The sequence below is a fragment of the Rutidosis leptorrhynchoides genome, chromosome 3 (assembly GCF_046630445.1).
Source record: "Rutidosis leptorrhynchoides isolate AG116_Rl617_1_P2 chromosome 3, CSIRO_AGI_Rlap_v1, whole genome shotgun sequence".
Taxonomy (NCBI): Eukaryota; Viridiplantae; Streptophyta; class Magnoliopsida; order Asterales; family Asteraceae; genus Rutidosis; species Rutidosis leptorrhynchoides.
The window spans coordinates 657,057,405-657,129,493 of NC_092335.1; the positions used below are offsets into that span (position 1 = coordinate 657,057,405).

Genomic DNA, 72,089 nt, shown 5'->3' on the forward strand with positions numbered 1-72,089 from the left:
CATGAAGTTGTCGTCCAGACCAGCTGTAGGTTGACGAAAAATCTAGAAAAGTCATCTCTAAAATCAGCAGGAAATCCACGGACCTCAGCATTAAACAGGGTCGCCAAGTGGTCAGATTTATCCTAACCATGAGAAGGATTTATCTCGTACAATGGGGGGGCACCGTGCAAATTAGCTTGATAAGACTAATGAATCAGATCCCCAGAAAGGATAATCTCCTTAAAGATTAAAAATCAGCTTTTAAGACTGATATTACTCAATCCTAGAGATTGACCTTAAAGATTGAGAATTACAAACTCATGGAATTCAATGATATCTAAACTCGAGCTTAAACGAGAAAATATTTTGATCAAAATTACAAACCGATTTGTTTTCTGAAAACCCTATTTTCAATGCGTTCATTACCATTGAACGTAAAATCCTAGGAATTCACCTGGAATTCATTAGGTCACCTGAACTAAATCGGGTGTCAACAGTAAGAACGGTGGTTGCATAGCATGGTCAAAGACAGGACCTTGTGCCAGACCGACAAATTATAAGGGTGAGCTTTACTATTGCTCCTACCAAGGATAGTAATTGCGTCCGACACGTTATAGACCATAATCAAAAGCATGTCACGGGACATTGCCTTAACAGTTGCTTGTTCAACGCTTTCCTTTACAACCGGACGGTAGTTTGCCGAAAGGTAATATACGGGACAAGTAAACTGGACGTGTTGCTTTCCAAATACAAGGTTAGCAAGTGGGTGACACAAAACCGCAAGTTTTGAGCTAAAATTTTCAAATCTGAAACCCACCAAACCCACAAATATTTTGCAAACACCGGTAAAGGGTTATTCCGGAAAACTTATCTAGGGTAAAAACTAGATTTAATTTTCAAAAGATCAAATGTTTTCATAAAGATCCAATTTCCTTAAATGGATCTAAATTTTTTTAGTCATGAGGGACTGTAAACCATATCGTTACTACCATTGTTTATACCGCCGTATAGAAATCACTGATGTACAAAGTGTGAAGAATAAATAAGTGATTCTAGTATTTCAAGACGATATTGCTTGAGGACAAGCAACGCTCAAGTGTGGGAATATTTGATAATGCTAAAAACGAACATATATTTCATAGCATTATTCCTCAAGAAAGACAAGCTTTTAGTTGCAATTGTTCTATTTACAAGAGATATTCGTTTAAATAATAAAAGGTGAAGACAAAAGACAGATTCGACGAATTGAAGACGCAAACGACCAAAAAGCTCAAAAGTACAAAAGACAATCAAAAAGGTTCCAATTATTGATAAGAAACGTCTCGAAATCACAAGAGTACAAGATTCAAAACGCAAAGTACAAGATATTAAATTGTACGCGAGGACGTTCGAAAATCCGGAACCGGGACTAGAGTCAACTCTTAACGCTCGACGCAACGGACTAAAAATTACAAGTTAACTATGTATATAAATATAATATAATATATAATTAATTATATTAATTATATATATATTATATATATATAATAAAAACCGTCGGCAGCAAGAAACTCCAAGGGTGTGAGCTGTAAATACCTCTCCGCGACTCGCGGAGTTTTAAGGGCATTTTGCCGCGAGTCGCGGAGCCCAAAAAATCAAGTCTGGCTATAAAGCCAACCGAATTCTGATCAAATTTACACATCTTTTTTCTTCCTCTTCATACGTAAATATATTTATATTTATAATTTATATTTTAATTTTAATTATAATTCTAATAATAAGGGTATGTTAGCGAATGTTGTAAGGGTGTAAGTCGAAATTCTGTCCGTGTAACGCTACGCTATTTTTAATCATTGTAAGTTATGTTCAACCTTTTTATATTAATGTCTCGTAGCTAAGTTATTATTATGCTTATTTAAAACGAAGTAATCATGATGTTGGGCTAATTACTAAAATTGGGTAATTGGGCTTTGTACCATAATTAGGGTTTGGACAAAAGAACGACACTTGTGGAAATTAGACTATGGGCTATTAATGGGCTTTATATTTGTTTAACTAAATGAAAGTTTGTTAATGTTAATATAAAGATTTACAATTGGGCGTCCCTATAAATTACCATATACACTCGATCGGACACGATGGGCGGGGTATTTATATGTACGAATAATCGTTCATTTAACCGGACACGGGAATGGATTAATAGCCACTAGAATAATCAAAACAGGGGTGAAATTACATTCAAGGGTAATTGGTGTAATTGTTAACAAAGTAGTAAAACCTTGGTTTACACGCAGTCGATAACCTGGTGTATTCATTAAACAAAGTATTAAAACCTTGTTACAATTCGAATCCCCAATTAGTTGGAATATTTATCTTCGGGTATAATAATAATTTGACAAGGACACTTGCAATTTATATTTATGACTGATGGACTGTTATGGACAAAAACCAGACGGACATATTGAATAATCCAGGACAAAGGACAATTAACCCATGGGCATAAAACTAAAATCAACACGTCAAACATCATGATTACGGAAGTTTAAATAAGCATAATTCTTTTATTTCATATTTAATTTCCTTTATTTTATATTTAATTGCACTTCTAATTATCGCACTTTTATTTATTTTATTTTATCGCACTTTTAATTATCGTACTTTTTAATTATCGCAAGTTTATTTTATCGCACTTTTATTATTCGCAATTTCATTATCGTTATTTACTTTACGCTTTAATTTAAGTCTTGTATTTATTTTATATTTTACATTAGGTTTTAACTGCGACTAAAGTCTTAAAATCGACAAACCGGTCATTAAACGGTAAAAACCCCCCTTTATAATAATAATATTACTTATATATATATTTGTATTTTTATAAAAGTAAACTAATATAGCGTTGAGCTTTGTTTAAAGATTTCCCTGTGGAACGAACCGGACTTACTAAAAACTACACTACTGTACGATTAGGTACACTGCCTATAAGTGTTGTAGCAAGGTTTAAGTATATCCATTCTATAAATAAATTAATATCTTGTGTAAAATTGTATCGTATTTAATAGTATTTCCTAGTAAAATATAAGCTATTTTATATACACCCCGCTGCACATCAGCTGCGGTGACTCATTCAGTGATCATTTCCTCAATTTGGGCTGCTGTGGGTGTTGATCTTCCGTTGGCCATTGATGTTCTAAACAAAAATTTTGACTCAAGTCAAAATCCAGTATTCAATAAATAATAATATAGTATATGGCAACCAGCATGGAATCAACACATCACATGTTAATTAAGTAACGCAAATAGATACAGATACCACGGAATCATCATACAGAGATGTAAATAGAACACTGTGCAAGAATTAAACAACACAAAGTTCCATTCATTAATAATAAGTTGCATACATCCGCATAGGTTCGTACAATACATAAGTAAAATATGAAACTACAAACGGGATTACATAATGAAATCTACTAGAATGTCCTACGGTGACGGTGGGTGAAGGATGTCCATTATGTGGGACATCTGGTCCTCGAGCTCAGTTACCCGAGTACGGAGGATCTCCACTTCCCTTGTCAGTTCTTCGACAGAGGGAGATGGAGGGGCAGGCGGTGCAGTCGGTACGGGTGGTGCCAGTGGTGTAGATGGTCCAGTTCCAGAAGTAGATGGTGCATAGCGGTAAGGCTTACGGATGAAGGGATCAGCAGGATACGGCACAAGTCGCTTACGGGCGGTGACCCTAGTCCTCAGTCCATGTATGTTAACGAATGGTCTACCTCCATTAATCCCTGGAATAACGGTACCATCGAAATGATACCGCTTCTTCGGCGGGGTGGAGGGTGGCTGCACGGGTACCTCATCAGGGTCCTCATCGGAATCCTCGTCGCTGGAGTCGTCAGAGGATGAGTCATCGGATGATGAGTCGTCGGAATCATCTGGGGGTGGCTGCACGGGTGGCTCCGCTCGGCCGGCTATCATTAGTCGGTATCTGAAAGGCGGGATCGGCACGAGACATCCATCAGGAAGGCGTCGGCACCAATGGTTATGCTCATTACGGAACGGACCTTCCCCAAGTTCCGCGGGAATCACAGCACCACCGGAATGGTGTTGTGGCTCCGAGGGTCCTGGGACAAGTGGAGCTGGAATCTCCTGTAGGTCCTCAGCTCCGTCAGAGGTGATCACTAGGTCGGGTGCATGGCTACTGGCTCCAAAGGATGAAGCGCCAGAGTCACTGGAGGGTGTCGACGACGGGATCTGAGAATCGGTAACAATGGTAGGCGAGGTGGCGGAGGAGTCTGAGTCGCTCTCCAAAATGATAACAGGTGGAATATCCGACTTCTGAACAAGGAAAAATAACTTTTTCCATGTCAGTAAGTCATAAAGCAAGCACGTATTAGGCAAAGTAACTACGACAGTCTAGATCATCTATAGCAGTAAGTAGCATGGCAATAACGAAAAGTATCATGCAATCGAAAGCAGGTAATAGCATGCAGTAGTGAAATCATGTAGTGGCATACGACATATAGCAGTAAAAGTAAGCAGCAGCATGCAGCAAGTTTCACAGAAACAGGTAAACTAGCAAGTTGTAGATTAGTCCTATTAGTGAATCCTACTCGGTCCGGTCTAGACTCACTAATGCAACCTAATTCCCTACAACCAATGCTCTGATACCAAATGTGATGCCCCGTACAAAACCATCGTGTACGATTCATCAACAACATGATCATTACAAGGTCAAACACTATATGCGGTTTCAAAATAAGTTTGCATTCATGATAAAAGGTGACGTTTTAACCAACGTCAAATGTTTAATATCTGAAAGTATGCTTCTACGAATAACAAGCAATAATAGTACGTGACTCATAGGTCGTTACAACTTACAAATACATCGTTTCAAAAGTAATATAGTTTGAATGCAAAATAAATGTTTCATGTGGTGACATCTCTAATAAGCGTAGCGGGTGTCTACAAAGCATGACTAGTTCAGCGGAAGCAAGCAAACCTTAAGCACCTGAGAAAAACATGCTTAAAAACGTCAACATAAAGGTTGGTGAGCTATAGTTTAAATATAACAGTAATGTAAGGTAGGCCACGAGATTTCAGTGCTTCAAACAATGTTTCAAAACAGTATGAAAAGTATATGTATAACCGTGGGCACTTGGTAACTAATTTAACGTAAATAACGCCCCCTAAAATTACACTTGGCGAGTGAGTACATTTACGAAGTATTAAACACCCGTTAAATGCTAGCGCTACTAGCCCGAGTGGGGATGTCAAACCCTATGGATCCATATCTAAGATTCGCGTTCACCGGTTCAAAGACCAATGACTAAACGTTACTGAGCTAAGGGGAAAGTTTATGCCGTTGTATAACCCACACATATATAAAGTTTAAGTACTCATGCCTAGTATGTAAAACATAAAATGCGCATGTATTCTCAGTTCCTAAAATAGTTAAAGTAAAAAGGGATGCTATAACTCACAGTGGAAAGTAGTAAAAGTCGATACGTGGGAATAGTAAGCAAATGGTTGGTCCGGAAGGTCCTCAACCTAAGTCAAAAGTTAATAAGTCAGTAAATCATTCCCAAAGGTTTAAAAGTATGTAAATTAGGTCTTAAGTATCATCATCATTCATCATTAGACAAAAGTGTAAAGTAAGTTTTAAGTCAAGACTAGGGTTTGAAATAAAGGCTGACTTCGTTCAGTCACCACGACCTAAATAAAAACTGAAATGAGGTGAGACCAGTGGCCATAGATCCGTATATGAGTCCCCTAGAGGCTGACCAATTTCCAGAACCAAACTCCTCTTTGTTTGACCGTAGTGACGGTTTAAGTGCGAGTAGGTCAGAAATTTCAGCACAACGTTAATAGGGTGTAGTGACTTTCGGGAGGCCATAGATCCTAAACCGTAACTCGGATTAAGATGAGGTCTAAACAAAAAATCATCTACTCGAACCGAAATAACTGAAAATCAAATTTCCAGTAGCCCAGGTAGTATGATCAGTTCCATAAATATTAAGTAAATGTGTTCCGGTGGGTTCTTGGTGTTTGATGCTCATCACGGTTCTCATCCTTGATGCGTATAGCTTCAAGTGTACAACTCGTTGATGACTTTGCATCATCTTAACCAAGGTTTGACCATCATAACACTAGTGTAAGTCTAAGATATGTAGCACAACTCACTTAAGAGTTGTATGTAGTTTGATGAACCAAAGTTACATCAAGATCTTTGATCCGACACATACATGAGTTCTACTAGTAATATTAAGCTACAAACTTGAAAGTAAACTAAATAATCAAGATCATAAGTTGTAGAACTTAAATCTTAGCTAGATCTTAAAGATCCTAGACTATAAAGTCTAGATCTAGTGTTCTTAAGTTAGATCCTAAGTTACAAAACTTGGATCTACACTTTAATGAAACCATAAGTTATGAAACTTAGATTTTCAACTTGTAACATGTATGTAAGCTTATAAGCTTTTATTTACAACAAAATTTAGAAGACCATAAGCTATAGAAACTTAGATCCAATATAAGTGTATGAAGTTATAACTAAGAAGTTATACTTCCATGTTCTTGAACTTACAAAGTTAGCTTTAGTTTCAAGAAGTATGAGATCAAGATTAACTAGTAATACTTGACCAATAAACAACAATCACGAAATTTAAAGTGCAAGAAATGAAGAAATAAACTAATCTACAAGTAATAAGTTCATGGTTGTTCATACTTAGAAAGATTCAAGCCAAGGCTTTGATCCTTAAGAAAGTAAACCTTAAGTTTACAAACATGAACACAAGTATGATAATGAAACTTATGAACTTTAAATCTTTAAAACATTTAAGTGTAGAACCATAAACTAGAAAGTTTAGATTCTTGTTCTTGGTTCTTTACAAACAAAAAATGAAAGTAACCAAGATTACATGAAGATACAAGTTAGAAAACTTGATCATTAACAACAACAAGTAACAACAAACTACAACTAGCAAATGATGATGATGGATGGTGGTTTCAAGGAAGAAAAAGAATAGAAAGTAAAGCTTGTTACTTACAATATTTTGAGAGAAAAAGAGAGTAAAAGAGAAGTGTGTAGGTATGTGTGTGTATAGAATGAAGTATACTAGTGAATAAGTAATAAAAAAAATTGAATCCCTCCTAGTACCATGGTGGCCGATGGTTTGCAACAAAAAGGGGGAATCAAATGGTGCTTTCAAGTGTTGGAGAATGGAGTGAGCTTAAAATGGTATTAAAGTTAAATGCATGGGAGCTCGGTGCAAGCATGCTTGTGACAAGTCTCTTCATACTTAATCTTAATTAATCCATGTTTATCACTAATAAAACACTAGCTTAAAAGTGTGCTTACTAGTCTATTTAGTGTGTAGGGTGGGCTTCCAAGTCCAAGTATATAAGCCCAAGTACAAGTCCATGTAAGTATGCAACAAATTAAATAAATAAGCCCAAGTAACTAACTACTAACATTAGCTAATTAAAATGATTAATAATAATTAATCATGAACGTAAATAATATTCGAAATATTATTCGTGTAAAGTACGTGTGTCATAAAGACAAGTCGGGACATGTAAAGTCAAATACGATAACAAGTAAATGTATAAAAATACATTTAATAAAGCGCAAGTATTAATAATAAATATTAATAATTAAACGCTAGAAAAATCCAGGGTCATTACAATACGAACCTACTCTGCTAAGCATTACGAAATATGGTTTTGTACACGAGATAGGTGTACTGTATTTAACTCTTGTGGTCTATTAAAATGATGAATTTTATTGTTTACGATAAACTTATGAACTCACCAACCTTTTGGTTGACACTTTAAAGCATGTTTATTCACAGGTATTAAAGAAATCTTCCGTTGTGCATTAGCTCATTTTAGAGATCTTACTTGGAGTCATTCATGGCATATTTTGAAAGGCGTTGCATTCGAGTCATTGAGTTCATCAAGATTATTATTAAGTCAATTATAGTTGGATGGTGGATATTATGAAATGGTATGCATGCCTATCAATTTTCGATGAAAAGAAAGTTTGTCTTTTAAAAACGAATGCAATGTTTGTAAAATGTATCATATAGAGGTCAAATACCTCGCGATGTAATCAACTATTGTGAATCACTTGTAATCGATATGGACTTCGTCCAGATGGATTAGGACGGGTCATGAAATTTGGTATCAGAGCGGCGGTTTTAGCGAACCAGGTCTTGCATTAGTGTGTCTAACTGATAGTTGTTTAGATGCATTAGTGGGTCTGGACTTCGACCGTGTCTGCATGTCAAAAGTTTTACTTATCATTTAGTGTCGAAAATTATTTGCTTATCATCCTTAAAGTCTAGACACGTCTTACTGCCTCTATTGCATGAACAGTGTATAGATAATTTCATATCTTAGCGTATCTGTTATTGTTACCTTTGCCTGACAGCTTCCGTAGATTCCTCCGTAACTTATGGGATTTTAGTATTATATATGCATATGTAAATTATTTATTGCAGGGTACTAATCTACATCCTATAATCTATTTCTTATCGAAAATCCTTCATCTGATCGTACGAGATGAATCCCTCAACCAGTTCGAATTCCTCGGATTCCGACAGCTATTCCGATATGGAGTTTCACCTAAGCTCTGAAAGCAATGTCACCAAAATGAATCAACCAATTCATCTGATGGGTTCATAGCCTACTTAATCATTGGAGACAAAAGAAGGTGACCCTTTTCATCAACCAAATTCATCTCTTCGCGAAGAACCTGAAGCACTTACCGGTGAACCAGTCCGAAATACCATTTTCACCCTCATTTCCCGAATATCTCGCCATGATTATATACTATCTCAAATTCAAAACCTTATTCACTCGCCCGTTCTTACCTACAATCATCCCGGAGTAATCAAAGAAGTCAACGAGCTTCGCGCCTGAGTAATGATTTTTGGAGAATATGGTGCAAAATTTACTAGCTTCAGCAACATCATCGACACCAACAGTACCATCAATAAACAGCACCAGTACCATTAACAATCCATGCCTCAACATCTTATTCTGTACCTCGAGTATAATCATCGTTCTACGTATAGTTCTACATTAATTGTCTTCATTCTTCATGGCGAATATGTAATCTCTAAAGTTTTAGAGATTATTCGTTCTAATTCCAACCAAAAATCAAATGAGTTTAATATCATATAAACTCATTAAATCCATGATTATATCTGAAGAAAATATATATGTATATATATTTCCATAAAGATTGTAATTAAAAGTTCTTTTGTACAAACTGTTAATGGTGAAAATATTTTAACGGGTAGGTAATACCCGATAAATATTTAGATTTCACATTAATAAGTTACACTGTACATTCTTCGTATCTGATTCAACAATCATTTACTATCCTACTTACATTTACCGATATACGAATCTGTTCACCACAGAATAACCATTTTCATTCAATTTCATATTTGGATTTTGACCTATCAGAATCCAACAAGTGGCATAATGAAGATAACATTGGACAAAATAAAATTTGTTAGAAACAAACAAATTAACTATGAGAAATTTTATTAAGAATCCACGCTAACAAAATCTTAGCTAACTGTTCCTAGCTAACTGTTAATTCCTTATTACATTTTATTTATCGCAATTTATTTATCGCAATTTATTTATCGCAATTTAATTATCGTAATTTTAATTCTCACAATTTTAATTATCGTCATTTAATTTCTGTTATTTATTTTACGCACTTTATTTATCGTCATTTAAATACTGTTATTTACACATTTTAAATATCGGGACACGTATACAAGGTTTTGACATATCATATCCACGCATCTATATATATTATTTGGAATAACCATAGACACTCTATATGCAGTATTGCTTGAGTTGGCTATACATGGTTGAGGTTGATTCTACAATAATATATATACTTTGAGTTGTGATCGAGTCTGAGACATGTATACAATGGGTCACGATACGTATTAATTAATTCGAATATTATATATATGAATTATTGAACTGCTAACTGTGGACTATCGACTGTGGACTGCCAACATTGGACAATTAAAATGAATTAAAATATTGATTATAACATATGAAACTAAACAATTCTTCAAGTTTGCCACTTGATTTCATCTTAAACCTCAAATGTATCTTGACAATTACAATCTGCGTTCAAACCTTTCATGATTCTTAAAAACACCTCAATCGAGAGGATGAACCAACCGCACTTCATCTACGGAAGAAAAGATTGATGCATTTAACTATGCACCTAAAAACACTCGGAACCTGAGTAAACGTTTAACACGTATCTGCACTATCTCCTTTGACATTGTTATTACCAAAAATAACTTTACAATTCCTCTCCAAATTAGACAATTTTGTCACAGCTCCAGCAAATCAACTTCAATTTTTCATTCGAATAAACCTTATTGTAAAGATTACCCCTTCATCATCGTTACCGGAGAATCGTTTATATTCCACCATATTAGCAGTAAACTTATCAACAATTGTGTTGATCTTTGATTTTCAGAAAAATCATTATATTCGTTACAATCCTATCATATACTCATTCGCACCTTGTAACGAGAATTGCCATACCAATTACCCGGAATTAGCAATCAGTATTTTAAAATCTCGCAGCATGTCTACGTCAACAGTTATAAGTATACATATAATCCTTATCTCTTAGAATTATGATCTTCCATTCTGAAACTCGGAAAAGCACCCAGCCTACAAATCAATACTCGAAATGTTGAAAAAGCTAAATGAAGCAGCGAAAACTGTTGATGACTTTAACAGTCAAAAGTATGATGATAAAGAATGGAGTGTTGGAAACGCTCAATAGAAAGTTTTGTACCGAAAAGTGAATTATGCGAAACCACGAAGGAGACTCTGAACAAATCACAAACTTGTACATAAAGAATCCTTATGATTCTGTTTCTGATGAAATCTTTAGCGAATACCTTGCTCCTTAATCGCTCTAAATCATCGTGAATGAATTTCTTCATTACAATTTGATTATAAAATTCTAAGATACCATCACATCTTTCATTATAAATATCCTCAATATTTCTGAAGATATCTTCATAAATATTCTTGTCCGATATTAATTATCTCTCCGCTCTATCTGTGTTATATCATAAAAGAAACTGTTTTAGTTTCTAAAATTCTGAAAAATGCGAATTGGAATTATGAATGATTTTGAAGTATGTTGAAAATTGATGCATGAGTTAGTATAATATAATAACACTTGATCAACGTGATTATACTATAGTAAGTCATGTTGAGTTTCTAATGGAACGTGATGATTCACAGACCATAACATCATCATGTGTCATGTTACACGACTCTTACATTCTATCTAATCTCTAAACATATCAAGAACATATATTCTTGATAGTTCTATCTTTCGTGATTCTGGTAATTTAATCAATCAAGATCATGCTATTACAAATCTCTCTCTCTCTCTCTTAGAACATTAGTCATGTTCATTCGAAATTCCATACCTACAAATTCTGGACCATTACTTGTTTAATTTAAAATCGGGAAGAGAAAACAAAAGCATGGAGCTCCGAAATATAAGGGAGGATATAAAGCCCGATAACAACACATAAATTACAAACCGTGTATGTCAATGTTTATCGCAACATAAAGACACGGGAGAATTAAAAATACTATGACCCCAAGGGCGAAGTAGAAGAAAACAGATTCCTCCGGTGGAAGTTGGAAAAGGAGAATGATTGTGGCGATAGTAAGGATAAGGACAAGGATCAGAACGGGATTTAGCATTTTCACAATCTTTTGAATTTTGGAATTGAGTATAGGAGTGGTAAAAGTAATGGAACGGAAGAAGTTAATTTATAGTGAAATATCTGATAAAGAAATCAAGGCAGATTTCTGCATTTAATTAGAGAGATCTTAATTTCCTGAATTTCCAAAGAATCAAATCTTATATAGATTTCGAAGATTATCTTTAAATCCCTGGAATTTTGGAAATCGGCCTTGACTACGTCAGCTGGTTAAGACAAATCTTTATTACTCATTTCACTCTTTTACGATAGCTTCACTCGTACTCTTCACATAATCAAGTTGTTTTATCCATGTTACTGCTGATGATAAAACTTTAATTTTCAGCTCGTATGCGTCAAGAAAACATACTTATTGTCAGTCATGACCATCCTAATCAAATTTCGGGACGAAATTTCTTAAACGGGTAGGTACTGTGACAACCCGGAAATTTCTGACCAAATTTAAACTTGATCTTTATATGAATTCGACACGATAAGCAAAGTCTATTTAATTGAATCTTAAAATTTTGAACTGTTGTATACATTCAATTAACCTTTGACTATTCCCGACGATTCACGAACAATTGTGTGTAAATAAACATGTAAATAAATATATATATGTAAATATATATATGTGTATACATTAATTTGTATTAATATAATATCATTTAATCATTTGATTTAAACATGTAAAGTAATTTACAAAATAAATAAGATATTAGTAAAAATAAATATATACAAATATATATATGATTTATATTGATAATTAGTTGTAATATATATAAAATATATAAATATTAAATAAATGCTATCATATTATATAATTGTAATGTTAATATGTTAAATGTAATTACAAATTTAATTATAGTTGTTATATTATTATTACATTCATTATTATTATTAAAATTAATATTTGTATTATTAGTATCATTAAAAATTATAATATGAAATTTGTTACATGTAATTTATTAGATTATTATTAATATTATTATGATTATTATTATCATTATCAATAATGTTATTATGTTATTATTATCCTTATCAATATTATGATTATTACTCTTATATATATTATTAATGAAAAATAATACAATATATTATTATTAACATTAATAACATTAATAACATTATTATTATTTTTATTATTATTAGTATCATTATTATTTATTATTATTAATTAATATAATAATTATTATTAATAATATATTTATATTTATATAAATTTTATAAATCATAAAAATAAGGAAAAAGGGACGAAATCAGTTTCTATCACAATCACACTATTGTAAATTTTGTTCTTGATCTCTAAATCGAATCCAAATCATATGCGACCAAATTCTGTTGAATTAACTATCTGCTTTATTTTTTCTTTTCTTCATCTGCCACATGCTGTAAGTACTTTTTGTCTGCTATATGGTTACACGTCTCAATCCAGCCCAATGTAAACAAATTAGGATTGAATATAAGTATTCTAATTCATACATCACTCAAACAGATTCAATTAACTCAATATTTCAAGAATTAAACAACAAAATAAAGAACTATCCCCTGTTCTTAAACTTTTTAGCCAATCCACAATTTTGTATTTAATTTCAAAATGTATTAACGCAGTTGTATTTGTAATCTCTACTTCAAACTATCTTCAAAGTCTTAAATTTCAATTTTCCATATCGAACTCTAATTTTAAGGTCAAAGTTTTCGAAATAAGAGTCAACCGATTGTTCTTCAATCAAATTCAGATTTTCTGTGAAGTTTTAAGTTTAATTGACGACCCGGAAAGTTTATGGGATTGATTTAAAAACTATTTTGTGAAGAAATCATAGTCTAAAAGTTGCTGGAATATCGAATCAAGATTTAAGTGTTGATGTTCTTCGCGAGCTGCTTTTATTTATTTAGAAAAAAAAAATTTCTCTCTTTTCTTTCTCTGATAATTCCAATCACCTGCACAAGTTGTTTCTATTTCATATTACAAATCCTAATTCGAACCCATGTTACTGACTGTTATGGTATTTGGTCGATTACATTATGAAGAAGATGAATGAAGCTGCAAATAGTATAGAACAAATAAAAATCGTGTTATATCAGAAAAACTGAACCGGATCAATGGTTAGGGGGTTTATCGGGTTAACGAGTGGTCTCAGGTTCGACTCCAGGCTGGGACATGTTCTTTTTTTTAATCTCCTTTCTAAGGTAGTCTAATATTTTATTTATTATTATTATTATTATTATTATTATTATTATTATTATTATTATTATTATTATCATTATTATTATTATTATTATTATTATGTTCATGATTGTTATTGTTATTGTTATTATTATCATATTTATTAGAATTAGTACCATTATTATTATTGTTACAAATATTAATAATACGATTATTATTATCGTTAATATAATTATAACTATCATCATTATTATTATTTGTATTATCATTAAATAATCATTAGTATTACCATTATTATTATTATTATTATTATTATTATTATTATTATTATATAAAAACTTGATATGATGATAAAAATTAAATCTGATATGTTAAATCGCAAAAGTATAGTCAATATAAGATTAAGTTTATGATTATAATAAAAAATTGATATATTAAAATGATTATGAAAAATTTAGGTTATTATATGCGATCACTAAAAATTATAAAATAATAAAGTAATGAAAATGATGATATTATGTTTATAAAAAATAAATTTTGATAAATGATAATCTTATGTACTATTAATTTGAATTTTATTAAAATCATTATTTTTATTAAAAATATTATTATTAGTAAAAATATCATTTTTATTATCATTATTTTATTATTACTATTACTAGAGTTATAAATATAAGATTTTGGATATAAATTTTATTATGAAAACGATTAAGTTAAAATTTAAACGAATTATTAACTTTACTATTACTACCACTGTTATTATTTTTTTTTTTTTGAAAAGCAAGAAGGACTTATATTAAACAATCACGAATAGTACATGGTTGACTGGGCAACCTTAACAACACAATACATCACGAAAGAAATAGAGAAAACAAATTACACCGCCCTAAGCTAATTGCAAAGATTGCAACTAACAAAAGAGAGAAACTAAGGTTGTGAGAACCATTGAAGCCAATCCATAATATGACCCTTGCAACGTCGTGAAATCCAATCGTATGAAAGAACTTGAACCTCGCTAAATAAAGATGGGACCGTCTCGAGCTTATTCTTGAACACCTTTGCATTTCGATTCTTCCATATAATGTAACAAACCACCCAACAAACCGCTTGCCATTGGTTCCTTTTGTGATCGTGTGCTACGTAGCCGAAGGTACCATTAAAAATATCCTCATACCCGAATAAAGCCGAATTATACCCCCACCATTTAAGGACTTTCGCCCATATGTCTTTGGCCATTTGACAAGAAAAAAGTATATGTTCCACCGTCTCAATGTCACCATCACAAACCGGACATCTCACGCTGTTCAAATCGATGCCCCGTTTATCTAACTCGAACCTTACCGGTATACGACCTAATCTCGCCCGCCAAATAAACACCTCTACTTTTTTTGGAACCAAACCATTTCGCAACGACTCAATTGAATTAACCGCACGTGGTAGGATGACTTTGTCCACTAGAACCGAACAGTCCTTGACCATATATGTACCCTTCGAATTGAGATTCCAGCTCCAACAGTCTTTTTTATCTTCGATCAGCTGCAAGTTCCGAACAGTATCTCGCAATTCAGTTAGTTTACTATTCGTTCGTCCCATAGGTGGATAGGCCCAATTGCCGAGCCCATCTCCCTTAAATTCTTCAGTTTTGTTACTGATGTTGATATCTTTGTCAATCTCGAGCCTGTATAATCTTTTGAATTTGTCTTTGAGGCTTGCGTTCCCCACCCAAATGTCATTCCAAAAAGAGGTGCTTTTCCCGTCCCCGAGCAAGCTTATGAAAGACTTAGAGAAAGAAATCCCTAACCCGTCCACATGTTTTCCTGCAACACAAATAGAATTCCAAAGGCTAGCGTTTGGTTTTCGGACAAGCCCGTTTCCAAGCACAAGACCTCCATTAGAACCATAAATGCTACGTATTACGGCGACCCACAAAGTGTTAGTTTCGGTTTTAAACCTCCACCACCACTTACAAAGAAGAGCTAAATTTTTACTTTTTAAGGACATGATATTTAAACCTCCTTCTTCGTGAGGAAGAAGGATTTTTTCCCACTTAACCCATGACATTTTAGAGTTAGAACCCGTCCCGCCCCAAAAAAATTTTCGTCTCACACTCTCGAGAGAATTTAGCACACAAGTAGGGGCACGAAAGAGCGAGAAGTAATAGAGAGGTAGGCTAGAGAGAACCGACTTAACTAAAGTTAACCGTCCACCGAATGAAATCATTTTTGCTCTCCAGTCCGCTAACCTCTTGTTAAATTTCTCGATCACCGGGGACCAATCATTCAATTTCTTCATCTTATTACCCACGGGAATACCCAAATACATGAAAGGCAACCGACCTGCAAGACATGAACACCAAGACGCAAGAGCTTCCACGTTATCATTACTAATGCCTATCCCAAATAATTGACTTTTATTATAATTAACCTTCAACCCCGAAGCCCGTTCAAAACATTCCAACAAGTACATTAAATTTCGCGCATTACGTCTACTCCATTCGCCAAAAAAAATCGTATCGTCCGCATATTGCAAATGAGAAATGACGACTTTATCTTTACCCACCTCCACCCCTTTATACATCCCTCTCTCAACCGCCTTTTTCGTTAGGATATTAAGTCCCTCCGCTGCAATAATAAAAAGGAAAGGTGATAAGGGATCACCTTGGCGAACGCCCCTTTTAAGATTAAACTCACTTGTCGGAGACCCGTTTATGAGAATGGAGATTGTAGCCGATTTAAGACACGAGGAAATCCACTTACACCATTTGGTACCGAACCCCATACATTTCATCACTTCAAGAAGATAATCCCAATTAAGCGAATCAAAGGCTTTCTCGAAGTCTACCTTAAAAATTAGGCCGTGCTTTTTGTTTCGTTTAAGATCTTCGACCACTTCATTTGCAACTAACGCACCGTCTAGAATATATCTACCCCCAAGAAACGCACTCTGTTCCTTCCCTACAAGACTAGGTACCACTTTACAAATTCTCAAAGACAACACCTTCGCGATAATTTTATAATAACTGCAAATAAGACTAATCGGACGATAATCACTAAAACTCAGCGGGTCCGATTTCTTCGGAATAAGGGAAACAAAAGAGGCATTGCAACCCTTTGAAAACTCGCCAAAAACCCAAAACCAGTTGATAGCACCTACCAAATCATCTTTGATTATGGACCAAAACTTTTTGAAAAAACCAAAGTTGAACCACTGTTATTATTATAAAATTAATTATTTTCAATATTATTATTAAATCTAATGATTATTAGTATTAATATCAATAATTTAGTACTTTAATGATACCTAAATAAAAATATATTTTTTCATATATCATAATTATATTTATATTACTATTTTAATATAACACATATATATATATATATATATATATATATATATATATATATATATATATATATATAAATAACAATTGAAATAACAAATATTCTACTACATTAAATAAGTAAAATAGCATAAATTAATATATATAAACTGGTTTAATTTTCTATTACATGTTCAGTATATGTATTAATATATATAAATGATATAGGTTCGTGAATCCGAGGTCAACCCTGCATTGTTCAGTTTCGTCATATGTATTTTTACTACAAAATACATTATCGTGAGTTCATTTGATTCCCTTTTACTCTTTTACAATATAATTTTTGGGCCTGAGAATACATGCGCAACTTTTATAAATGTTTGACGAAATAGACACAAGTACTTAAAAACATTCTACGAATGAGTTATTATGACGTACACCGGATATCAGCCCTTTTAGTCTGGTAATCTGAGAATTTGGAAACCGATCTCCAAATTGACGCGAATCCTAAAGATAGATCTATGGGCACTAACGAGCCCCAGTCAGAGAATTTTAACTGCTTTAGTACTTTGAAATAGGTATACAACCGCCAGCTTTAAAAGATATAATCTGTTTGTGAGGTGTACACAACCATCATATTTAAAAGAGTGGCCTGATTGTATGTCTTTGCATGACCGTGCGAAATGCCGGTATGCGGGGGATATTCTATATGCATCTTGTTAAGGTCGATTACCAGGTGTTTGTAGTTCGTATGAATGACTTTTATCTCTATGCCGTGCGAAATGCCTGATATGAGATTATGTTTATGAAAGATATTAAAAATCGCGAGGCAACCTGTAGCGACCCGACAAAATCGTCATTGACGGCGCCGCTAACTTAGGTCCCGTTACGTGGTCGCAGTCCCTATTTGAGACTCGTTTGACCGAAATTATGTCGCATTCATTTGAAACGTATAAGACTTGCAAAGTTTAGTTTACAAAACTGCTCGATAACAAGTTTAGGTTTACAAAGGTATAAAGTATAAATGAAATAACTTGCGACATAAGTAGTTTAAAATCACGGTTGCTATAAATAGCGTAAGTATGTAAACAAAATGTTTGAAACCAAAGGTGCTATCACTAGCGTATGTATGTATGTATGCTTGACTCCAAGCAAGTATAAGTGTACGCGGAAGCATGTATCAAATAGCCATGTATGAACCTGAGAAACATATAGAAAACTGTCAACGAAAAACGTTGGTGAAATCATAGGTGTTTGTAAACGTTGTTTTTGAACCACAAGATTTTGTATTTCCATAACATTGATTATCTAAATCGTTTGCATTCCAAAAGTTGTTGTTTGTATCGCGAGCACCCAATTATCAAGACTTAACTGTTTTGCACCCTTTGCGTAGTGTTAGAACATACACTAGACCCGAAAATATATTTCATCCGCTAACGGTAGCGAACCGTCCGAATGAGGCTCGTCAAGCCCATGTGATCACATAATATAAGTTCACGTTTACACCCTGCAAGTGTAACTAATGATAATTGAATTGAGGCTTTTTGTTCAAACTCGCACGTGGAATGTTCGTTTCCGTACTTGTGTTCAAAGTATAAAAGTATGATACGTATATGTTTCTCATCCCATAGTTTAAAAGTATAAAAGTTGTTGAAAGATGGGACTATGATCTCACCTCGAGTGCACGAGTATAAATGTACTTCACAAAGTAACGTGTGCATGAAAGTTGCTTAGCCTTGACCTAAACAAGTAAGTTGTATCAATTAACCGGTTACGACACAAGGTCGGGCGAAATGTATTCAATTAGTCCTATGGCTCGTTACGACTCGAATATGTAGCATGTGAGTCACGTTATCAAGTTTCATGCAAGAATCAAGTATGAAAGCATGTTAGAACGATTGCATAAGTGTTTTGTTAAGTTTGACCAAAAGTAAAACTTGGTCAAAGTCAACAAAAAAGTCAACGGGGTCGGGTCGGGTCCCGAACTATTTTCCTAAGCTTAGAAATCATATATGAGCATGTTGTCCAAGTTTCATGTTGATCGGGGGTGCGTAGCATGCTTAGAATTGAACGAAAATTGACCAAAATGGGCAGTCTGCCTCAGATGCGCCGCATCTGAGGCAGATGCGCCGCATCTGCACCTGTATCAGCCATTTCTGGGCAGTTTAGCACTTAGGCGATTTCAACTTCAAACGATCATAACTTTTGACTCGTTAACATTCAAAACACGTATCTTATATCGTTGGAAAGGTAATTTAAAGAGGAACACAACTAAACACATTTCATGAATCAAATTCATCATTAACAATAATGAAAACCTCATCAAATGATCATTAAACGTTCAAAATCGAAGTTTCAAGTTCATAAAACGCATTTCCTAACTCGGGAATCCAATTTACACATACGATACATTGTTTTGAAGGTAATGAAACATACAATACAATTAAATACTTACTAACAACATTAACAAGCATTCAATGTATCAAAATCCCGTTTTAAAGTTCATCAAACCCTAACCAAAATCATGAATTCAACAATTTTGTAAAGAAAGCTTTTCTAAATCAACCTACACATCAATTTGAAACTAATGATGCTAGTAACACTTTTAATACATGAACTTTAACATTTAAACAACATTAACTCATCCAAAATCAAAGATTAAGCACACCCATTTCAAGTTCATGCTAGTTACTCCAAAAACAACAAATCGAGCAAACCAAACATATATTCATGTTAGACTTGAGCCATAGACACTAACTAACACCATTTCAAGTATATAAAACGAATTTAGAGAAATCTAGAGTTTTTAGAAACCTTACCCCAAATAGTGAAATTGGTACCAATTCGAAGAGGATGAAGAGAGGATCACGAATATGTAATTTGTTTTGATGTTTGCTTGCTTGAATTGATTTAGATGATGAATCTTTAAAGATGTTTAAAATGGTTTCTTGGTAACTAGAGAGAAAAGAGAGAAATGGAAGAGGAAGTGAATGAGTGGTGGTAGTGGTGGGTTGACTAGTTGACCTAGTCAACTAGTTTGCCCACTTGACGCCAATAGTCCCTCGAGTTTAAAAGCGGGTGCGGGATTTAACCGAACGGATATTTTAAACACGCGAGAGTAAACGGAATGTGTTATAATCCAATAACGAAAATATTAAGAACATTAGTTAACGAAAGTTTTAATTTAGATAATGGAAGATATTATTAAAAAAAAGACGGTGTTAAAATAAATTTAACGGAAAAACGCGGAATGTTACACAACCTACGGGGGAGAAAAGGATACGAACCTACTCTGCTAAGCATTACGAAATATGGTTTTGTACACGAGATAGGTGTACTGTATTTAAATCTCGTGGTCTATTAAAATGATGAATTTTATTGTTTACGATAAACCTATGAACTCACCAATCTTTTGGTTGACACTTTAAAGCATGTTTATTCACAGGTATTAAAGAAATCTTCCGCTGTGCATTAGCTCATTTTAGAGATCTTACTTGGAGTCATTCATGGCATAATTCGAAAGACGTTGCATTCGAGTCATTGAGTTCATCAAGATTATTATTAAGTCAATTATAGTTGGATGGTGGATATTATGAAATGGTATGCATGCCTGTCAATTTTCGATGAAAAGAAAGTTTGTCTTTTAAAAACGAATGCAATGTTTGTAAAATGTATCATATAGAGGTCAAATACCTCGCGATGTAATCAACTATTGTGAATCATTTGTAATTGATATGGACTTCGTCCAGATGGATTAGGACGGGTCATGAAATTATTAAAGTACAAGTATTATTTGCATATTTTAATCTTTTAATGACAACTTTAAGGGTTGTCATTAGCATTTCCTTCTATGGCGGAAAAGGATAAAAACCGAATGAAAGAAATGTGTATTCTCGAGTGTGAGAAAAGCATTAAATTTTAGGATTTATGATTATTTTTTTAATTGGATGGGAAACAATAACTTAAGATAATTTTGTCTAAAAATCTTAACTTTTTTGAGCCGTTGGTCCCTCCATTATACACCAAAAAGCTTTAGTGTCTTTCCGATTTTTTTAGGCTAACAACATCCTTCCATTATCCTATTTAAATGTACTGAGTCCCTCCACCAGCCATCCGTTTAAATTCAACGTTAAGTGTCATCACGTGCCTGAAACGTGATGGATATTTTCGTCCTTTTACCCTTTTTAAAATTAGATTTTTTTCCTGATTAGAATTTTATTATTATTATTATTATTATTATTATTATTATTATTATTATTATTATTATTATTATTATTATTATTATTATTATTATTATTATTATTATTATCTTTTGGTTTAAAGTAACACATAGCTTTTTTTATTTTATTCTTTTTACCTTTAAAAAATACATTTATTATCTTCTGATAAAAATTTGTACCCATTATCGAAATACGTATTGTAATATTATCAAAACATTGTTTCATATATATGAGGTAACTATGTATTAGTGTAAATGATTTCACACTTGCATAGTAATCATTACTAATGAAATAATATATTTAAGATATACTTCGTAGATTCAAATCATTTCTCAGAACTATTTTACAAAAGGTTTGTACGATATGCATATTGTGATTATACCACCAAAATAGTGTTTTATGTGTTGCTGCAAACGATCTCTCACCGGAATACGCGATGCATATCTATTGTTGAAAAAATGTTTAAGATATATAGTCAAATCATCTTCCGCAACTAAGTGGGGCCATCATTGTACTTGTTATTGCTCAAATATCACATAGTAATGACTAGAGCTATAATTTATCATCATCAAACACTCAACAAATTTAACATCTTCATCAATAATAAAAATAAATAAATAAATAAAATCACATATATATTACCAGAGTTCATCATCATAAGAAATCTTGTTATTCGCCATTTCATTTTTTCATATTTGAAGTTCGAAGCTTGTTATAAACCTGCAACTCGACCTCGGTAACTTCTACAAAACGATTATAACCTCGTAACCATCGGTAGCCTCATAACCGATGGTAACCTCCACAAGACGATCGGTAACCTCGTAACCTCCACGAAACAATCGATAAGCTCGTTTCTTACTCGAAAATATATTTCGGCAATAGACAACGGTTTTTGTCATCTTTGATATTTTAGAATAAAAAGATGAAGTTGATAAACTAACATGTGTATTAACGAAAAAAAGAGAATGACAATTTTACCCTCATGTGCTTGACACATGACATGCAGCAGCAGCAACAACAACAATACTCAATTCCACGAAAGTGGGGTATGAGAGAGGTGGGTGTAGACAATCATTCCTCGTACCCTAGATTAGAAGGAAGTCACTACTCCACCCGCGGGTATAAAACCCGCGACTAGATAAGGTCGTCCCTCCCTCTACTCTAAAGCAAAAGAGATTGCTTTCTAAAGGACCTCCGGTCAGAAATGCTCATAAAAACGAAATAGGGAGGGCAAATGATACGTACCTGAAAGAGTTATGTGCGCCTCGAAAGATGCAAGCATACACAGTAACTATTAAAGAGAACACATATAGCAGTTAAGCATGACACATGACATGCTTAACATAATTATTTGACGGATGTTAGCATTTTCAACTCTCCACGCAACTATTGCATACTATGAGGATTCGTCACGTTAACTCCCCACACAATTTTTTTCATAATAATATAACAATAATAATTAAAAATTAATTAATAATAATTAATAATATAAATAATAAATAAATATAAATAAATAGAGTAATGTTTAATGTTTATATTTATATTTATATTTATATTTAATTACTAGTCAAAGACCCGCGAATTCGCGGGTTTTATTTAAAAAATTATTAATATATAACAATAATCTAAACAACTATTTGTAGATTCAAATGTTGCATATGAAATAAGTTGGAAGGATGTTGACAGTTTTTAAACACGGGTGTTTCAAAACTTTTAAACATAAGACTATGTAGAATATATATTTCTATAAAAGTTATAAAAGTTATTAGGTAGTAGAGACAACATGTAAATAAAAATAACATAATTAATTCATCAACTACAAAATATAAAACAATAAAAACTAAATGAATCAACTAATATCAAATCATATTCAAACTTCATACCAATGCAAATGAAGCAACTAATATCAAACCTTATTCAAACTTCATACTAATGCAAAAGACGTATATCGTCCACTTCATTTTTAAAAGTAAACCAAACCTCCAAAGCGAACTCAAATGACATCATTATAAATTATAAATTTAGTTAAAGTACCTTACCAAATTTAGTTAAAGCACCTTACCAAATTATTATTTACCCACGTCATAATGCAAAGCAATATCAAAGGAAATCAAAATAAAGAGATGCGTTACAATTATAACAATAGCCTAACTAAAAAGAAAAAGATTTGTGGTTCTGCAAAGACTTTTCAAAACCATAAAGCAAAATTGACATGAACTATAACTATATGAATCTTGAATTGTGTCCAATATAATAACCAAAAAGGAAAATCCATACTGATAATGTATCAGGAAAGCATAACAACCATTTAGTACACGTATTAAATAGTTTTATGCAAAAAAAAAAAAAAGTAGAGAAAAAGTTAAAATAAACATTACATATACAAAGAGAGTGAAAACCTCACTTATATAGAGGAAACAAACACGAGCAAAATACCTTCAAAAACACAAACATGCACAACACAATCAGAATACACATTGGAAATATCGGGAAAAATTATCACAAACATAAATAACACATGACATTTAACTTGAAAAGCAAAGCTTGTACCAAACCTGAAAAAGATACTGTAATCGAAAGCCGAACACACAAATTCGATGCAAACACATTTGTAAAAAGTATAAGAAACAAAGAAGCAAAAAGAAAAAAAGAAAAGTAAAATATTCGGTAAGACTCTTACAATTATATGATTAACAGATGAAACAAAAAATATAGAGTATTAGTGTTGTAACAAACAAAGTACCAAATCAGTGAGGTTTTCTTCGACTATCACTTATTTCGAAGCTTCCAGTACCCAAAATCAAAACATATAGGAGCATACCAAATTCTATTCCGTTTTAACAACCCAGATTATAGATGGTGTAACCATTTACAGCAACATCACTTCACTACAGAACAATCGATTGTGAACGGAAGTGCTCCAAATTAACCTGCATGATCATTTATTTATGAACTATTATAGGTCAAAAAGGGTCAATTCTGCCAAATGGCTCAAAAGTTTCCCAAGCACCGAAGTACGCAACACGCCAACCTCTTAAAGTTGTTTTGAGAACTGAAATTGTTATTGTAATAATTTAATTTAATAATCACTTAAAACACTAAAGATTTACAAAAATATGTTTAAAAAAATTCAACCTACCCATATTGTCATGTCCATTTAAAATAATTGTCTAATATAAAAAACCTATTTTCAAGCCTTAAGAAGATAAAACCTATTAAATGATCGAAAAAATGAGTAAAAGAAAAAATATACTTAAACATTACCCGTGACGAGACAACTTTGATAATGAGCTGAGGCAGCCCTGTTTCAACGCATCTTTAAACCTAGATAATATATTGTAAAACTAAATTTATCAGAAACATATACGATTAATCGAAAGATTTCATGGATTCAAAATATGCTTATAATAAACTCTAATAAAATCATTTATAACCACAATTTTCAACTTACCACATACAACTCATAAAGAAATATGTAAGCAATCAATTGCCCTTTCAAAAAAGAAATATAAGCAATAATCACTGTCAACTGCAAACACAAGTATACATTTTTTATTAATCACATGTGCATTTTTTAAATTAAATAGAATACAAAGTTTGAGTTTGAACTCGAGTCATGTAGCTATGCGTTAATTATTTCTTGCACTTCAGCATATCTGAAATGCTAAACAAAAGTCAAACCAGTGAGTCAAACAGGAACATGAGCCTTCAGCATCTCTGGAATGTCATTTTCCCATCCGCTGAAGGTCCCAAAAGTAATGAAATTCTGCAAACTTAGATTTATGAATATATAATCATCAGAGTAAATATAAATGAATTGCACGATCCAACTAAAATTGTTAAGGATGGTTATATGATTTTTAGAGATCGGGAGCAGTCAGAATAAGTGCATTAACATCTTTTGTCAAGCATTGCTATTTCATTAGAAAGTTTTCAAACCTCGATGTATATGAAACTTGTATACCTTAAATGTATCAATATGAAAGTTGACAAAAAAGGGTAACTCTCTGCTTCCGGTGTTGATATTGAAACATTACCCAGGCTCCATTTACTTCGATCTTCAACAACAACTACAATTTCTACACACTAAAAATTACAAAGATGTTAAAAAATAAAAAAAATACAAAACCCGAATTTGTATAATAATCAATGATCTCGGTAGAAACCCTAATTAGAAAAAGAAGATGACAAAATTACGTACCCTATACTTTGAAATCGTATACCTCTTAGTCGCAAATCGTAGAATTGAGACTCCTGTTCATGGTTTTTCTACTGCAGAAAACCCTAATTTCAATAAACTAAATCAAAGAACTGTTAATTTGGGTGAGATTTTAGGCGATAATTAAGGGTTCTAGTTGAAGTAGCGATTGACTGAATTGTGAATACTTTAAACGAATAAGTTACAAATTTCCTCCTTAAAACACGTTGGAGCATTAATGGATGAAATTAACAGATTTGACTAAATCAAACATCTATTATTGTGGAATTATACAGATTTTAAAATATGATATACACGATTTTATAGAAACTGAAATTATTTCCGTATTTGTATTTATGGGTTTGACTTTTTTTTAATAATAACGTGTTTTCCTAAATAATTGTCAACTTTCCTAGTTTGTTGCATGGAATTTATATTAATAGGGGTAGTGTTAGTAATCACTAATTAAAATGAAATTTGTATTAAGTAATAATCATTTCATCTTTTGATCCAAGGGTTGCAATTAATTTATAGGAATAAATAAATGGTCAAGATCTCTTTATTGGAAACAATATTACTTACTTTGACTTTTCTTTTAATAAGAAGAGAGGGATATTTTTTATATTTAATTATATTATATTATATTATATTATATTATATTATATTATAATTATATTATATTATATTATATGAAATATGCAATGAAATGAATAAAATAAAATAAAAAGTAAGAGAGTATAGTTGAATGTGTGTGTGAGAGAGAGAGGGATTTGTCTCCTTTGCATATCATTCAGACATCCTCCTGATTTACATCGCTCGCTTGGTAGGGTTTCTCTATCTATAATTATAATTATCTAAATCTAATTCTGAATTCTAAATCAGACAGAGTAATCTCTATTAAGAGCGATCGATCGATTGTTGAAACTAAGGTTGTATGTATGGATATCATGAAAACAACTTCATATCTGGATGAATTATCATCTTCTTCTTCACCTTCACCATCACATCAAAAGTAAGATTCAGTTATCTCTAGTATGTCATTTTTTTCATTAAAGATTGTTTTTTCGATGCCAATTTTAATAATTTTGATTAACTGTAGCTCAATTTTGATATTTAGTTATGAAATGTTGATATTGGATACAATTTAGTGGCCTGATCTGGTTTTCTTTGTGGAATTAGGATAATTAGGTGATTTTTGCTACTTGGAGTAATTAGTATAATTGTAATTTAGCCTAATTGTGCTAGATCTTTATCTCTTTTCAAGCTATATGTTGGATCCCTGGTGCTATAGTCTGTCAATAAATTTTTAATTTTGGGATCTTATTTATTTATCTATATCTATTTCAATTCTATTTATTCTTATAAATTAGACCATCTTATACTAGCAAAGTTATTTCATGCTCAGGTTTTTATTTAACATTTTGTTTGTCTGCTTGTTGGGATAGTGTTAAATAATTGCTTCATTAAATCAGTAAAATAGATGCTTATTTTATATAGATTTTGTGTGTTGTGGTGGTGGTTATAAGATTTTATTACTTTTGGGTTTAGTTAGTTTATGTCCCGACTCTGAAACGAATGAACGTTTTTTATCATGTTTGAAGTTGGCACAGTTATGTTAATGGTGAAAATTGTTGGATATTAGTCGTCTAACTAATTGTTTATCCTTTTCAGTTGTAGGAATGTGTTCCACATGTTGAGCAACAGAGAAATAGCTCCAATAACAAAAAAGTATCTACCCAGAAAGCAAGTTGGTAAAACTTCCAATCACAATTACCGGTCGTTTGTTAATCCCAAAAGTCAAAGTGCAAGGGATTCAAGGCGTGAACTTTATTCATGGTACTTGTGTTGATATCGGTTTAATTTATGTTATTTACACATCTAACTATTTTTATAATCAAACCGATTAAAATTGCAACAATATATTTGTCTAGGGTGGAGGCCGAGTCGTTGAGGTGTTTATCAGCCAAGTATTGTTCATTAATGCCTTCGCCAAGGTCAACAATTGCTGCAGCATTTAGTTCAGATGGGAAAATTCTTGCTTCTACTCAGTATGTTACTGGCCGTATTTTTTATTTTTGATTGTTGTGACTAGTGTATTTTTATTTACTATATTAATCAATGTCACTCATTTTCTGGTTTACAGTGGTGATCATACAGTGAAAATAATTGACTGCCAAACTGGGACATGTCTAAAGGTTTTGAGTGGACATCGAAGAACACCTTGGGTGGTAAGATACAAATACATTAAGCCTCTTATACTATTTTGTTCTATTAATAGTTGATAGAGTTGCCAATATTATTGTAGTTGGGTGGTAAGATACTAAGATACAAATATATTTTAACGTTCACACCATATTAATTACATATCTGAAATGGCTCCAACAAAAAAACTAGCTTTAATATACAAAAGTGAATGCAACCTCTTACTCGTTCAATTCAAACTTTATATGATTATTGTGAATTTAGTATCACTTTTGTAATCATAATTGTTTGCGTTGTCCATCTATCTATAGACTAGTAAAATTGACATAAAAGTGTTTGTGGGCCAACGTAACCGGCACAAATAATAAAAGTTAACCGTTTTAACTCAAGTTCATGTTGCATTATGCCAACATGTCCATATCTCCATCTCAGCTTAACTTTATTGCTTCACTAGTAGTTCACTCCTTAATCTAGACAAGCTTGACTATCTTCACATGAAAATAATTTGATGCCTAAAGTTCTGTTAACATATTATTTTTCTTTCTTTGTTATGTTGGGTGCTTTATATACTCAACTTTGTAGTCTAGGGATGTATGAAAATGTGGACTTAGTTATGATATGCGATTAATGAGATAATTTAGATTGTCGTTCCCACATATTGTCTTCATTGACCTAATACAATCTCAATTTATCGTGACTTATATATATGGTCATTTGTTAAACCCCATTAATCTGTAACTGTTGATTCTACAGGTTAGATTTCATCCATTGCGTCCAGAAATACTTGCTAGTGGGAGCTTGGACCATGAAGTTCGTTTGTGGAACGCAAATACATCAGAATGCATAGGATCTCGTGATTTTTGTAATTACTAAACATTATCTTTCCCTTTTTAATGAATTTGTAAATTTGTTAATGAAAAATGTTATGGCTTTTGCTTTGGAGGTCGTAAATTAGGGGGTCCAGCCGGTTGTCTTATCCGAAAACACCTTGACAAAAAAGATTAGTTTTTAAATAACCACAAAGTCATTCAAGTATGACTACAAAAGGTTATATTGTTTAAATGGCATCTTTATGCCTTTTTTTCTTTCTTTTTTTTTTTTAAAAAAAAAAGGCAAGCCCCTAAAGTGTAGCTAGTGGGGATTGAACCTGGGTCTCCTATGGACATCTTCATGCATTAGAAGTATAAACTGGTTCATAAATAATTAGTGACATGTTTTTGCATTAGAAGTATATTTTGGGCGATTCTTACCCTTTTTGATCCAGTAGATATATAACATAAACTGGTTCGTCATCAACACCTTTACGTTTACCTTGTATGATGTATGAATATATCTAGGTACATGCGATCCTCGCATCAAGATGAAAGTTAGCACATCAAAACATACTTGTACATATGCTTATATATATTTTTTAAGTGTGAAAATTTGTGATCACCTTACGTTTTTCTTATTCGTACGTATCACAGATCGGCCTATTGCTTCCATTGCATTTCATTCTGAAGGAGAATTGCTGGCAGTTGCTGCAGGCCATAAGGTGTTGTTACTAACTTAATCGCAATCTTGTATCTTTAATGCGTTTTATTTTTTTATTTTTTTTCTGTATCTTTTCAATTTCAGCTATATTTATGGCGGTATAACAACAAAGGAGAAACCGCTTCACCTGCAATTGTACTAAGAACTAGACGTTCGCTTCGTGCTGTGCATTTCCATCCCCATTCCAACCCGTTAATGTTAACCGCTGAGGTAAGATTCCTATATGGTTTTGAACAGAGGTGGCAATTTCGACCCATAAACCATATTTCAAATGCTTAAACTTTTTTTTACAGGTGAATGATCTTGATTCTTCAGATTCTACAATGGCACCTGCAACATCTTTGGGTTATTTACAGTATCCCCCTCCTGCTGTATACATGGGCAATATGCATCGCATCGATCGGCTAACTTTAGCTGCTGAATTACCATTAATACCCTTACCTCTCTTCTCGTCCCCTTCAATTCCTATACCTGGTTCACAACTTGTGGGCCCAAATATCAGACCTTTAGAATCTTCTAATCAACAATATGACCCGTTGATGGCTTCTTCCTTACCTAATCAAGTTCATTACCATCAAAACACACCTTCAAACATGGATATATCCGATGTTCCTGAATCTGGGTCGGGTCAGTTGGGTCGGGTCAGTTGGGAATTACCTTTTATGCAAGGATGGTTAATGGGTCACAATCAAGCTGCCACATCAGCAAACCCTGAAGCTACTTTGGTTATGCCATATAATATGAATCAGGTGCCGGTCAACGAGTCAAACGAGGGCGATAATTCAATTCCTATGATTAGTCGAATACAGTCTCAAATATCAGCATCACTTAGTGCAACTGCAGCTTCCGAGTTGCCTTGCACCGTTAAGCTAAGAATATGGGCCCACGAGGCTAATAATCCGTGTGCTTTACCCAAGGCCGAACGATGTCGTTTAACGATACCGCATGCTGTACTTTGTAGTGAAATGGGGGCCCATTTTTCACCTTGTGGGAGATATTTAGCTGTTTGTGTTGCGTGTGTGCTTCCTCAGTTTGAAGCTGATTGTGGGACCCAACGCCATCAAGAAACACGGGGCCCGGGAACATCTCCGACACGTCATCCTATTGCTCGTCAAGTTATCTATGAACTTAGAGTATATTCATTAGAGGAGTCAAAGTAGGTTTCCATTCTGTTATAAAATTCTTAATTATGTTTTACTATTTTACTTTTTTATGCCATAATTTTTACATTTTTTTTTTTCAACTTATGCAGTTTTGGTTCGGTACTTATCTCGAGGCCGATTAGAGCTGCTCACTGTTTAACTTCCATCCAGGTAAATATTTTTAAATTTTATGTGTAAATATAGAAAAAAACCATAAACAATTAAACATAATGATAAACTTTAACGTAATTTAGCAATTTGTTCATTTGTTGAAAAACTCTAAAATTCCAGTTTAAATTTATATTCGTATTAAAATGTTGAGCAATTTTGACTTTGACCAACATATCAGATTTTGACATATTAACCGACGTTGACTGATTAATTAAACCTTTTATGTATTATTTTAGAATCTTCATTCGAACCGTGTTTCTTACAATAAACTTTTTTATGAATTAGTTAAACTATTTTTGCTTGCCTTCGTGTCCAAAACCATATGTCAGTTGCATATATACGTACGTTTTTTGATTGTTGACATAAGTTGTGTTGTAGTTGGAAACTCGGGCTATATTAGAGTCCATCAAGCCTTGGATACTGATTGTAAAATTTTAATAGTATTTTTTTTTTTTTTTTTTTTTTTGTTTGTTTGTTTGTCGGCTCTATTTTTGAGTCAACAGCAAGCGTCGATTTATTGGCGTCTTGACTGCCGTTTAGAGCCTAAATTGAATTCCAGGCAGGATTTAAAACCCATGGAAATTTGCATTTTCATGGTGTTTCAATTTTATTTTTAATTTAATTTTACTTTTAAAAAAAAAAAAAAATTTCCTACTTATTGGCCGGAGGTCCACTCGGAAGCAATCTCTTTATCCGTAGAATAGAGAGAGGGATGACTTTCTCTACTTTTGAGAGTGTTTCACTCTGGGTGGAGAAATGACTTGTTTTTATTCTCGGATAGGGGAAGGATTGTCTACATCTCACCTCCCCCATACACCACTCATGTGGTATTGGGTTTTGTTATTGTTGTTGTTGTTGTTGTTGTTGTTGCCTTTTTTTTGTTTGATTATAATCTTTTGTGACACCTTTTTCACAGTATGGTACTAATTACTGTAATCTGTTTTAATTTTGGGTTTTTTTTTTTTGGTTCTAGTTTTCACCTAGTTCTGAGCACATACTACTTGCATATGGTCGGCGACACAGTTCTCTTCTTAAAAGCATCGATATCAACGGGGATGCTTCTTTATCTATTTACACTGTTTTGGAGGTAATTATGGTTATTTTCACTCAGTTATTTTTCCTACAAATACTAGAGAATCATGTCACAAGGTCTGTGCATGATTGTATTGAGCTATAAAATTTGCTATTTAAAGTTTATTTTTATTATGATGATTATGGTTATGATATCCATATAATTATCCAATTTGATAAGATATTTTGCATATAAAAATTTCAGGTATATAGAGTTTCAGATATGGAACTCGTGAGTGTGCTTCCTAGTGCAGAAGACGAGGTGAACGTAGCTTGTTTTCACCCTTTTTCTGGAGGTGGTATCGTTTACGGGACAAAGGTGTGTATTCCACTACTAAAGGCAGCACTTCCTTTTTTTTTGGTTGAGTTTTTTTACTTTTTTATTTTTGATTTTATTTAAAATGTCTTTATTTAAAGGAAGGGAAGCTTAGAATCCTTCAATCTAGTGGTGCTAAACGGATGAAATCTTCCAAATCTGATGAGTTTCTTGAAGCACAAATGGACTTAGAATAATAGTACAGGTAATCATTTGGATATATTGTATCAATAGTCTAAGCTTAAGTTTTTGAGATATGTGGCTTATGTTTGTTTGTCTGCAGGGTCAGATTCACACTTTGTTAGAATGTTTAAAGACAATGAAATATACTTTATATATAGGTACGTACCTAAATTACCTAATTCGAAGTAGATTTCCATCCTTCCTGAGAACTAACGAAAAACAAATATATAAATATAATTGTCGGTTTTGCAAACTTTAATATTACTCAGCGATACCCTTTTCCATGTGAAGTGCTTTTTTTTTTTATTTATTTTTTTTTTATGTAGATTACTGGCTTCTAGCTATAAAATTATCGCCCATCATGTTTAAAATGGTCGAAGAACACTTGGGTCTTGTTTCGTTCACGGAATCTGACAAGGATATGCTACTCTCTAATCCAGCCCAACAACTTCAATTCCATTCCATGTCAATAAAAAACACAATTTTCATATTCCATGGAATTTATCAATTCCAAACCTTCGGATTCCAATTCTTTTGACACATTCCATTCCTCCCAAAAACAATTTTCCAACCAAACGGGCCTCCTTATAGTTTACATACAAAAGTAATCATATTAAGAAACTTTTACCATTTAGACTTTCTTGGCAAATGTAGTTGTTTTTCTGTGTTTGCGTAAGACAAAAAACAAATGAAATCGAAAATGAAAATTGTTGATACTTTCAATGGTATAATAATAGTGAACTGCAAATTTTGTTGACAGGAACTTGCGCCAGCTTTCCTAACTGATGCTGCTAGCTGGATTTGGTTCCGTGGTCTGCTACTTTGGTTTTTTCTTTTACTTGCGTTTTGACCATTTTCTTGTATGTTTGACCATGTACGATATGTTTGTTAACGAGGCAGTTGTATACCTGACAAGCCGCCATAGCTCATGGCTACCTGCGGTTGTAATTAGGTTTAAGGGATCCACTGCGTCTGTAAATTACCAACAGTGTGTTTCTCGTTGTAAACTTGTAACTTTGTAGAGATCTCCTTCACATTTCTTAGTGAATGTTGTCTCTTTTTTGTTGTTCTCATTTGTTTTTAAAGAGGATAAATAGCTTGCGCTTCGCTGCGGGGTGTTTTGTCTGTTAATTGAACGTTTAAAAAAAGAAATGAATGAAAAAGGAAGGGAGGAAAAGGAAGTAAAAAAGATTTAAAAAAATAACTTCGTTGCGAGATGGTTTGGTCGGTTAATGGTCGGTTGATTTAAAATTTTATAATAATGGTTGACAATCGGTTAATTAAACGTTTAACCTGTGCTTTGATACGAGTTGCGTTATTAAGAAGGTGTTTTATTACGTGGATTGAAATGGATTTCTGGTATTGGCCCTGCTTTGCTGGGGCTGGCGGAAGAAAAAGTAGTGGAGGGAAAAAAAGAAAAGAGGCTGCGTAATTGTGAGGAAAAAAGAGTTACCTACCGCATATGGACATAAAATAAAATTTAAAAAATAAAAGCGAGTTACTAAGATTAAGTTCAATTAAGACTTTTTTGTGTCGTTGATCCCTCCATTATACACTAAAAAGCTAACTGCGTTCCTCCGTTTTTTTTGGCTCACAGCATACTTCCATTGTCCTATTTAAACGTACTGAGTCCCTTCGTCAACCTGTCATCCAAATCATCCGTTAAGTACCATCACGTGAGTAACACGTAATGAGTATTTTCGTCTTTTTTTTCTCTCCTTTTCAGTCTTCAAGACCTTCACGTGCTTATATGTATTCTTTTCCTCTCCCATTTGTCACACCAAGATCGTATGAACCCCAACTCTTACAAGCAAAAATTGATATCAAGCTCAAAGTTACACTTTTTGTAACTGAACAAGGAAAGAAAAAAACTTGAAATGGAAATTAAGAGACACAGATTCATTAAACAAGACAATACCTAAAATCTTCTGATCTTCAACTCTTTAATTTTACCATCAAAATCTTCAACTCTTTATACATTACTTCGTACGACGTTCATATCAAACCAACAATATTATATTTAACCAACAATTTCAAATTCAAATAACATATCTACTAATAAAATCAAATAAAAAGAACACGTAAAAACTTAATTGAACAAACTTATCGTTTAGTGACTAAACCCACCAAAAGCATGTCGGATTTAAAGATTGTAGGCCGGAGTTCACGATTGTGGACTGGTGGCGTATTTAGGTAACGATTGTAGAACCACCGTTGCCGCCATAATAGATCTGGAACCACCGATGCACCAAATCCACCAAAAGCATATCAGAGTTAACGATTCTGGAACTACCCACATTTTTAGGAAGTGTACACCATATGTCTTTCTGTTGAGTTCATAAATTAAACACTATCAGACATCCAAACTTAAAAGCTCGTGTTTCATTTCCAAATCAGTGCTTTAGGAAGTGTACACCTAAGTAAACACTATCACACCTCCAGACCTAACTCGCGACAAGATCAACGGGTTTACAAAGCGCCCGGATTTTAGGAACGGTAAAGAACCCTCCTAGCTTGTTGGTGTTTTTTCGTTCGTCCATTTGTCATTTGTTTTTGTGTGTTTCGTATGTTATTAATATGTAGTTGTCTTGTAGAGGTCTTTTGGTTCGGTCGGGTTAACGTAGATTTGTGACGTTTACTTGTTTCGAGACATTCGACTTCATTGTATCGATTAAGATCTTTATTTTTCGATGAAGATCCCGGTTTTATAGTATTCGTTATTTTGACTAAAAAAACAAAGCAAACTAATGAAAAAGAGGTGAAGTTGGAAGTGGGCCGACTCTTTTTGTAGTCATATTTTCCATATCTACTAATTCTAACAAAAAATTTGGTCATATATAGTGTCTAGGTGAATGCCTTTGTTTCAATAGAAGAAAAGTGTCGAATGAAGTATGTTTCAAGAGTAAAAGTTGTAAGTTTCTTAGAGGTAAGTGTTGCAACTATATAGGGGTATGAATAGTAACCTATGTAGTTAAAATGTAACTTTTCAATTTAATTTAATAATCACTAAATAAAATCCATCTAATTTTTTTTTAATGGTATTTACATTTTTTTTCCGTCGCGAGTTAGATTTCTCCGTTAGCACAATTCAACTTGAAATAATTTTATGAATAAAACGCAACTAATTATATTTGAAACAGAGATTTTTTTAATGGAAACCATTTTAGAAGTAACATAAACTACTTTAAGTTCGAGTCCCCCGCCCTTTCTTTTGTTCACAATCTTTGTTGTCAGTTCTCACTCAACATGACTTTCAAAAAAGACGTTAAAATATTTCAACGCAACGCGCAGACCATTAGTTATATTTGTTTTTCTTGATAAGAGTTAAAGGAAACATTATAATGCATCATGATATCAGTATTTAGTTTTCAAAATATTCAAAGTAAACATACATATTCATTTTTCTACATAGATATCGTCTGATTTTACAAACATATACCGAACAATATATATCCAAATACAATTTTCGCAGCGAACTCTTTAGTTTTTGAACTGTAAGAGATATGTTTGACCAATAAAGTACACTAAGTCATTAACTAAAGGGAGGTGATATGTACACAACCACTTTTTACACATACACAATCAAACACGTTTTTCAGTATTGTACTGTACAACACTGTAAATCATATTTGGTTGTGTATGTGTAAAAAGTAGTTGTGTACGTATCATATTTTTCAGTATTATACTGTACAACACTGTAAAGCATATTTTAGTTGTGTATGTGTAAAAAGTAGTTGTTTATGTATCATTACCTTAACTAAATGATATGTTTGACCACATAATATGTTTGACCAATAAAGTACACCAGTAATCTCCCTATTTTTATTTGGAACCCTAAATCTTGCAAACAAACTCCCTCCCTCCCTCCCTCCCTCTATCCTATATACGACCGCCACCATCACCACCGCCACCAAATCGCGCAGTCACAACCACCAAACAGACGACAATTGTCTCTTTCAATCTTATCTTACGCCGATGGACTCAAACCGACGCCGTTTTCTGTTTATATGTACTAACCGCTGTTATAAGCACCAAACACCGCCGCCTGGAACCACCAAACCCCCGATCATCCTCCTATTGCTCGTCAATATCTATGAACTTAGACTATTCACTTGAGGAGTCAAAGTAAGTTTCTATTCCGTTATAAATTCTTAATTGTGTTTTACTATTTTACTTTTTTATGCCCTAATTTTACAATTTTTTGGTACTTATGCAGTTTTGGTTCGGTACTTATCTCAGGTCGATTTGAGCTGCTCATTGTTTAACTTCCATTTAGGTAAATATCTCTATACTTCATCTGACCATTTTACAGACTTCATTCAACCCGTGTTTTGCGTATTAAATTCTTTATGAGTTATTTAAATTATTTTTGCTTGCCTCCGTTTCCAAACCTTATGGCAGTCGTAGATCTACGTAGTATTTTTGATATACCGATATTAAAATTTTAATGATTTTTTTTGTGTAGTGGTGCCCTTCATTTATGATTTCTCGTGTTTGTTTGTTTTTTTTTTTTTGTTTGATTATAACCTTTGTGACACCCTTTTTGCATTATGGTACTAATCACAGTAATCTGTTTTTTAATTTGTTTTTGTTTTTTGTTTTTTTTGGTCTAGTTCTCACCTAGTTCTAAGCACATACTACGTGAATATGGTCGACGGCATAGTTCTTTTCTTAAAAGCATTGATATCAATCTACACATTTTTGGAGGTAATACGGTTATTTCACCCGGTTGTTTATAATTTTTTAACACTATTTGTTGCTGCAAACACTAGAGACCTTAGACCTATGTCACAAGGTCTGGGCATGATTGTATTGAACTATAAAGTTTGGTATTTTAAAGTTTATTATGATATCCGTATCATATATGATTTAGTGAGATTGATTTTGTACATAAAAATTTCAGGTATATAGAGTTTCATATGTGGAACTTGTGAGTATGCTTCCTAGTGCAGAAGACAAGGTGAATGTAGCTTGTTTTCCTCTTTTCTCTGGAGGAGGTGTTGTCTACGGGACAACCGTTCATATTCCATTATGCAAGGATATCGACTGGACCTACAAAAGCTTCGCAAAAGGAAAATTTCATAAGGGTAACCATTTTACATCGTTTTCATGTTCTAGGTAACCTATTTTACCTTGCAGACAATTTGGATTCTTTTTTATTCTCTTTTCCGATTTAAAGCATTATTTTATAAATGTTAATAAAAGAGGAAGTGTCATTAACAATGCCACAATGTCATTCCATGTCATCTATGTGAGGGTAAGAATGTTCATATAGTTGTCTTATTCATCAACTTCATTATTAACCTAAAAAAAGAACGAACCGTAATCTGTTCTTGGCATCCCTTTTCAACTCAACTTAAGATACGCTAAAATCAAAATTGATAACGATAAAAAGTATGTAAAACCCATCTTTGTTCTTCCTTACACACACTGTCAGTTCTCTCCAGTCTCACTCAACAACTACCCACAACAATTATACACAATACAAACATCAAAAATGAAGATAATGATGATTTTATTCCTACGAATTAGAGTACACAGATATTTATATTTATATTACTTAAAAGGGAAGGAAAAAAAATAAATGGAATATGAGAGGGGAAAAAACACAGTTGAAATCTCATTAACAACAAAAAAATAATCCAAACTTTAGCAAACCCTAATCCGGTTAACCATCGATGATCTTCCCTACAACCATGCTTGAAGCCCAGCTCCGATTATCATGACTTCCAGAACCCATATGTGTTCATCTTGATTCAAGAACCCAGATTCGTTTATCATTATCATTACGAACTTCGGTTCATCGATTAACAATTTACAGTGGTTTGAGATCGGAACTTTCATCGACGTAGTCGATGGTTATGTCACGACATAAATTTGTTTTTGTTTTTTTATTTTTGATTTCATATCAGAATCTTGTATGTGAATTAACTATTAAAATGTTAAGAGGAATTTGACGATAATGATGCATAGAAATTTGACGATGACGATGATGATGCATTGCATATTTAAAATGACAATTATACCCTTACATGGCGATGACATGGAATGACATTGTGGTACTTAATTGAGAAAGTGAATATTTGTTAACGACACTCTCTTTTTTGATTAACTTGTATAAGATAATCTTTTAAATCTTGCAAGAGGTTATCTAGATAGGAAAAGTAGATAAAATGGTTATTTTTTATGGAATTTTTTCAAATATAAAATTTGTGGATTTATAAGTAATGCTAGTTAAATACATTATATAATTATCCTTACAAATCCTATCCAACATGTAGTATATAAATTAGCAATAAATAAATAAAAAAACACGTATAACTTAATACTAATAATATTTTTCATAATATTACATCATATCATAATACTCCGTATTTTTCATAATACAGTCTTTAATAATAATAACCATAATATTGTTCATAATACATCATAAATCATCATAATTATATAATAAAATAATAATCATATGTAATTCAAATGCATTTGAAACCATAAATTGGATAGGCTCGATCGTCATATAAACTTCAAACAATAAATTTGGATAAATATAGTAGCTCGTCTGGATTAAGTTGCATGATGCCCATATTAGGGAGGGTTGGAGGTGGAAGTGCAAGTCTCGCATTTTTATTATTTCTCTGTATTGGGTGTTGAGAATATTTCTTAGAAATCGCATCAAATATATGGCTATATGGCATCATTCTTTTTATACACTCGTTTTTTTCTATTCCGTCGTACCAGTTTCATCTCATTGATAATATCTTGTCTAAAAAGCTCATCCCAAGTACAATGAGTATAGTAAACACGCTTACCCATAGTGGTTGGGGTGAGCTTTTTAGGCAAGATCTTATCGATGAGATGGAACCCGATATGACGAAAAAGAAAGAAACGTGTGTATGAATAAATGATGCCATAAATTTGCTGCGATTTCCACAAGAAATATTCTCCAACACCCAATAAAGGGAAATAATAATAATGCAAGGTCTCCTCCATCTCCGGCCTTTTCTAATATGGGCACTACGCAACTTGCACCAGAAGAGCTAGATTACGTGAGTGTTGCTAGTCGTTTGCGGTATAATTATCTAAAATTGTTTGAAATTTATATGGTGGTCGACCTTTATCCAATTTACGGTTTAAATTGATATGGGTTACATGAATTATTATTTTAATATATAGATGTGATGTATTGTGAATAATATTATCGTTATTATTATTAATTATTGTATTATCAACAATATAATGTAGTATTATGGACATTATTATTTTATGATGAGGTAGTAATACGAACAATATTAAATTGTTGCTTGTTTTTTATTTATTGACAACATGTTGGATAGGATTTTTAAGAGTAATTATATAATGTATAAATAATTAGCATTGCTTAAAATCTACATATTTTACGAGCTTTTGTAGGTCCCGTCGATATTCTTCCATTTTACGAGGGAGTTGAAAAACAAATAGATGTAAAGGAAAGACCATCAAACATTAAACTCTGTGACATGTTTGAAAATATGGATAATAAGAATACAAATGTGAAAGATGATAATGATGGACAAGCATTGCAACCTGGTCTTAATTGTATTGAAATCTGTGACAACGATGATATAATTTCAGCTAAGAGGGATACCATATCCACTTCTGATGCAGGGTACAACTTTTCGGTATTATTCGATCAATGAATGATGTTTTATATTTTGATAAAAGTTGATGGTTGGTTATCTAAGAGACCTTTATGATCTCCGGTTAAGTAGTTTCATTTTCTATGTTTCAGGTCAAAATCGTAATTCGAAGTTTGGTGTTAATTAGGTAGAAACAAATAGAAAGAATTCTATAACCGATACGTATATAATTGATTTTGACTTTTGCGGTTTGACTTGACATGTGCAGATCACGTGTTGACTTTAAATTGGAGAAAGTGTGCCAAGCACGGGACCATCATCTTCACTACTCAAGTACTAGCGTCGATTGATTCTGTTAAATCATTACAATGTTTTGTTGATTACCTAGTAAACATGGAAATAATTGCATATATAAACTGTGAGTCATAAAAGACTGAAAAATAATAATACTGTCAAGGACATGAGCTACCTCCAAATGGAGTTGTCAACTCCATGGCTTCTCCCGTTGAGTTTGCATCGTTCTTTTATTAAAGTAATATCTTCAAACAAAAAGGGTTAATAATATTGTCATGAGAATAAAAATCATATCAAATATATTATTAGATTCTAATATAGCATACACAAACACATGAAAGATTACCCTGATCATCATTTAGTATGATTTTTATTCCCATGAAAATATATCATTAACCCTTTTTGTTTGCATATATTACTTCGATAAAAGAACAATGTAAATTCAATGAGAGATGCCTCTGGAATTGATTCTTTTGGAGGTAAATCATGTCCTTGACAGTTTTATTATTCTTCAGTCTTTTACGATTTTTAGTTTATATATGCAATACTTTTCATGTTTACTAGGTAATCAACAAAACATTGTCAATCGACGCAGTACTTGAGTAGTGAAGATGATGGTCACGTACTTGGCACACTTCCCCCAATTTAAAGTCAGCACATGATCTGCACATGTCAAGTCAAACTGCAAAAGTCAAAATCAACTGTATACGTATCAGTTATATGTTACAGTATGATGATGATTTAGTTAATTATAAATAATAGTGTTAGTTGAAAAAATTGGCTATCTATGTTAATGTTAATTTTAGGTTAGTGGTATTATATTGCTCATCGTTGGGTAGCTAGGTGGTGGCTATATGTATATCATCATCATTGTTAATAACTAGCTATGGAACGGGCCGCGCATTGCTGCAGCTCCGGTCGTAGTATATTGGTTGATGTAGTTGGTATCTCCATTTTCATATTTCAAAATCAATCATGAATGGACCAATTCTTAATTTGTAAATTGATCGATAAAACGCATACACATAAACGAAAAACAACTAAGCAGATACAGTCAACGCAGTTTTCAAGTGGGCTGTTGGATTTACGATATGTATGATATGATGGCACAGTTAGCATTATCTGATAGTTTTACATACAAAATAACGAACGTGTTGTCGCTTGATTACCTTAAATGACTAAAATCAGCGTGTGCTTTAGTATTGAGAAACACCTTAAAAAAAACCAAACTGGAGGAGTAGTAACGGTTGTCTTAAAATTTCAAAATACTACATGACCTCATTTCTCAATGGCTGAACAATTTGAGCAGCAACATATGGAAGGTTATTTGTGTCCATAACAATGGAAGCCATATAAATGGAAGAAAATAAAACCATAACCTCATTTGCATAAACAAAAAGTGTTACTGACCCACATTATCTTACGGTCATTGACCAACTTCAACGTTGACAAATTTTGACCGATGTTACCAACTTTGAAAGAATAAGTTCCGACTTTGACCCGAATAGATAACGTTAACCGACTAAATTTGACTTTAAGCCATTTTGACATGTTGACATTTGACTTTGAGTGCTTGGCATAGTCTTTGGGTCAGTCCCTAAAATCTAAAGACAGTCAACTTTTACAACACTTTCAACTACGCGTAATGAAATAATAACTAAAATCACAAAACAGAGAAGATGACTTACCTTGAGGTGTTGCGAGTATATTAATCCTCTATAACCTGTTATGTGAGGCAAACTCCTATTCTAAGATTTCAATATAGGCTTTCCACTCCAGATGCAAATGCACCCAACGATGTTCTGATTGTTCAGTTGGCTCCCGTCTCATTATCAACCAAATAAAACCAGTTAACTTTGAAAATCAACGAAGTAATTATAAAATCAAGATTATATGCAGAAGTTTCACCCATAGGTACCGTAATCTCACTCACAGACGAATCGTGTAATCTATTCTCCGCTGTAAAGTTTACCTACTCGCTAACTGTGTTGCAGACAGACACATCTGTTGGTCAACATACGCGTAACCAGTATTGATATATATATAGTGGTAGGATCAAGAGGGAAGTAACCATTCGGGGAGAAGTGGGGGAAGCAAAAACTTTTTTTTTTCGTTTTTTAAAAAAACTTTGTTCACGAACATTATAGATGAGATGAAAATATGAAAATTTAGTAGAGACACTTTGTGATAAATGTTTTTATTTTGGCGGGAAAACGCTCGAAGAAGTAATATATAACAATTATCGTGTTTTTCGAGCGTATTTTGAGGTTTTAGCTATTAGGGTTTAGATATTAGGGTTTATAGAGTTTAGATATTAGGGTTTAGAAATTTAGAGTTTAGGGTTTAGATTTAGGGTTTAGATTTAGGATTTAGATTGAGTTTTTAACACGAACGGTTTAGAGTTTAGGGTTTAGGGTTTGGTGTTTTGGGTTTATTCCCCAAAACACCAAACCCTAAACCCTAAACTCTAAATCGGGCTAAATTTTACTTCACAAAACATGAAAAAAAACGTTCATATTCTTCACGAACAATATTATCTTGAATGTTATTTTTGTCGATCGTTTTTCCGCCTAAATAATAACATTCATCACGAAGTGTCTCTTCTAAATGTTCATATTTTCGTGTGATCTTGATGTCGGAAAAAAAAATTCAAAAAAAAACAAAAAATAAAAATTAAAATTTGCTTCCCCCCGATTGGTTACTTCCCCATTTTATATATATATATATATATATATATATATATATATATATATATATATATATATATAGAGAGAGAGAGAGAGAGAGAGAGAGAGAGAGAGAGAAAAAGAGAGGGGGGATTAAGTTCAAGTAAAGTCTTAACATAGGGTACAAAGCTATTAAATAATCGACATGTGTCCCTTAAAATGAGGCAAGTAATTCTAATTTGGAGGGCACTATGGTCAAATTAAATAACAATAAAATGTATTTATTACTTACTACTTCATATTAAAATTAAAATAAAATAATATATAATGGCATCGTGTTCCTGAATTTATGGAATGGTGAGTAACCGCTACCATAACATGACGGTTTGAGGTTTTTCAATTATATCATGCATCAATTTATCAACTTTTATGTATCAAGTACTCCGTATTTATTTATCATTTTCTTTTAATTCAGTGCATTAAAAATATAGACTATAAACTTTGATGGTCGATGTAGTTTTCATCATTTAGACATGTGCATCAAAATAGATTTTTGGTGTATCAAATTTTGAAATTAAGCATATCAACCTTTTTTTCATCAATTTCCATCATGTATATATCAAAGCATATAAAAATTGATCAGTATTAATTTTTTTTTGCAAATTACGACTAGATTTGCATCGTTTTTCTAACATATGTATAAAATTCTATTTTTTCTATTATGTATCAAATTATTGTTGTTTAATTTTTTCATATGTTCATCAAAAATTTATGTATAATAGATAATGTGTTGCGTATCATTTTAAAGATGTATCAAAATTATTATCATATGTGTAAATTTACGAATTACGATGATTCTTACTGTAACAAATTAATGGTAGGTATCTAAAAAAATATTCGATAGGTATCTTAAAAATGAAAGTGGCGATTTACATGGCATATTTTTAGATTGTAGGATGATAAGAGAAAAATATGTTCGGACAATTATACCCTTAAGTGTATTATTCCAAAAACAAATTACATTAAAATTCTCTATATTTAATTTTTTGATCTTTCCTAATCTGACGGTTATTATTGTTCCTTATTCTTTGTAGCATAACACACTTTGTAGGATAACCCCATCCAAAGTACCGGATGCTTTAGTACTTCGAAATTTATATCATATCCGAAGGGTGTCCCGGAATGATGGGGATATTCTTATATATGCATCTTGTTAATGTCGGTTACCAGGTGTTCACCATATGAATGATTTTTATCTCTATGTATGGGATGTGTATTGAAATATGAAATCTTGTGGTCTATTGTTACGACTTGATATATATAGGTTAAACCTATAACTCACCAACATTTTTGTTGACGTTTAAAGCATGTTTATTCTCAGGTGAATACTAAGAGCTTCCGCTGTTGCATACTAAAATAAGGACAAGATTTGGAGTCCATGTTTGTATGATATTGTGTAAAAACTGCATTCAAGAAACTGATTTCGATGTAACATATTTGTATTGTAAACCATTATGTAATGGTCGTGTGTAAACATGATATTTTAGATTATCATTATTTGATAATCTACGTAAAGCTTTTTAAACCTTTATTTATGAAATAAAGGTTATGGTTTGTTTTAAAAATGAATGCAGTCTTTGAAAAACGTCTCATATAGAGGTCAAAACCTCGCAACGAAATCAATTAATATGGAACGTTTTTAATCAATAAGAACGGGACATTTCAGATAAGCATTAAAATAAAAGATATTATCCTTAGAAACTGAAATACCAAAGTGCGTAAATGTAAGTTCAAAACCAACATCTTTCAATAGAGAAACTGAAACTACGTTGCTCATAATACTAGGAGCATAATGACATTGTTCCAACAAAACAATAAGACCACTGGGTAGAGTAAGCTCATAAGTTCCAATAGCTTCAACAGCTGCTCGATCCCCATTGCCCACTCTTAAATTCAGTGTGCCTTTCTTCAGTCTCTTACTTCTTCTCATTCCCTGCATATTGTTACAGATGTGAGTACCACAACCAGTATCAAAAATCCAGGAATCACTAGAAAAAGTATATAACTGTATATGAAATATACCTGATTTGCTGGCTTTGCCAGCTTTGCATTTTCTCAACTCAGATAGGTAGGAGGGACAGTTCCTCTTCCAGTGGCCAACTTTTCCACAGTGGAAACATTCGACGTCTTTCGCTGGGTTTTCTTTCTTGGGAGGTGGTGGAATCTTCTTCTTAGCAATTGACTTTTCTTTTCCTTTTCTCCAAGTTTTCAGCTTATTCTTTTTCACCTTACCATCCCTAATCATCAGGACACCCGGATTGGAAACCTTAGATGGAATATTCTGTTCAGCAGTTTTGAGCATCGAGTGCACCTCTGCCAGAGATTTCTCCCAACCTTGCATATTGTAATTCATCACAAATTGGTGATACGATTTTGGTAGTGAAGCTAAAACCGTGTTCATAGCCAATTTAGACGGCAAGGTAGTTCCAAGTTTTTTCAATCGGTCAATGTAGCTTTTCATTTTCAAGACATGAGAGCTCACTGATTGACCCTCCTCCATTTTGCATGTTTGAAGAAGCTTATAAGTTTCATATAACTCTTGACTAGCTTGTTTCTGAAACATATTTTTCAGCTCAGTCATCATATCATATGCTGTACGATCTTCCATTTCCTTTTGGAGGTCAGAAGTCATACTAGCAAGCATGATTAAAGCTATCTTCTCTTGCTAATCAAACAACTTCTGATAAGCATTCTTTTGAGCAGCAGTAGCTGTCTCAGGAGGAGCTTCGGGTAAGGGTTCTTCAATTTTGTTCAACTTCCCTTCATATTTGAGAACGATTCTCAAGTTGCGGTACCAGTCTAGGAAGTTTGAACCATTGAGTTTCTCCTTCTCCAACAAAGAACGGAGAGTGTTTTGGTTTACGTTTTGATTGTTTGACATCTACAAAAGAACAAGATTCAATTTAGTATTTTTGATAAAACTTTAATAAATTAACTACCCAAGTTTTTATATATTTTAAAAACAATTAATTTACGAAAGTCTAAGATCCACATAGAGATTTCATAGCCACATCTGTTGATCAGCTAGCAGTTATGGAGTCTATTGGTAGGTAGCGGGTACCAATTGCATCACAAGTGCAACTCTTAGATCTTTATGGGACCTAGAGATATGTGTAGTCCAACAAACTACTATTATCTACTGGCGTGTTTGTACCATCTTTGCCTCGAACTCAGGTCTCACCGTGAATACGATTAAGTCGTCCAATTTGGAAATAGTGGAAATTTAGCCTAGTCTCACTCGTAACTAAAAATTCACCTCGTGGCTATAATTCAATTAGGTCTCACCGTAATTAAAAAATAACGAGGAGTGTTTGCAAGCTCATTGGATGGCATGACTTAAATTTGACGGGTATATTGAAAAAGTTTGTGTTAACGAATAATGCATGCACACAAGATTCATTACGCTAATTGTTAAAACATTTTAACCAATTATATATGTCGATCGTGTTTGTGTGTCTAGTTTGTTATTTTATTTTATAAAAATACACAAACGTGTATCGTTTTAAAACAATTTTAAAAGATGTCACCCATATATATTATTTGAGTTTCAAAAAACATTTAACTTTAAACTCGTTAGAGTTTAACATTTTAAAATCATCAATTTTAATCTTTGAAACTCGTTACCGATTTTATTTGATGTTTTCATCAAAAACAATTTGCATATATTATAATCAGCAATTAAATATAAAATGCAATAAATAAAACATAACCATGCATCACACACATATATAGCCTAGCCTAAAATATCCTATGCTTGATCCCATGAGCCGTCATGGGATCAAGAGGTCAAACTAAGGACAAACCATAGCTCCCACTTGATTCAAGATCCAATTGAAAACTTGCCGAACACCATCGTTGTTAACTTGATCTGTTCGCCATCTTCTAAGTCAAGCTCCAAGTTGCATCTTTATCTTCAATCTTCATCTTATTACATTTATTCAAAATTGAAAATACGACTAGTCTAGTACATTTACAAATTGAAATAAGCCTAAATACAATACTATGAAATTGAAAATAAACAAAATACAACTTTGGCTTCTATGGCCTCCAATTAAATCAAAAACAACATGACATAAAATTGCCGTAACCAACAATCACAACAAACACACATTGGTCGGGGCATTAAAGGCTATGTATGCAATCACAATTTAATAACAACATTATTAAACTTATATATGGCTTGTCCATGGTTACAATGCATGTGTATAACCATGGAATAAAATAAATATTAAATAACCAATAATTATTCAAGCCACAACTTTCTAAATTCAAAATTTAAATAGTGAATTTCTTCAGATCTTATTTGTGCGTCATGAGGTAATCAACAAAGTTGACTTTCAAAACCATAAGGGTTTTGACTTTTACCAATTCACCACAAAGCTAGATCTAAAAAAAAATCACGCGACAATTAAGACGGTGTAAAAGCGGCTCTTGATACCACTGATGGAAAATCGTGTGTACTTTTAACAATTCAGATTAACGCAGCGGATAATTAAAATAATAATCTTTTATTATTTTATAAATAAAATTTATAAAATTAAATAACCACTTATTTAATAAAACATGCACACGATTAATTTATCCCATGGATCCAGTTACACCATAATAATTGTCATGAATGTAAAAACAAAAGAGGAGTAAACGGTATACCTTTCGTGAAGAAACTGATGAACGAAGAGAAACCTACAATCAAAGGATATGACCGTCTCTTTGAAAAGTCCACTACACTTTCAAACAACGCCAATGGATGCTAGTCCAAACCCAAGTAACAATTAATCAACCTTTGATTAATTTTTAAAACAATAAAATAAGAATACTTCGTATATAGTTTCGTTTCAAAACCAATAAAAAGGTGAAGATGCTTCTGTCTTTTGTACAACTACAAGAAAAGTGGGTTTTTCTTTCGTTGGCTTTTTCGTCGGGTGAAACTTCACATCTATTTGTTTTCGTGTGACAAATCTCAAAAAGGGACCAATTAAATCTTTGGTTTAATTTTTTGTGCGTATCCATAAAAGAAAATAAAGCCAATATATATAATATTGTGTATGAGTAAACCGACTCCAAGTCGGTGGTGAAAGAAAACGCGTACAAAAAAATTTCCATTTAAATTCATTCTTGGCCCTCAAGACAATTAAACATATACGTAGTATCATCTTTATATGGAAATCAAATTCCATTTAATTATAACTAATTAACTAATTCACAATTAAAAATAATTAATTCAAAATAAATATTTTAATTTGTTGACAAAATTGTACCTGGGGTCCCTGTGGTTTGTTCGAAATAACAAGCGGAGTCCAAAAGAAATTTTTCACCTTGGGGGGTCACTGTGGTTTGCAATAGTTTCATGGGGAGTCCATTTTGCTAGCGACGTTATATTTTTCCGTTAAAATTCATCATGTGCAGTGCACATGAGGGTATTTTCGGTATTTATTTATTCTTCCTCTTTACAGCTGCAAACTCTTGAAACCCTACTTACCTGTACCGTATTTTTTCCCCATTTCTTTCAAACTCACATTTTCTTTCAAACCACAAAATTAAATACTAAAAATACTCAAATTCAGATCTGCTTGCAATTCTAGAGATGGGTTTGGAGATTTTTTCAGCGGTGTTACAAATTAAATATAAAACCCTTACTCCGTCTCTTTGATGTCGATCCAACTGGTGGTGGTATTTTTTACAAGAAATTTGTATATGTTCTTAAACATTTCATTTTCCAACTTCGTATTTCAAACCACCGGCCACAACCACCAGAAAAAAATCTAAATGCTCGAGATCTGATGCTCGCCTAAGTACTGATAAACAAATGATGCCCGAATCTGGATTTAATGATGTATATACCTTTTCAACTCAACTAGGTTGCGAGAAATGAATCAATGATAGAGATCTGATTGTATTTGTATTTTGATTTGTTAGAGCAAGATAAGGAATTGGTGTGATTTAAAAGAAAAGAAATGTAAAAAAAAATACTTAAAAAAAATTAAAGACAAAATTGCACCGGTGGTAATGGTGGACGTCCAATTGCGAGAGGTTCCAAATTCCATTTCATCATCTTCGAGTGAGAAAGTTTGGTGGCAGAAATTGTGGCAACAAATACGATATACAGATCTAAACAAATTCTGGTGATATATATTTTCAGGTATGGATGTTTATAATTTTTGATTTTGGGTCTCCATTATTCTTAATCTTACTATTTCCAATTTGGGTTTTCATTTTGAGAGCTATTTGAATGATGTGTTCAAAGTGATAATTTTAGAGATTGAAGTTTGTAGAAAAAAGCTTGTGACAGTAACAATTTGTGATTGATTGTGAAGGTAAAAGCTTTTTGTTGGAACATACTCTAATGGAATCGATATCACCTCCCATATTTTAATGTTAAGAGTGAAGAGTGAAATGAGTTGCAGGTTATGTTTGATGAGAAAAAGTGATATATCAATTAGAAAAATAAAATTCAAGAGACCATTTTACCCTCATGTGCTTGGCACATGGTGAGATTTAATGGAGATTTTTGACAGACGTCAGAGAATGGACTCCCCATGAAACATCTGCAAACTATAGTGACCCCCCAAGGTGAAAAAATTCTTTTGGACTCCGCTTGTTGTTTCGAACAAACCACAGGGACCCCCGGTGCAATTTTGTCTAATTTGTTTCGTTACTTGAGTAATATATATCATTACATATATATATATTATTTGACGTCTAGGTGTATATATGTGTGACCCCAGATGTTCAAATGAATATAGCCATATAGTTATACGTTGTACCATGCACATTAATCCTACAGACTCCCACTTGTACATGGCACAACAACAAATAACTATACAAACAATGGATACCGTCTAGCAACAGGCCAGAAGAGGATTCAAACACGCAACAATCAAACAGTAACACCTAACGAAAAGAAGAAACAGACAAATTACTGGAAGTTAAACGATAACAGAAAGGCACACTGAAAAACATACTTAACTTTTGAAGACAAAGGATTGTTCCCAAATTAAAATAGAAAAGCAAAAGTGCAACCTAATATTATTAACTATCACAACTATCGCCTCGTATATTAGCATACATTTTTCTTATAGTTTCTCTATTTTTCTATTTCAGCATATCTACTTGCTCACAACGTTCAATTTATGGAGGATAATCATCTTCAAGAGTCCCTTCATAAGCTTCCAAGGAATGCAACAAATAAAAAAATAGGCAGCAACACCCAATATCAAAACATATTATACACGACAACAGACACTCCACAAACATCCACATATCAGCAACCAAAAAGTACTATATTTAAACAACCATCACATGAATACAATAAGAGTAACGAAGCAATAGGTACTTTACAATTTCCACATTAAGAAGCACCAAAAAAACATAAAACAAATTTGGGATAAAAATACCTTATTATACCAGCAACAGATTGTAGAAATCTAATCAGTAAAAAACCGATAAATAGCGAAATTGAGCACTACAGCTTAAGAAACAAATGAAAAGGCAAACAATAAACACTCATCGATGCACCACTTACTCCTGTATCGACTGTTCATATACTTCAACATGCGGTAACACTACTACAATCCGTTAACACTACTACAATCTCTAATATCGACTGAACTACCAAATGAACTACACTCGCTAAAACTATTCAAACGATTAGCACGCTGAAAAAAAAATATCTACTGGATACTTGACGCGACGATACAGACAGAAAAACTCTCCGAAAAGCAACAACATCAGTCGGCTTACCAGGAACACTACCACTATACCTACCTTTTTGACATTTCCTTTTATTCGACATAATATAAGTCAATACTAATAGAAAACAACGTAGCAAATTAAACATCATAATTAAGTGCATTTTTTAAGTGAACAATCAATAAGCAGCCACTTTCCTTAATATAAGTCAATGCTAATAGAAAATTACATAGCAAACTGAACATCATAGTCGAACACATTTTGTAAGTCAACTACTATTAGTCAGTGATCACAGCAATAAAGCAACAAACATATAGAGAAACAATTACAAAGAACACATAATTAAGCATTTTCTAATCCAGCGATGAAGAAGTTTAGTGCGTTTGAATACAAATTAGTTGAGTCAAGATATTTCAGTTGTTTGAACCATTTGAGCGTTTTCCTTTCAGTCAAATCTTTTGGCTAAACACCATTGAACCATTAAACGTAAAAAAAAACTGCAAAAATATATCTTCGCAAACCCATGTAATTTGCAACTAACAAAACAAAAATTAAGGAAACAATATCAAACAAAAAGGATTTCAGCAACAAAAACCTAAAAAAAAAAATAACCAACGAAGCATTGCTTCAATGGTACCGCGGTTACACTTGTGTACTCGCAGGGCTAGAGGTCTCGGGTTCGAGCCTCGTCACCCGCTCTAGGAATTGAAATATATTCCTTGAAGGTGGCCCAAAGGGAAGGTTTTACCGACCCGCTCCGGGACTAAGATCCGGCCTGCCTGCCCCTCGGGATGGTTAAAGGGTCGGATTCTCAGAGTGTGGTTCGGGTTTCCTGCCCGAAAGCGCGTGTGTGTGCAAATGATGACTAGGCTTCGGTCCGGACTGATGCAAGCTTGCCTTTCAAAAAAAAAAAAAAAAAAAAAAAAACCTAAAAAATAGAAAAAAAAAAAATCAATGCAATTTCCCTTTCAGTCAAATCTTTTAGCTAAACACTATTGAAACATTAAACGTAAAGAAATCAGCCAAAAAATATCTTCTTAAACCCATGCAATTTGCAACTAACTCAAACTTAAAACTAACATAAACACATATTTCAAACAATAGAAACAAACAACTGATCCGTTACGATTTAGAACACAACGCCAATCGTAAGGATATTGAAATGAATATCTTTTTTTGAGTAGACGTAAATAATAGAAATGGAAGATAACAATATGTAAAGTAGGGTTTAAACTCTATTGGTTTATTACTCTCTCTTTAATTTTGCTTATAGGAGTTACAAAATAAAGAGGCTATCCCCTCTTTGATTTACATCATTATATCAATAAAAATAAATCAAGCAATTCTCTAAAGTTTACATGCACGTATACATAACAAACTTGACGCCTATCTCTATTCTCTTCTATCTATAATGATAGAAGGCAACTCTCTATATTACAATTACATTTTTTTGTAACTTAGAGGTCTAAAAATCCAATCTTTCATCTACTCTATATATAATGAGTACATGAAGCAAATAAACGTTCCATGATGCCCACTTGGTTACATGCATGTAAAACGTGACCAACTAAACCCATGTTGGTGGTTGGTTGAGAAAATCAAGCATTCCAACAATTTCTTCTATGACTCTCCCACCAATTCCTTGATTCTCGGAGATGGTTCATGACTGGATCATTCCTCCCCTTCTCCGGCAAAAATGACTAGCTCCTGCTAGTCTTTAATTTTAATGATGAATACTCTCTCAAATGCAACCAACTGTTGTTTCTTCATTTGAGGCTTTTCTTTTCTACCTTTTTTTTAATATGAAAAAGAAGATGCATATTCTTCATGTATTCCCAATACAATTCTTTTTCATGGGATCATGGGCTTCTCTTTTTCCTTCTTCCTTTTATAAACAAAAAGAAGAATTTACAATCTTCTCATGTTCAACATTATTAAAAAATGTAAACATGGCAAATAGTTTTTTTTTTCATTCACTTTATATCTTCTTTTTTTTCTTCTTCTTTTTCGCCATTTCTATACGATCTTCAATAAAACTTGCGGAAGCTTTTAAATTGTCACACATGGAAATGAATGCTCTGAATACCACTTGACCCGTTACGATTTAGAACACAACGCCAATCGTAAGGATATTGAAATGAATATCTTTTTTTTGAGTAGACGTAAATAATAGAAATGGAAGATAACAATATGTAAAGTGGGGTTTAAACTCTATTGGTTTATCACTCTCTCTTTAATTTTGCTTACAGAAGTTACAAAATAAAGAGGCTATCGGCTATCCCCTCTTTGATTTACATCATTATCATTATATCAATGAAAATAAATCAAGCAATTCTCTCAAGTTTACATGTGATGGAAAACCGTGTGTACTTTTAAATTTATAAACGCAGCGGAATGGAAAAATAAACATATTTTTATTTAATAATAAACATCTTTTATTATTTATAATAAACTTTCAAGTAAAACATTCACACGATTAACGATCTCAACAAGATCTAATTACACCACTAATAATTGTCAACTAATAAATTCACGAAAAGGAGTTTAGATATACCTTTAACGATCGATGCAAGAACAGTAGAAACAAAGTTTCCACGTCTAGATTGAAACATATATTCAAAAGTATGAATATCTCCACGGTTGATCCACACGAGTACGTCAAACACATACCGGAGACTGCTAGATCTTGAATCACCAAATAATTCATGTACAACGATTGCACTATCTTGTGACTTGATGTAGTCACACGCAAAAACCACAAAATAATTTGTAAACAAAATTGTTGACTCAAGATAACAAGTATGTAGCAAAATAAAACAATTTTATTTTTAACTGGACTCATTCTCTTAGCTCAAGTCGAATAGAAGAGTGTTTTATTTTGTGTTGTGTGTTTTCTTCAAAAGAGGACTTTCTTTAAAGAAATACTTGCAGCTAACCAAAAAAAAAAAAAAAAAACCTTGATATTAATACAGAGTAATATATATTTTTCTTTTTGGGTGTGCTGTACCAACTACACTTAGAATTAAAAACAAAGTAGTACTTGCTTCACTTATTTTTTTTAATAGCCATCATGCTTAAGACCAAATGAAAGCCCCCTTGTTTTTTTTATTCATACGTACCACAACAACCATATGACATATTTATTTAATTGTAAAAAAAAAAAACAAAAACTCATCCAGTATTTTGTAGTCAAACGATCTATTAAATCTTTTATATTTAATTAAATCATATTTAATTAAATTATACTTTTCGAATTATAAATTATAATTATATATATCAACAATATATAATAATTGGTGATTATAAATATGCATATACAATATATATACATATAGCCGAATATCTATGTACTCATTGTGTGTGACCCAGTAGATTTGTATATAAGCGGTAGTATAGATTTGTGTTATGACGTGTAAACTAAGTCAACAAACTCCCACTTGTGCATTTCATAACATCTAGAAAACTATACCGACATATATTGGCGTCTAGCAACACGTCAATGCCCCCGAAAATATACAAGTGTTTGTTTCAGCTAAACGAAACATCATTATTATTAAAAATGATTTAATGATTAAGAGTGTCTATCGTCCCTTTATTACCGATGCCTAGTTGTCATGAGACATGGATCTAGTCATTCTCATTTGTCAACCAATTATGTTTCTCGATCTAGAAAATTTGAATGTGATCACCAAGTTAAAATTGATCTACAATCAATATAGCTTGGACACGGCCTTGTAAATATCCATTCACTTTCATCGAGGGGCCCAACGGTATCATACTCTCACGTAGAGGAATAAATTTCATTTTGATTATATGTGTTTGTCATGTACTTCACATCATACCCAATGATGACCTTTATAACTACCTTGTTCAGGATAGCGTTTAACCATATCAATATATAATATGTTATACAATCAAAATCAACATATACATCTCAGGTCTAAGGACATAAAGACATAACCATTATGAGATTCACTAATGACGACGATCCATGTAGTGACATTTCATGATTGGGTCATTCCAATATTCATCATCAATGAATACATATGAATTTTGGCATCAACTAGTTTACTATTCACCAAACATTCATAATAATCTTAATTCATGTTATTCCCATAACATGACTGATTATGGAGATTTAGAATAATCAACAATTATTCATGGATTAAACATGCTAATATAGAACACAGTAATATAAATGAAAACGACCATACCGAGTATCTCAATTCATTAACATAAAACTGTTTAATGTTCCAAAATATCCAAATACTAAATTACAAATGAAAAAGATTAGTAGCTTAACGTAGTCCAATATTACTAGCATGATCATCATGCTGGTTGTGCATCAAGGGCTTCGTGAACAGTTAAGCCACTATATCATTTGTTTGAACCTTAAGAATACTATCATTCCTCACAATGACTTCATGAATGTAGTCAAACTTTCGAAGAATGTGTCGGATACTTTTATGTACATGTGATTCTTTCGGAAGTGTTATAACAACCAAACTATCACAATACATCTTTATAGAAGATTTATTGTTGTGTACTACTCTGAGTTCAACAACAAACTTCCTTATCCAGACATCTTTCTGAGCAGCATCTCAGGTAACAATGTATTATGTTTTTGTTGTAGAATGTGCAACAATGCTCTACTTTGAGCACTTCCAATTAACTGTCTCGTCCATCATGACAAAGACACAACCTGATTGGGATCGAGAATCATCTCGATCAATTTGGAAACTAGCATATGTATTATGGTTAATACTTAACTCCTTTTCCAAACTATCGTAAACCAAGGACATATCTTTAGTACTCTGCAAATACTTAAGAATATTCTTAACAACAATCTAATGTTCTTAACCTAGATTTTGTTGATAACGACTCGTCGAACTCAAAACTAACGAGACATCATTTTAGTACATAATATGGCATACATAATGGATCCTATAGCCCAAGCATATTTTATTCGTCTTATCTCATAATGTGTGATAAGACTTTGAGAATTGCTCAAGGTTATGCCCTTTTGCATAGGCAATGATCCAAGGTTGGAGTAATGCATGCTAAATCTCTGCAAGATAAGATATGTACATTAATTCAAACCAATAAGCCATTTGAATCTATTTCTATAGATCATGATTCCAAGTATATAAGTAGCTTCTCCAAGATCCCTTATGGAAAAATATTTTTCAAGCCAAGACTTGACATCTTGCAAGTTGAAATGTTATTTCCAATAAATATTATGTCATCAACATACAAGATCAAAAAGACTACTTTGATCCTACTAAATTTAATGTAAATACAGAGCTCATATTGTTTTTGAGAAAAACCAAACTCTTTGATATTCTTATCAAACTTAAGATTCTAGCTCCTGAATGCTTGCTTTAATCCACAAATAGATTTTAGAAGCTTGCATACTTTAATAGGATGTTTAGGATATATAGATCCTTTCAGCTAAACCATATATACGTCCTCGCTTAGGTCGCCATTTAAAAAGCGATTATGATATCCATTTACCATACTTCATAATCATGAAAAGTAGCTATGGCAATAAGTATCCTAATTTATAAAGCTCGCGAACAGTGAAAAAGTTTCATCATAACCTTTTACCACGAATCGAGCTTTAAAAGTGTTCACATTACCGTCCATGCTAGTCTTCTCTATGAAGACTCATTTACACCCCATTGTCTTACAATTGTGTAGAAGATCAATAAAGTAACATACTTGATTATCTTTCATGGATTTCATATTTGCATTCATAGTATCTCGCCATTTTAAAAAACTTCATGATCTTATATGGCCTCACGGTAGCTAGAGGGTTCACAATCCTCTAGGTGAGGTTCATCTGAATTAATCAGATAATCAAACCTCTTATGCTGATGAGGAGTTCTACCAGACCTATGAAGTTCAGGTGCAACACGTTCTGACTCACCAACAATGCGCTCAGATTCATCCTGTGGATTACTAGTGCTTATAGAAGGTATGTTACTTTGTGGTTCTTGAATTTCTTCAATATCTACTTTACTCCCACTAAATTCTTATAAGGGAAGATCTCCTTTTTAAGAATTCAGTAGGCCGAGCAGAAAACACTTTGTTTTCAGCTTCGTAGTAGAAGTAGTAACCCATTCTTTCCTTTGAGTATCCCATAAAGTGAAATTTAATACTTCAGGGTTTTAATTTGTTTGAAGTGTCATGCTTCACATTCACTTCACATCCCCAGAATTTCAAATAAGACAACTTGGGAATCTTCCCATGCCATACTTCATATGGTGTCTTTTCTACCTTCTTGGTTGGAATCATATTAAGTATGCCTGCAGCAGACTCTAATGCATAACTCTAAAAAGACGATGGTAGAGTAGTCAGACTCATCATTGATCAAACTATATCAAGTAAAGTTCGATTCCTCCATTCAGACTCACCATTGAGTAGTGGTGTGTGAGGTGAAGTGAATTGTAAGGCAATCCCACAATTCTACAGGTGGTCCAAAAACTCTTGACTCATATACTCACTTCCTCCATCAGAGTGAAGTAATTTAATGGTCTCTCTAAGCTGATTCTTTACTTCATTTTGAAAGATTTTAAACCTATCAAAAACTCCATGTTTATGTTTCCGCAAGTAAACATAACCATATCTACTATAACCATCAGTTATTGTAATGACGTAAGATTCACCATTATAGAGATTGTTCTAAAAGGGCCACATACATTAGTATGCATTAGTCTTAAAAGATCTATAGCTCTTTCACCTAAATCGGAGAAAAGAGCCTCTGTCATCCTTTCACATAAATATTATTCACATACATCAAATGAATCAAAGCCATTTGATTCCAAAAATCCATAAGAATGGAGTTTTGAAATGCGTTGTTATATGACCAAGACGACAATGTCATAAATTGGTCTTATTCATCTCTTGTTTGAATCATTTAGAATTCTCATTTGAAATCACACCATGCATATAAATTTCAAAAATACCATCACTTGGATAGGCATTAAGATAAAAAAAATATTATCCTTAGAAACTGAAATACCAAAGTGCGTAAATGCTAGTTCAAAACTAGCATCTTTCAAATCATACTACTCCTAATACTAGGAGCATAATTACATTGTTCCAACAAAACAATAAGACTACTTGGAAGAGTAAGCTCATAGTGACCAATGGCTTCAATCGAAGCTTGATTCCCAATGCCCATTCGCAAATCCAGTGTGCCTTTCTTCAGTCTATTATTTCTTCTCATTCCCTTTATATTGTTACAGGTGTGAAGGCCACAACCAGTTAACAATGATCAAGGAATCACTAGAAGAAGTATATGACTGTATATGAAATATACTTGAGATTTCTAGTCTTACCAGCATTGCCTTTTCTTAACTCAGATTGGTAGATAGGACAACTTCCTTCTCCAATTACCAACCTTTCCACAATGAAAATATTTGGCGTCTTTAGTTGGGATTTCCTTCTTAGAAGGTGGAATAATTTTCCTAAAAAATGATTTATCATTTCCTTCCACAAAGTATTCGGCTTATTCCTTTTCACCCTTTTTATCCTACTTCTCCTACTCATCGAACAACTTCCGATAAGCATTTTGCTGAGTAGCAGGAGCTGCGTAAACAGGAGGATTAGATAAGGGTTCTAATTTTGTTCAACTTCCATTTATGCTTGAGAAACAGTTCTCAGGTTGCATTTCCAGTCTAGGAAGTTTGAACATTGAGTTCATCCTTCTCCAACAAAGAAGAAAGTGTGTTTTGATTTACATTTTGATTATTTGACATCTACAACAGATATAAGATTCAATTTAGTATTTTTGATATTGAGCTTTAATAAATTAACTACCCAAGTTTTTTATAATATTATTTAAAAACAATTAATTTATGAAAGCCTAATATCCACATAGAGGTTCCATAGCCACATCTGTTGATCAGCTAACAGTTATGGAGTCTATTGGTAGGTAGCGAGTACCAATTGCATTACAAGTACAACTCTTAGATCTTTATGAGACCTACAGATATATGTAGTCCAACAAACCACTATTATCTAATGGCATGTTTGTCCCATCCTTGCCTCGAACTCAGGTCTCACCGTGAATACGATTAAGTCGTCCAATTTGGAAACAGTGAAAATTCACGCTAGTCTCACTAGATCGAAAAATCCACCTCGTGGCTATAATTCAGCCTAGTCTCACTAGATCAGAAAAATAACGAGGAGTGTTTGCGAGCTCATTGGATGGCATGACTTAAATTTGACGGGTATTTTAAAAATGTTTGTGTTAGCGAATAATGCATGCACACAAGATTCGTTACACCTTTTATTAAAAAACATTTTAACCAATTATATATATGTCAATCGTGTTTATGCGTCTAGTTTGTTATTTTATTTTATATATAAAAATAAAAAATACACATTGTGTATCTTTTTAAAACAGTTTTAAAAAATGTCGACCATATATATTATTTGAGTTTCAAAAATTTTTTTAACTTTAAACTCGTTAGAGTTTAACCTTTTAAAATCATCAATTTTAATCTTTAAAACTTGTTATGTGTTTATTTACATTTTCATCAAAAACATTTAGCATATATTATAATCAACAATTATATATAAATGCAATAATAAAACACAATCATGCATCATACACATAGCCTAGTCCAAAAATCCTATGCTTGATCCCATGAGCCGACATGGGATCAAGAGGTCAAACTAAGGATAATATCATAGATCTCACTTGATTCAAGAACCAAGTGAAAACATGTCCAAACGCCATCGTTATTAACTTGACCTATTCGTCATCTTCTAAGTCAAACTCCACGTTGTATCTTTATCTTTAATCTTCATCTTATTACATTTATTTAAAATTGAAAAATACAACTAATCTAATACTTTTACAAATTATAATAAACTTAAATACAATACTATGAAAATGAAAAATAAATATAATACAACTTTGGCTTCAAAATGGCCTTTCCAATAAATAACCAACATGACATAATATTGTCGTAATCAACAATCACAACAATCTCACATAGGTCGGGGCATTACGGGCTATGTATGCAATCACAATTTTAATAACTACATTATTAAAACCTATATATGGCTTGTCCATGGTTACAATGCATGTGTATAACCTTGAAATACAACAATCAACAATTATAATAATTATTCAAGCCATAATAATTAAATCTACAATTTAAAATAGTGATATTCTTTCAATTATATTTGTGTGTCATGAGGTTAAGTCTAGATCAACCGAGTTGACTTTAAAAACCAAAAAGATTTTTCTTTCACAAATACACCACAAAGCTAAATCTAAAGAATGGTCACACGACAATTAAAACGGTGTAAAAGCAGCTCAGATACCACTGATGGATAACCGTGTGTACTTTTAAATTTATAAACGCAGCGGAATGGAAAAATAAACATATTTTTATTTAATAATAAACATATTTTATTATTTATAATAAACTTTCAAGTAAAACATTCACGCGATTAACGATCCCAACAAGATCCAATTACACCACTAATAATTGTCAACTAATAAATTCACGAAAAGGAGTTTAGATATACCTTTAACGATCGATGCAAGAACGGTAGAAACAAAGTTTCTACGTCTAGGTTGAAACATATATTCAAAAGTATGAATATCTCCACGGTTGATCCACACGAGTACGTCAAACAAACACCGGAGACTGCTCGATCTTGAATCACCAAATAATTCATGTACAACGATTGCACTATCTTGTGACTTGATGTAGTCACACGCAAAAACCACAGAATAATTTGTAAACAAAATTGTTGACTCAAGATAACAAGTAGGTAGCAAAATAAAACAATTTTATTTTTAACTGGACTCATTCTCTTAGCTCAAGTCGAATAGGAGAGTGTTTTATTTTTTGTTGTGTGTTTTCTTCAAAAGAGGACTTTCTTTAAAGAAATACTTGCAGCTAACCAAAAAAAAAAAACCTATTTAATACAGAGTAATATTTTTATTTTTGGGTGTGCTGTACCAACTACACTTAGAATTAAAAACAAAGTAGTACTTGCTTCACTTATTTTTTTTAATAGCCATCATGCTTAAGACCAAATGAAAACCCCCTTGTTTTTTTTTTATTCATACGTACCACAACAACCATATGACATATTTATTTAATTGTAAAAAAAACAAAAACTCATCCAGTATTTTGTAGTCAAACGATCTATTAAATCTTTTATATTTAATTAAATCATATTTAATTAAATTATACTTTTCGAATTATAAATTATAATTATATATATCAACAATATATAATAATTGGTGATTATAAATATGCATATACAATATATATACATATAGCCGGGTATCTATGTACTCATTGTGTGTGACCTCGTAGGTTTGTATATAAACGGTAGTATAGATATATGTTATTACGTGCACACTAAGTCAACAACATGCACGTATACATAATCAACTTGAGGCCTATCTCTATTCTCTTCTATCTATAATGATAGAAGGCAACTCTCTATATTACAATTACATTTTTTGTAACTTAGAGGTCTAAAAAACCCAATCTTTCATCTAGTCTATATATAATGAGTACATGAAGCAAATAAACGTTCCATGATGCCCACTTGGTTACATGCATGTAAAACGTGACCAACTAAACCCATGTTAGTGGTTGGTTGAGAAAATCAAGCATTCCAACAATTTCTTCTATGACTCTCCCACCAGTTCCTTGATTTTAGGATATGGTTCATGACCGGATCAACAACGAAACAAAAATCAATGAAACAATGTAAAATAAAAGGAATTCAACAATAAAAACCTAAAAAATAAAAACAAAGTAAAATAAGGAGATTACCTTAACGATAGCATGTCATACCCCGTCCTAATCCATCTGGACGAAGTCACCAACATCTGGTCCCATTGCGATGATCGACTCCAAATAATGTCTTTAAAATGAGTAAATGCACAGCGGAAGGTTTCTTTCATACCTGAGAATAAACATGCTTTCAAGTGTCAACTAAAAGGTTGGTGAGTTCATAGGTTTATCTTAAAACAATAAAATTCATCATTTTGATAGACCACAAGATTTAAATGCTGCATGGTACAAATGGGCTCGAATCCTATACCCACCTGTAATGTACATGCGATATCTTTTAAATACAGTACACCTTTCTCGTGTACAAAATCATCTTTCATAAATCTTAGTAACCGTACACATATCTCGTGCACAAAAATAACATACACATAACCTGTGTATAAAATCATTCTCTCGATACATAACATTCACTTTTCATTGCTTTTATAGCTTGGCTTGGTAACCGACCTTAACATATAATGCGCATAATAATATCCCCAAAACAGAACATCTCGTCTGTATAATAATCATATAAATTTCGAAGTACTAAACACCACGCCCACTAGCCCTTCCGTCTAGTGAACATTCTGGGTGGGGGTGTTAAACCCGGTAGCTACCTTTAGGATTCACGTCAATTAGGCGTGCACTAATTCTCAAAATTAGTGATGTTCCCTAATTCTTATGTTACCAAGCAATAATAATCAGGGGAAAAATATTCATATCAATTGTGGCAATTATCACGTCCACATAATTCAATGGTGGCAATTATCACGTCCACATAATTCATTCGAGGAATGTTTTGCTTGTGTCTATCTCGTCAAACATTTATAAAAGCATTTCATGTATTCGCAGTTCAAAATGTATTTCAAAAGCATTTAATAAAGCAGTTGTAAAAGTAGTGCATGTATTCTCAGTCCCAAAAATGTAAAGAGTAAAAGGGAATCAAATGAACTCACTATAATGTATTTTGTAGTAAAAATACATATGATGAAACTGAACAATGCAGGGTTGACCTCGGATTCATGAACCTATAACATTTTTTATATATATTAACACATTGTAATCGAACAATTTATATACTATTATTATTAATGATATACTTGTTATTTTAATGAACTATATGTTTCATTAATTAAATAACTATATTCATTTTATTAATACATAACATAGAATATCAATGTAGTTAGGTTATATGTATTAACTAGATTTTTATAAAAATATTATTTCTTTGTTAAAATAATAATTATAGTAATACTAAAATAATGATAACACTAATAATATAAAAAAATTGATAAATTTAGTAATAATGTTACTAAAAATGATACTTTTCCTAATAATAATAATAATAATAATAATAATAATAATAATAATAATAATAATAATAATAATAATAATGCTACCTCAAAAGAATAGGCAAAAATAACGCCACTGCCCGGGCTCGAACCCTAGACCTCTCGCTAATCCAACACCACACCAAACCAATCGTCCTACTTATGATTTCCTGATTTAAATTGTATTTAAATTCCTTTATCCTCTATTATTCTGTTTTCCTTCTTCTTTCACATCATTAACATCATCATTCGCTATGATCATAATATCATTATCATACTCACCACATATTATCACTAACCATTATCATAATCATATTAGTGACATCTATCATCATCATCATCATCATCGTCTATTTCGTTTCCACCATCATCATCAATATCTTAATTATTACCATAAGTATCATCTAATCATAATCATCATGCTTGAACATCATCAAAAAAGTTAGCATGATCATCCCTATACAGAATCTCCTCGTCATCTTTGTTCACCATTTCAGCCCAACAGCAGAATAAAAGTGGATCACGGCCCAACAATAGGAACACGACCCAATAAAAAAATGTATATATACATCGGCCCAAATACTAAAACCCTATGGTGATGGGTTTGTTTTGGGTATAATCGATCGACGTAAATAAAAAAAATAACGCGTGTACTCTATATCATCTCATCATCGTGTAATTCCATCAGTCACGTATATCATTCAAAATTGATCTCATGTACCAACCCCATTAATGAATAAAAGAATAGTTCTTTGCTTAAAAGTTGTCGACCATAAAGGTATTTACTAACCCCACTTGCATCGAATATAATATAGGTTGAGTAAGTGAGGTATTATAATATACCATACCTCCCATAATATTCACAGCACGTTCACATCATATTCTTTTGGTTTGATATGAAATACAAACCTGTAACTTGCAGCGTGAAGTAACGGAAATAAGTACTGAGCAAGCAGTAGCGATTAAATTCGAGAGTAGCAGTTAGTGGTTTCCCAAACGTGGTGAGTTGTTGGTGTAATTTGTTCACAATAGACAGGAAAAAAATATATATATATACACGAAAGGGTGGTGAGGTGGGTGACAGTTTGGTGATTGTAAGGTGGGTTTATGGTAGTCTCCGTTGGTTATCAAGGTGAGTGAGGTGATCACGGAGGTGAGCAAGATAGGTTTCACGAGTAGAACATAAACAAGTACAGCAGCCATTGATGGCGGTTTTGGTGGTATATGGTGGCGGATAGGATTGAATACGCACAGGAATAGAAACAGTGGGTCGAAGGAGGTGTTGGTGGTGGTGGTTTAATGATCTACGAAGAAGAAGAAAACAAGGTGATCAAGTTGGTGTTCTTGTAGATGAAAACGATAATTGGGTTAATGGTTTGTAGGTATATAGTGATCGTAGTGACGGTTTTAAGATGGCGATGATGGTTGTTTGATGGTGGTGCTTTCCCATGGTGGTGAATAAGGTGGTTAGTGGATGGTGATGGAGTTTGTAGCAACAGAGGTTGATCGAGTTATTTCAAGTTGTGGTTGTTTTGTCGATTGAACCAAAAATAGTAATAGAAAATGGTGAGGATGATGTCGTAGAAGTGATAATTGTACATAGTTGTAGATGGTGGTGGTGGTATGCCGGAAGTGGCCGGTTGGGTGATTGGTGAAGGTCGATGGTATATATATATATATATATATATATATATATATATATATATATATATATATATATATATATATAACGGGCATTTGTATGTATATATAAATATGTCTAAGTCATATGCATATGTAAATGCAGATTTATATATAGATATATATATATTCTGTGAGGATATTAATCAAAGAACAAACAGTGCCCAACTTTAATAATGCGTACAGTTAGCAGCCGGGTGTAATGGAATTTTCTACCGACACTTTTTACCCGAAGTATTAGATTGTGTCCATTGCTAAACAATTAACGTATGATAGTGTTCCTAAAAAATCCCAAATTTTCAATTTAAATCCCTTTATTTATTCTGGTCATTACCTGTTTGAAACTTGATTAAAAAGGTTCGATAATTATTTATTTTCTGTTCCAATTTATATGTACGGAGTACAAAAACTTAGATTGAAAAGGTAAAAAAAAATATTTATCAAAACTATTATCTTTTTAATCAAATTTTCGAACAACTTTTATTTTAAAACTTCATATATATATATATATATTAGACCTATTTTAAAAATAATTAAACGTCAACCGAAAGTTACATACTGTAACATCCCAACCCGTATTAAAACCGGCCCATAATTTTTTTTCCTTTTAATACGCTTTAAATAACACTTTAGGTCCCAATTGTGTTTCCATAAACATCTTTAATGCAATAGAAGGTTTAATAAACTTTAAAACATTTAATACATTGATTAATTGTCCAAACGGACATACACGACCCGACTAGTTTAGTTTCCAACCAAAACCGAGCATGGTGATTTGGGACTACGCTACCCAAATCCTAATCGAATACAAAAGCAAGATCTTCTTAGCAACCTAGCCAAGATCTCTAATCCCCAAGCTTACCCGAGCCGCCAAGCATGCGAACCTATAAAAATATCAACAACGAGAGGGTAAGCTAACGCTTAGTGAGTGAAAATATACTACATACATATATATGCATAAAATGGACACGCCACAATAATAATCAAATAGTGCGTACCGATGCATCAAAGTATAAGGCAAGCTAAACCTAGCATACCGTACGTTCACTAAGCACAAGCTAACAACACCAACAATATAGTAAGTTCGCAAACAACGTTGTGAATAATGCCAATAAGCTACAACCAGAAGGTTAGCTACATCACGTCAATACAACATTATACGTATATATATATATATATATATATATATATATATATATATATATATATATATATATATATATATATATATATTATATGTATAACAACGCGTAAGACACCCAAGGTTAACCATAACGCTATGGTGCTACCGGCTCGTGGTTCACACCATACGCATTTGAGTCATACTCTTTTATAGTGCTACCGGCTCGTGGTTCACACTCGATACTACCGGCACGTGGTTCACATCAATTATTTTATAGTGCTACCGACACGTGGTTCACACTCGATGCTACCGGCACGTGGTTCACATCAATTATTTTATAGTGCTACCGGCTCGTGGTTCACACTCGATGCTACCGGCACGTGGTTCACATCAATTATTTTATAGTGCTACCGGCTCGTGGTTCACACTCGATGCTACCGGCACGTGGTTCACATCAATTATTTTATAGTGCTACCGGCTCGTGGTTCACACTCGATGCTACCGGCACGTGGTTCACATCAATTATTTTATTGTGCTACCGGCTCGTGGTTCACACTCGATGCTACCGGCACGTGGTTCACATCCTCTCACACACACACATTATGGCACTACCGGCTCGATGGTTCATACCATAACATTCACAAATAAATACTCCATATACACATACGTATAATTATTCCACTCACAATATTAACCCTTCGCCATTGGGGTTATATAATCCACATCACACGCCCATGTGATAACGTACACATAAGGTGTACACCTCGTCAAAGGTGGTTAACCAAAACGCACAACCATGCTAATTGGACCTATTCACAAGTCCATCAATCCACCTATATGTGAAGTGAGCTCTATAACCGAGAACCACTTCACCCGACCCGCACCCATCCTGCACATACATATGCATATAGGATATTGACACTCACCTTGTCGCCTTGAAGAATGCTTCCAAGTAATCTGCAACTCGTCAATGGAAAGTACCTAATCCATTATCACAAATTCAACAACACCCTTAGATTGTATCTACAAACCAACCCAATTTGACACTTAGTGCAATTTCGACCCAAATGCACTTCCTACGACAAACCGCACCCAAACTAACCAATAATCACCAACACGAGTGAGAATGGTCCTAATATGCCAATTAAACCCGAACACAAGTGTTAAACACTTATCGTTCTCAAAATCGCCCATAAACCCTAATTTTGACCCATAAGGTCACAATCTCATCATTTACAAGTTTTGACACCAAAACATGTTTAACTCGGTTTTATACTTCAACTTAATCCATTTTAAGTTTACAAACATCATCGAATCGACATTCGGGTCATAATCCTCAACAAACCCTAATTTTGACTCTAGTCAAAATTAGTCAACCACGAAAACCCTAAAAGTCTCCAAAACACCAATAATCACTAATGCTAGTGATTGTACACCATTTACAAGTCTTAAACATGGTTAAATCATTAACCAACCCAAAACCTGCCTTTAACACTTATAAACCCGAATCTTGGTGTTAATCTTCAATTAACAACTAAATGGGTTCCATCTATGAATCATACAATCAAAAGCCCCAAATTTGAATGATGAACACGAAAATGAAATTCGGAGTTAGAGCTTACCACTAGTATCACCGTGTAGCTAAGAACGAGGAGAACAACCTAGTCAACTACGCCAAAGATCAAATCCCGCTTCTTCCTTTCCAAAAATCCCTTTGAAATCAAATGGGTGTTTGAGTTTTTGAGAGGAAAATGAAATGAAAAGGAAAATGAAATTAGGAAAATGAATGAGTGGATGAGGTTAAAGCCTCAAATCTGGCTCAAACGTGAAAAGACCAAAATGCCCTTGCTTCTCATGTAATATTACAAAAGCCCGGCACCAGTTTGCCCAGAATGCCGCGCCGCGGCCTTAAATGTCGCGCCGCGACATTTGCCTAGTTCTGAGATCGTTTTTTTATCAAGCTTCTGATCTGGATTCCAGTTAAATGCCGCGCCGCTGCCTCCTTTGTCGCGACGTTCAACGTGGTCTGACTCATTTCCTTGCATACAAGACCTTAACACCCGAATATGTCCCGAACCTTTCATACGCCTATCGTACATACACAATACACCTATAAATCATGTACGGAGAAAAATGGGGTGTTACAACTCTCCCCCACTTAGATTCGATCACGTCCTCGTGATCCTAGTCACGAACCCAAACGGGCCCACACTCAATGGTCGTCGAACATGCATTTCAAACCGACTTCTACCACAAATTCGCTAACCCGAAGGTTAATCCAATGACAAATTACATACTTGATCGCATCCCGAGAAGTACAACACACGCATCAACCGAAGTCTACAACGATCCCTTAGACAATTCTTCTCAAAGAGTTACCCTTAACAGCTAAATCGTCACCCGCGATTTATCAAATTCCATAATTCCGAGCACTAGCACCAACTCAATCCCTCACATCGGAAAAACTCAACCAATCTCGAACCGAGATATCAATCCCTTAGCGTACCCTTATCGAGTACAATGCTAAAAGCAACCAAGTCTCAACCTAAGGTCAACAACCCGAAACGATGAAGACCGAACCAAACGAATCCTTACGGATAACACTTACCACTTAACATCCCTTGTAGTGCGCAATACAACCAATACGCCACTATCCTAACATCATAAGCAACGGCTAAAACCAAAAGCACCCAAAATGACTATGGCAACACAAATCCTAAGGTGTACAAAATCGACTATTGTCACACCCGTAACAACATGTGAGCGAAACACGGCTATCGTATCACTAATCACACAACATGGTCCTCACGATCCCACCATCGGTGTATAAAACAACCGATAGATCACACCACACGGTCCTTACAACCCCACCATCGGTGTATAAAACAACTGATAGGTCACTCAACATCGGATGAAGTCAGCGGACCCCATCAACAGTCATGCTTCACCGATATGTCACTACTCCCATGATGAAGTCAGCGGATCGCAAAGGCCATGCTTCACCAATCAACAATACCATGATGAAGTCAGCGGACCCCGAAGGTCATGCTTCACCAATCAACAATACCATGATGAAGTCAGCGGACCCCGAAGGTCATGCTTCACCAATCAATAACCATGATGAAGTTAGCGGACCCCGAAGGTCATGCTTCACCAATCAACGCCCTTTTGGCCTCGAACAACGAGTAGCGTAACATCGCGCTCTGCTACACTATAGTGAACCCTAACGGATACCACTAACCATTCACACACTCGAGCAAGAACCACCTATATCAAACATAGGTACAAAACAATAATTCTCTAGGAGAGAATCCGACACACACCTCCTTTAACCGAAGGATTTCACCTTGCTCGCCAAACACATCCATTATCTCTCAATCGAGATTTACCGCATTACCACCTCGGTGATAATTCAAATCCAAACCATAAGTACATTTTATCCGAAATTGTACTCTACCCCAAATCGACCAACACTAGGTCTCGACAACATTTTCCGGATCTACCAAAAGCATCATCCGAAATCTCACTCTAAAACTTCCTCGTGCGGGAGTGTAACTCCCCCACTTGGAACTACGTCCCATATCCACAACTCGTACAACCGTACAATGCTACCAAAGGTAGACTTTACAAACGATTGGGTTCACACGACCCATCACCATATCTTGCTCCAGCCTTGAGCACACGAAGGATTTCAATCAATCCTTAAACACTTCGAACAAAAGTGTACCACGATTACACAAACCACACCCTCGCAATCATCCAATTGCTTTAGTTTGTCAACTTCCACCTTGTCACTCATGTACCTAAGGTATTCACTTCGGTACCCTAAGTACAATGTAACCATAACACAATCGGAGTCGAACACTACGCTAGTAGGTATAAAAGAGGCACCTAATGTCGCGTCTTATATACTCCATTACCAACATACATCGAGATCCAAAACACTCGATCTCAAGGTTTTCAGCCCACCCGTCGAACCTCACGGTTCATCGACCTCCACACAAAAGCGAACACGCGCTTAACAACCGAACACCAAAACCCATTTCCATGGCTTGGTAGAAACATTTCCCAATACTAAGGAATGCTTGGTGGCACCAAGTCTTATGCCCTTCGCCCGACAATCAACGTCACCATTGGGTACTTCCATTAGGAACGTCACCCATAACAACAACATGCACAACACAATGCATTTAATAAACTCAAACTCAACGACGCATAATAAATAATCAAAGGGCATATTTATTAAAACGAAACGTACCTTAACGTCTCCTTGCCGCCCCCGTCCTCGCTAACTTGGGACATTCCGACTTACGATGTCCTTCTTCTTGGCAATTGAAACACACCATACTATCACCCTTTGGTACCGAACATTCCCAAGACTTGTGACCCCTCATGCCACAATTGTAACATCTAGATGCACTAGAATCCGGTATACCCATCCGCGTACCACCCGTACTCACACTCGGACCCTTAGTCCTCTTACTCGGAGCACCATACGAAACAACCCTTCTCTCACTTGAAGGTTCACCAATCTTTGATCGCGTATACGACTCGAAACCTCTAGCCACGACGAATAATTCTGCAAACGATTTCGCGTGACCCCGGCTAATCTTATTCTTCAAGTCATCATTCAAGGTTCGATAGAAATCTTGCATCAACAAATTATCATTCCCCAAATACTCCCGGCAAAAACGAGCCTTCGTCATAAAGGTCGTCTTGAGAGTATTCAAATCCATAGAACCCTGTTACAAATTTCGCAACTCATTACGCATTTCTGACAAATCGGCTGAAGTCCGGGACTCCTCGAAGAATTCCTTCTTAAACCCGTCCCACGATAACGCCATAAACGGTTCACCACCGACAAGATCAATCTTACCATCCAACCAATCCTTTGCCCTACCCCGCAACAAACTAGTAGTGAGTCTTGTCCTCTTCTCGGGAGGGCATTCAATAGTACGAAAACACCCTTCGACATTCGAGATCCAAGTTGTGCTTACCAAAGGATCCAGTTTCCCTTCATACATCGGGGGTTTAGTCCTCATGAAGCTGTTAAGACAACGCTCCATTTCACTACTACCCTGAAATTCGGAATACTTCCTATCCATTTCTTCTCGAAACGCACTCATTTGCTCCGCAACGGCAGCCGCAACTCTAGAGTTAAAATCCTCGTCATTCGTCTCGATCTCGTTTCGCGTCGTCATTCTAAAGAATGCAAAACGATTAGCCCACGAACTTATAAAACAACACGCATAACACCACCCCATCTTGCTCAACACTCGTCGTACTTCACTTGTTAGACACGATTTGCACCCGTAATAAGGTTTGCAAGTCCTTATTACGCACACACGTTGTCTCAACTCGTTAGTACAACGACCGCCTCGCTCGATGATATAACCAAACACAAACAAAATTCTACGCGATATAAACACACGCGAGAATTATCATCACAACACAATCCAAAAAATCTTAGTTAGTCCACCTACAGACAAGGCACTAACTATAACCCGTTCTGACCCGTTCACCTACAAGTCCCGCAACAAATAAGCACACACAAAAGTTTGTCTAGGCACCTATCTCAAGTCACCTAAATCCCTTAGACCATGCTCTGATACCGCTTGTAACATCCCAACCCGTATTAAAACCGGCCCATAATTTTTTTTCCTTTTAATACGCTTTAAATAACACTTTAGGTCCCAATTGTGTTTCCATAAACATCTTTAATGCGATAGAAGGTTTAATAAACCTTAAAACATTTAATACATTGATTAATTGTCCAAACGGACATACACGAACCGACTAGTTTAGTTTCCAACCAAAACCGAGCATGGTGATTTGGGACTACGCTACCCAAATCCTAATCGAATACAAAAGCAAGATCTTCTTAGCAACCTAGCCAAGATCTCTAATCCCCAAGCTTACCCGAGCCGCCAAGCATGCGAACCTATAAAAATATCAACAACGAGAGGGTAAGCTAACGCTTAGTGAGTGAAAATATACTACATACATATATATGCATAAAATGGACACCCCATAATAATAATCAAATAGTGCATACCGAAGCATCAAAGTATAAGGCAAGCTAAACCTAGCATACCGTACGTTCACTAAGCACAAGCTAACAACACCAACAATATAGTAAGTTCGCAAACAACGTTGTGAACAATGCCAATAAGCTACAACCAGAAGGTTAGCTACATCACGTCAATAAAACATTATACGTATACAATATATATATATATATATATATATATATATATATATATATATATATATATATATATATATATATATATATATATATATATATATATATATATATATATATATATATATATATATATATAACAACACGTAAAACACCCAAGGTTAACCATAACGCTATGGTGCTACCGGCTCGTGGTTCACACCATACGCATTTGAGTCTTACTCTTTTATAGTGCTACCGGCTTGTGGTTCACATTCGATGCTACCGGCACGTGGTTCACATCAATTATATTATAGTGCTACCGGCACGTGGTTCACACTCGATGCTACCGGCACGTGGTTCACA

The 72,089-nt window shown here is 33.5% G+C and overlaps 3 protein-coding genes across 12 annotated transcripts; 2 read left to right on the forward strand and 1 right to left on the reverse strand.

Annotated features, from left to right (window-relative positions):
* Positions 1-14,832: 14,832 nt before the first annotated feature.
* LOC139902525 (uncharacterized) lies at positions 14,833-22,343 on the reverse strand. The gene is made up of 3 exons (XM_071885139.1): positions 22,206-22,343; positions 16,148-17,085; positions 14,833-15,856 (listed from the first exon to the last, which is right to left on the reverse strand). Exons 1-3 carry the CDS (start codon positions 22,341-22,343, stop codon positions 14,833-14,835), a joined length of 2,100 nt encoding a protein of 699 aa, XP_071741240.1.
* Positions 22,344-26,362: 4,019 nt separating this feature from the next.
* On the forward strand, positions 26,363-33,330 carry LOC139899212 (uncharacterized). Its single transcript, XM_071882036.1, has 14 exons — positions 26,363-26,654; positions 27,314-27,478; positions 27,574-27,690; positions 27,786-27,870; positions 28,598-28,706; positions 29,311-29,378; positions 29,462-29,587; positions 29,671-30,533; positions 30,630-30,690; positions 31,664-31,777; positions 31,967-32,080; positions 32,179-32,282; positions 32,361-32,418; positions 33,021-33,330. The coding sequence occupies exons 1-12, from the start codon at positions 26,581-26,583 to the stop codon at positions 32,272-32,274; spliced, it is 1,992 nt and encodes a 663-aa protein (XP_071738137.1). The 5' UTR covers positions 26,363-26,580; the 3' UTR covers positions 32,275-32,282; positions 32,361-32,418; positions 33,021-33,330.
* Positions 33,331-36,130: 2,800 nt separating this feature from the next.
* Positions 36,131-41,116, forward strand: LOC139902985 (uncharacterized). Of its 10 annotated transcripts, none has more exons than XM_071885720.1 (7): positions 36,131-36,385; positions 36,500-36,536; positions 36,874-36,967; positions 37,164-37,347; positions 39,671-39,918; positions 40,029-40,063; positions 40,145-41,115. In XM_071885720.1, exons 3-7 carry the CDS (start codon positions 36,908-36,910, stop codon positions 40,224-40,226), a joined length of 609 nt encoding a protein of 202 aa, XP_071741821.1. In that variant the 5' UTR covers positions 36,131-36,385; positions 36,500-36,536; positions 36,874-36,907; the 3' UTR covers positions 40,227-41,115. The 10 variants fall into 10 exon arrangements, 9 of the variants coding, with proteins under 9 accessions (XP_071741821.1, XP_071741819.1, XP_071741824.1 ...); XM_071885718.1 differs by having other exon boundaries at positions 36,477-36,536; positions 40,145-41,114; XM_071885723.1 differs by lacking the exon at positions 36,874-36,967 and having other exon boundaries at positions 36,477-36,536; positions 40,145-41,116.
* Positions 41,117-72,089: the final 30,973 nt, after the last annotated feature.

Coding starts and splice junctions, on each gene's coding strand:
- LOC139902525 (XM_071885139.1), bottom strand. CDS start 22,343: ATGACAAAAACCGTTGTCTATTGCCGAAATATATTTTCGAGTAAGAAA. Junction 17,086..22,205: donor AGGCTACCGATGGTTACGAG/GTTATAATCGTT, acceptor TTTTTCAAAAAG/TTTTGGTCCATAATCAAAGA. Junction 15,857..16,147: donor ATCGAGAAATTTAACAAGAG/GTTAGCGGACTG, acceptor GTGGTGGTGGAG/GTTTAAAACCGAAACTAACA.
- LOC139899212 (XM_071882036.1), top strand. CDS start 26,581: ATGGATATCATGAAAACAACTTCATATCTGGATGAATTATCATCTTCT. Junction 27,479..27,573: donor AGGCGTGAACTTTATTCATG/GTACTTGTGTTG, acceptor ATATTTGTCTAG/GGTGGAGGCCGAGTCGTTGA. Junction 30,691..31,663: donor ACTGTTTAACTTCCATCCAG/GTAAATATTTTT, acceptor TTTTGGTTCTAG/TTTTCACCTAGTTCTGAGCA.
- LOC139902985 (XM_071885720.1), top strand. CDS start 36,908: ATGGTCGACGGCATAGTTCTTTTCTTAAAAGCATTGATATCAATCTAC. Junction 36,968..37,163: donor CAATCTACACATTTTTGGAG/GTAATACGGTTA, acceptor TAAAAATTTCAG/GTATATAGAGTTTCATATGT. Junction 39,919..40,028: donor ATGCAGGGTACAACTTTTCG/GTATTATTCGAT, acceptor TCTATGTTTCAG/GTCAAAATCGTAATTCGAAG.